This window comes from Topomyia yanbarensis, chromosome 3 (genome assembly GCF_030247195.1).
Source record: "Topomyia yanbarensis strain Yona2022 chromosome 3, ASM3024719v1, whole genome shotgun sequence".
Lineage (NCBI taxonomy): Eukaryota > Metazoa > Arthropoda > Insecta > Diptera > Culicidae > Topomyia > Topomyia yanbarensis.
Genome location: NC_080672.1, coordinates 159,924,286 through 159,981,546, shown reverse-complemented (window position 1 = coordinate 159,981,546; position 57,261 = coordinate 159,924,286). Strand labels below are relative to the sequence as shown.

The 57,261-nt window shown below is 39.2% G+C and overlaps 2 protein-coding genes across 2 annotated transcripts; both read left to right on the top strand.

Annotated features, from left to right (window-relative positions):
- Positions 1-3,965: 3,965 nt before the first annotated feature.
- On the top strand, positions 3,966-9,770 carry LOC131687338 (uncharacterized). The gene is made up of 6 exons (XM_058971416.1): positions 3,966-4,084; positions 8,480-8,579; positions 8,639-8,968; positions 9,056-9,170; positions 9,243-9,367; positions 9,424-9,770. The coding sequence occupies exons 1-6, from the start codon at positions 3,966-3,968 to the stop codon at positions 9,748-9,750; spliced, it is 1,116 nt and encodes a 371-aa protein (XP_058827399.1). The 3' UTR covers positions 9,751-9,770.
- A 20,444-nt stretch (positions 9,771-30,214) lies between these two features.
- On the top strand, positions 30,215-39,930 carry LOC131689782 (equilibrative nucleoside transporter 4). The gene is made up of 7 exons (XM_058975075.1): positions 30,215-30,784; positions 37,342-37,496; positions 37,558-37,761; positions 37,831-38,045; positions 38,102-38,208; positions 38,265-38,500; positions 38,558-39,930. The coding sequence occupies exons 1-7, from the start codon at positions 30,606-30,608 to the stop codon at positions 39,433-39,435; spliced, it is 1,974 nt and encodes a 657-aa protein (XP_058831058.1). The 5' UTR covers positions 30,215-30,605; the 3' UTR covers positions 39,436-39,930.
- The last annotated feature ends 17,331 nt before the right edge of the window (positions 39,931-57,261 follow it).

Genomic DNA, 57,261 nt, shown 5'->3' with positions numbered 1-57,261 from the left:
TAATTCAATGCTTCGAAAAATGCAAATCCCTTTTAACCATGGACCCCATTTTGGCCTACCCTGACTTCGAAAAAGAATTCATCCTTACAACAGATGCGAGCGACTTCGCGATTGGAGCAGTCCTATCACAGGGACAAATTGGCAAAGACCGCCCTATCGCCTACGCATCTAGGACACTTAGTAAAGCCGAAGAAAATTACTGTACCACGGAAAAAGAACTCTTAGCCATCATATGGGCAGTGAAACATTTCCGCCCCTATCTCTACGGGAGACGTTTTAAATTAATCACAGATCACCAGCCTCTCATTTATTCCATGACCTGCGCGAACCCCAAAATTATACGGTGGAAATTAGACTTAAGTGAATTCGATTTCGAAATCATTTATAAACCGGGCAGAGAGAACGTCGTTGCAGATGCCCTCTCCAGACTTAAACCGACCGATATAAATGCTAATAGTCAAAACAACGTGGAGGACAACGAGAACGAAGATGTAAACGAGAGCGATGGAGAGACAGTGCACTCAGCAGACACTAGCGACAACCATTATATCTGGACAACTGAAAAACCGATTAACATGTTCAAAACCCAACTAATTTTCAAAATCTCACGAAGCGACATCGAAGCTCACGAAGAAGTCTTCCCTAAATATCACAGATTCACCATCTGTAAACCGGACTATAATGAAGAATCTCTTGTCAAAATTCTTAAAGGAAAGCTCAACCCAAAAGGCGTTAATTGCATCTATTGCCCCATATCACTAACCCAACTAATCCAAGAAACATACAGAAAACACTTTTCTCATGCTAAAATCTTCAAGATCTTTATTTCACAGGAACTCTTACAGGACGTCAGGTTACCAGAGGAACAAGACGAAATCGTGCGGAAGGTGCACGAGTACGCACACAGAGGAACGAAAGAAAATAAACAACAAATCCTTTCGGATTATTTTTTCCCGGAAATTGACAAAAAGTTAAAAATTTTCATTAACAACTGTCTTATCTGCAAGAAATGCAAATACGACAGGAAACCTCCAAAATTAATACAAAAAACAAATGACACAAATCATCCCTTCCAAAAGATTCATATCGACATTTTTTTCATCAAAGGCAGAAAAATGCTAACGGTAGTCGACGCGTTTTCAAAATTTGCAAACGTGATACCTCTTGAAACAAGAACAATCATTGATCTTAAAAGAGCAATCACGGAGCACATTCGAGTTTTTGGCAGACCGGAAGTAATAGTTTGCGATCAAGAGCCTGGTTTCACTTCAATAGATTTTATCGGTTTTCTCCAGGACCTAAACATTGAATTACACCACGCGAGTTCTAGTAACTCTAACGGAATAGTGGAACGTTTCCACTCGACGCTAATCGAATTATTCAGGACCATGAATCACAAACACACTGACTTGGAACTCAATGACAGAATAAACATTTTGGTCGACTTGTACAATAACACGATACATTCTGCTACAGGTTTTAAACCCCGTCAGGTAATCTTCAATTACCAGAACAAAACGAACGCTGACGACATATATCAAAAATATCAAAAGATCCAATCGGCTATTTTAGTAATGATGGAGAAAAGAAAAAAACAAGTAGAAGAGGAGAACAAGAGGAAATCATTACCAAAACAGCTAGACCAGGGCAAAGACGTATACGTTAAAGTCACTCAACGAATTACAAAAGATAAAGAACCTTACAAAATCTCTAGAGTACAAGAAAATAACGAGCTAACTTTCAAAGATTCGTTCGGAGTAAAAATTCACAAAAAAAGAATTAAGAAGTAATTTTCTTGGCCTCTTTTCAGACTTGTACGACTGATTACTGCAACGACTTATCATGACGTATCAACAAAAAATGGGCTACTTACAATCAAACTAGATACAGTTAGGATAAGAGTAGGTTACGAGAGACTTATCCATAAAATTGATCTCGACGATATCAGGCAAAACATCAACTACATAGAGACCCTAGCAACGAAACTTAATATCACAGACCATTTAGAACAAACCCTTCAGTTTAAAATTAGAAAAGCGCACGAAAAGCTGACCGGCTTCTATCCTAGAAGACTTAAAAGAGGACTCGTAAACGCTTTAGGGAAAGTTATTAAATTTGTAGCAGGTAACCCAGATCAGGAAGATCTAGAGTTAATTAATCAAAATTTTGAAATACTGGAACATACCAGCAATAAAATTATAGAAAACCAGTCAAAACAGATCAAAATCAATAATTTACTTCAATCCACGGTCAACAAAGTTTCGAAAACATTGAGATCAATCAAAATACAAATCGATCAAGACAATTTAAAACTTACAAAAGATCTCGAACAGATTAACCTCATTTTGAACCTAGATATATTGATTAAAACACTAGAAGACCTAGAAGAACAGATAGTTTTTTCGAAATCGAATCATTTAAACAGAAACATTTTGAGCCTAAATGACAGAGAGTATATTTGGAAAGTTTTAGAAAATCAACAAATTAATATTAAATTTGAGGATGAAATCTATAAATTCGTTCAGTCAATCGCCTCTTTGCAAAATAACCACATCATCATAATCATCAAAATTCCTATAATCGAGCAGAAGCAGTACAGACTGATGCAGCTGGAACCTATCAACACAAACGGAACTAGAATCGATACGAATATTCGCTATGTGGCCCAGCATCAACACACGTTTTACGAGCAAAAGGAAAGGTGTTTTATCTGTGACAATAGCTATCCACTGAACGATGAATGCGTCTTCAACATACTCACCAACCAGAAGGCCAGATGTTCAACGTACAATCAGCCAGACCAACCAATCATCAAGGAAATTAGTCTCGGAACCATACTTGTCGACACAGACAAGACAGTTTACATCGAGGACTCATGCGGCGACTCACGCATCATAGCAACACCAACAATAATCGAAACAGGTAACTGCACAATTACAGTGCAGAACTTTACATTTAAAAGTAACCCCAGACAGACCGAACAGTACGAAATTCTTACACCAATCTTCGGCAAAGAGATAATAGTAACCAAGCAAAGGACGGACTCGGAAGAGTTGCACCAGATGAATATCAACAATTTGGAGGAAATCAAAAACCTTAAAATCCACATGACCAGCTCCCAGACACTTGGAGGAATATTTATGGCCTCTCTTGTGTCGTTACCACTAATCATCTTCTGCATTCGTAGATACAAAAACCAAAACAGGAAACAACCTCACCCAGCCAAGGAGGAGGACACAGTCACTCTACACACCTCAAGAAGTAACCCGGAGCCAACAGACGAGCATCTAAGGGAAACAATAGTTAACCAGCAGAAGGAAAAATCACCTAGTTTGGCAAAATCATTTTTCCCAACCAAATTCACGTTCATCGACGGATCAACAAAGTCAACCGAGGACGCCTGACACTTAGGGGGGAGACGTTACGACGGTTCCCGCCACCTGCCAACATCAACACATCCACCAGAGCCCATAGCAACAACAGGTATCCAGGCCAAGCCCAGTGCACGCGCGAGGATAAGCGATGAGCTACGCAAGTTTCACCCGACGTGGGAACGACGGAATCACGCCACCCGGAGGAACGCCGATTCAGCAGGTTCAACCAATAAAAGGCGATTGACGAGTTTATTATATTTAGTTTATAAGGTGACAGTGTAGAATCTAGATTAGTTTTTCGAATAAAAGTTTTTTTTATATAAAGTCTCGGCATTACGGCTTAGCTTATATATATATATATATATATATATATATATATATATATATATATATATATATATATATATATATATATATATATATATATATATATATATATATATATATATATATATATATATATATATATATATATATATATATATATATATATATATATATATATATATATATATATATATATATATATATATACTGGAAAAAAAGTGTAAGGTTTCAGGTTTCTCATGCCATGTGCCAAATTGTGGGAAGATGATTCCTGGACACGTGGATGAATTGAAGGAACACTTCCGGTTGGTACACAATTTGAACACCAGCAAAGCAGCCGCTCAACCTTTCCTTTGTTCAGAATGTGGTTCACTGTACCAGAGGTTTAAGAGCTTGAAACGGCACATAGAGAGTGTTCATCCACTAATTACAGAAAATTCTACAAATATTTCATACGACCATGACGCTGTTGAACAAATTCAAAATAATCATCCGGAAAATATGCTCGTAGATGATGATTATCTGTTGAGAATAACGAATACTATATTCTTTAAAACGGCGCCGTCGTTGGATGAAATTACTAAGAAAATTAGTAAATTCGCCACAGATTTGCGAAAAGATGTATCTCTTCCCGAGACAAAAATCAAAAAGTTCTTACAGGTTACCTCGAATCTTATAGAAGATTACGAGTGTTACATGTTGAATCTATTCAGAGAATTTTTGAAATCGAAGTCGATCCCATTAAACGATACCGACGCTTTGAAATTTATAAACGACGCATCTTTGGATGGAATTTTTGCAGACGTAGCTTCTCCAAAAGACAACCTAGCATATTTGTCTGGAGTTGCGGGTTGTGCTGTGCCAAACCCTAGGGAAGAAGTCTTGGGAAGAACTAGAATCACTAAAACTGTCCCCGCGATTACCAAACTAGGCAAAAGAAAAAGTGTACAAATAGTGAAAGACGTTGCTCACTATATTCCACTAACCAGCATTTTAGCACTGGTTATGAAGAATCCCGGAGCTCGCAAGATGATAGCAGAAGAAGCAGTGAATGACGATATCTTGTGCGGTTTCAAAGATGGTCAACGTTTCAAAACACACCCATTCCTGACACGGTTTCCCGATGCATTACGACTCTCGCTTCATCTGGACGATGTCGAATATCTGAACCCTTTGGGATCACGCAAATCAAAAAAAAAAACTTACCAATTTCAGTGTTAAAATTGAGAATCTCCACCCCGCAATTAATTCATCCTCCAACAGGATATATCTAACGCTTACAGTTCGCTCAAGAGATGTAAAAAAATATGGCTACAATAACGTTATGAAACCGCTGATTCAAGATTTGCGTGAGCTTGAATCAGATGATGGTGTTGTAGTACAATATGGGAGTGAAAAGTTTACGATGAGGGCAGTTCTAGTGCATGTTTTGGGGGACACGCTGGCAATTCATGAAATTTTCGAGTTAATGGGGCCCCAATCAAGTCTATTCTGTAGAATGTGCTATGCGACGCGTACTGCACTTCATTGTGGAAACATTGGTGATACCTTCCCTCATCGCACTGAAGAAAGCATACAAGGTGATTTAAATGCTCTTCAAAGCGGAACTAAAACACCTTCACAATGCGGAATCATTCGAAAATCAGCACTGAATGAAGTTAAATATTTCAACATAGCGGAAAATAACACGTTTGATCCAATGCATGATCTTTTGGAAGGCGTCGTCATGGTCGTAATCAAATGTGTTTTGAACGAAGCTGTAAATATCCATAAAGTGATAACGATTAGTCAAGTCAACCAAATTATACAGCATTACGAATACGGTATAACTGAATCGGCTGATAAACCTACCGCTAATTTTACTTGCGAGAAGTTAAAAGCACGTGGACATGCTATTCCTCAGTCAGCTTCGCAATGTTGGCTTCTCCTTCGAGCATTCCCTTTTATGTTCAACCAGATTCTCGGATTTAATTCAAATTTATCATCATTGCTTAGAGCTCTCATGAAAATAACTTATTATAGTTTCTCCAATAAGCTAACATTGAATCAGATTAACGATCTGGAAAACGAAATCGAATGTTTTTACAAGTTGTTCAAATCCTGCTTCCCTGCCATCAACCCTACCAATAAATTCCATCACATCTCTCATTATCCCTACATAATTCGTCAGGATGGGCCAGTTGTTAATCATAGTTGCTTACGCTTCGAAGCGAAATTCAAGGAGTCGAAATCCCAAGCGAAGACATGCAACAATTTCATCAATTTAACAAACAGCTTTGCTAAGCGCCTGAATCTAGCACAGATAACCACTATTCTTGACCATTCATACGAAATTGGTACGGTAGATATCGTTTCGTCAAAGCACATACACAAAAAATCTCTAAGTAATTTACTCCTGATCCGGGATCTACCAGATTCAATCAAATATATAAACCATATGAAAATAAATAACACAAGCTTTCGGCCGGGACTGATAGCGAAATACCAAGTATGCAACGAAATGTCCTATGGTTTGATAATAGATATATTGCAATCGGATAATCAAATTGTTTGCCTAATACAGCATCTCGAATGCGAATATTGTTTACAATACAACAGTTACAAACTCAAAACTGACAGTCAAGTTATTCGCATATCACACAAGAACTTGCAAACGAAAAAAACATACAACTTATGGAGTATATACGGAGATTCAGAAGAAAACTACTATATAAGTTTGAAATATGTAGATAGTTAGTAGGGAAATAAACTTGGAAATAAATTTATAATAAAATAAACAACAATCAAGAAGGTAGTGCAAACAACTTGAGATGTCACTTTAAACCTTTATATATACTTATTCGCTCTTTTCAGCCCAAAAAATAAATGATCAGAACCTAGTTCTGCTCAACGATGCCGACCTAGTTGAAATGGGGATAATCGAAAAAGGATCCCGTCTAACAATTCTTAACATAATAAAAAACTATAGTTCTGAAGCTAATCCGACCAAAGATAAAATTGATGAGACTTCCACTAATGTTCAAAATTTGGTAAACTTTCTACTATAATTACTGTAAGCGCTTGTCGTACTATACATATTTAACGTTTTCAGATTAACCGTTCGACATTCGAAGATGACGCAAAATTCCGAATGAAAATTTTGTATCCAATTTTGGATCAAGGGATCGTACCAGATAAGGACGGTTTAAATCATCTTACACGAGTCGCATGCAAGCAAATGGAGACTCAAATAATGGACGGTCAAAGGCAAGTAGAAAGTTTTATTTGTTACTCTACTAGTGCATCAAACTATGAACACTCCTTAAAGTGTGATAGAATGAATTGTTTACATTGAACCGCACGAGTCTCTCCGCTAGAGCAACCTTGCGGCGAAATGCGCAATGCCTATACATATTTATAGGGCTTACGGCCAATTTCTTTATCCTCGCTTAAATTTTAAACCGGGTTCACCAGTACGTTTAAACCTGGTTAAGACGTTAGGCGAGAATGAAGAAATCGGCCCTTAGTAATCCTTCGAGCAAATATGCAGGTGATCTAACACTGTCTATGAGCAGAGAAAAGCAATGCCTTTCGTTGTGAAGCTTCTATTTCAAAAAACATCGTAGTCAATCAGTATCATGCATTATTACTTCATTGAGCCTATGAAACTATGAAGTATGCATAGTAATGAAGCACGGCCAAACAACTTCACTTCTGATTATAAATATAAAGAAATGTATGAAACACAGTACAAACTGCTAGAGGAAACCACATAGTTATCAGTTCTTCGCATCCTGATTTCAATATTGACCATTCTTTACACATCTTCAATCTGGTTCGATTTATAAACTTCGGCATAAGAACGTACATGCGTCTTTGACGGTGGTACTTAGAAAGCGTAATTCGTCATGTTCCGGCACAAAATTATAAAGACGACCGACGACGACGAATTATAATAACTTAAACATTTAAACCAACAGAATTTAAAGGTATACAATTTCTGTTTATAGCGAGCGTGTTTATTTGTTTACATATACAGTTCAATCGTAAATCGACCAAAGGGTCTAACTAAGCCGCAATGTCGTTGAATCGAGCAACAGCGATGCCAGATTTACAGACTGTGGACAGATTTGCTGCACTGAGAAACAAAAATATGCAGAATTAGCATACTTTCATTCCCGTCTCTTTTGCTGTAATTCTCGACGAACATATGATTACGGCCTAAAAGCCAACCGTCAAAATCCACTTTGAATGGAAATTCCAGACAAACCGTTACTAATCGAACACAGCTCACAACAGTTTATGAAAGAGAAAACTTTTCTCTTTCGTTTACTACCAACATCTGTGATTGGCGTGTAACGGTTTGTCCGGAATTTCCATTCAAAGTGGATTTTGACAGTTGGCTTTTAGGCCGTAATCATATGTTTGTCGAGAATTTTCATGCATTTTCTAGCATATACTTCTAGTAAATATTCAATGAGTGGATAGACCGAATACGTCCAATGCACAAAATTTGCAGCAGAAGAAACGAGAGGCAGATCAAAAAGTATGATATCGGTGATTAAAAAAAAGTTCTGCGTATGCCTGGTCCAGACATTTACAGACTTTTAAAACAGTAATAAACTGACCGATTTTCTTCAGAAAATAATAGATGTGTCCCAGCATGCAAAGAATTACGAATCAAATACCGTTCATACTTTTACCATTTAGATTTTTTTTAAGAAATTTAGAACTTAATCTTTCACGGAATCTTTTTGGTCTTTTTCGGAGTAACGAACCAATGATCTCTAAATGCGCAGGTATCCTTCTGTTGATCAACAGCATGCGGCAGCTGTTCAAATCGTAAAATTAGTTCCACAACTTAGTAATACGCGAGTCACACCAACTGCTCCTGATGAGGTTTGTTATTCTATGCTTATTTAATTTCTCTAATATAATTATAATTATTTTCATGCTAGTCATTTTTCTTTTGGCGCAACGGAGGCAAGGAAAAGGGTGCTCATACTGGCATGATATTTCATCGCATCCGGAATGTCATCAAACAGCTACCTGCAGGAAAACATAAATATAATCGAGGAACTATGCCTGTAGAAGAGTCCGTTTCAACTGAACTTGTAGAGCGGGCTCAATTGCTCCGAGTAATGCTTGCATCGGCATCAGTAGCAGAACATATTTGTGATGAAATGGACCGATGCTTTCCAGTCCTCAAACTGTTATTAAAAGAAAAGAAACCCGTTAATGATATCTTGGATATGTTTCCACACCTGTGTTCATATGAAGGATTGGTGGTAACATGTTTATTTTTTATTATTTACTATTTCACTTTATGGTATTCACGGAACATATGAATATTTATATCATATCACTTTTTCTAGATTCGTCAAATGTTTGAGAGATTGTATCCTAACAGAACAGAAGGTCTCAAAATCGAGGATGTCTTCTCTCAGTGTCTATCTTATTCACCGTCCAGATTCTCTAGAGTAGAAGATGGTGAGATATATTTTTTTTTAATTTAGCCCAAAGGTCTGTCATAAAATTTTAAATTTGTAAAACTATTCACAGATCACATTCGAGGATGCTTGAGAATAATTTCTCATATGCCAATTCGCGGACAAAAAAGAACGCTGGTAGGCTGTCCAACTGTAGGCGAAGAACATTCGGCTTCAATTTTAATTCGTTGGATTGGGGTAAATGCAATATAATATACATAAGGTTAGATGTAATGATTTTATATCATCATTAGGAGTGCTTAGATACATACGTGGCATCCCCCGCAACTGATTCCAAACTACACATGGTGTGCGTAGCAAGCCCGATGAAAAGAGGAAATTATGCCGTCATTTGTGAGAAAAAAGTTATATTCGAGACTAACAATTCTATTCATGCAGTGGAAATTTTATTCAAATGCTACGCAGTTCTCGGAGTGGAGGTGCCACCTAATTTTAGAATGTTTTGGGACTTTCTGGCATGTGCCATATATAATATAATTCCGCACAGTCAGAGGACAACTGTGAATAGACTCGTCCAAACTTTTATTGAAGTTTCCCGCGCACGTATTGACAACAAATAAAAGGACAACTTTTTTATACAATACTTACTAAAAACCATAAAATTTAATAAACAGAAGTTTCTTTAATTATTATTGTAAAAATATTCCATAAGAAAAGAAAGACTGCATTGTGTTGTATCCAAAACAAAATTTTGACGGCCAATTTCTTCACTGGATGTAAACCGGTTTAGTTCCAGTTCAAATGCAACAATCGATCATGAACCAATTTAAATAGGAATCGGTTGTTGCATTTCTTCTTACAGAAACCATTCAGAATTGCAAGTCATAATCCGGATGTTTCTCAGTAAAGTTCAGTCAGAAATGAGCCTGAATTCCGGCTGGCTCCAGTCAGTATTCCGGCTCCAGTGACACAACCTATTCTAACTAGAATCGGTTGTGTCACTGGAGCCGGAATACTGACTGGAAACAGCTGGAATTCCGGCTCATTTCCGGCTGAACTTTACTGGGTTTTAATGAAATATTGTACTCATAAATTGGGTAATATTCTACCCAAAAACTGAGGAATTACAACTGGCTTTGTTGTCTACTCAAAAATTGGGTAAGCTTCTGCTCATAATATGAGTAAAAATCGATCAATTTTTGGTTTTGTTGAAGTTCTACTGAACCCAAAATTTGAGTAATGTTCAACTCAAAGTCTGCGTAATAATTACTTAATTTTTGGTTTTGTTAAATTTGTACTGAACTCAAAATTTGAGCAATGTTGAACTCAAAATCTGAGTACTAGTGAAGCACTTTTGGGTTTAGTGTAGATAATATTGTACTCAAAAACCGAGTAATAATTACTCAGTTTTTGGTTCATGCTGGCTTACTCAAATTTGAGTAACTCCGGAATTACTCAATTTAAGGGTTGTTCCACTTTATCTGGAAATGGGTGGGATTAAACTCATTTTCGAGTAACTTTTTACGAGCGTGCATTTTCGGAAGTTATTCGAATTGTCAAAAAATGGGTTTTTTGTTTCTAACAATGAGTACTTTTTATCCATTTCACAACTACTCGATGAGGTAATGCCATTGGGTACATTGATCTTAATAATGGGTGAAAAATCCTTAAGAATAATTATTATTCCAAGTGAGTTAACCTGCAAACTAAGGATCGTAGCGGAACTTGCAAATTATTGGCGTGCATCGGAGTCCGTGTCGGAAACGGAACATTTCGGCAATGCTCCGAAAACAACGGCTGTTTAGACTACTGAGGAAGTTGCAAATATGCGCTAGTTCGGCATTTTTTGAGCAGACAAAAGATCCAGCCATCAAAAATATATCCAGTTTGCGGTTTTGTTTTGTTAAGTAGTTTTAGAATGGGATGTCTATCTAGATTCCCATATTTTTATATGAGATTATAATGAGAAATGAATGTTATTTTAGTTTTTTTTTGTTTTTAAATTCAGAAATAATTCTATTGGCAGTATTTTTCATTCTGGCGCGATTTTCATGAATGGGCATTTTTACGCATTTTGTTGTAACTGTTCTGTGAAAAATAATGGGTAAAACATACCCAGGTTGACGTACAAGGTCTGTACTCATTTATTGGTACAAACTGTTTACCCATTTCATGGGTTATTCAACTTTTATTGAAAATGCGTAGTTTTCTACGTATTAATGAATACTTTATTTTATCAGTGCATATTCTGACTCCCAGTTAAGCTCAACCGGAAATGAACCGGAATTCTGCCAGCTCGCATTCCGGCGATTCTAAGTAGAATCGGTTGTGTCACTGGAGCCGGAATGCGAACTGGAACCAGCCAGAATTACAGTTCAGTTCCGGTTGAACTTTACTAGGCTGGAGCCGGAATACGAACTGAAACCAGCCAGAATTCCGGTTCATTTCCGGCTGAACTTTATACTAAAAATCAAAGTTATCTATTTTTTGGGTTAAATTTGCCCACTGCGAAGTTTATACATGGGCAACCCAAAATTAGGTAGAAATTTGAACATGGCGAGTACCCATAATTTGAGTTGGTCGCTGTGAACTTCGTGTTGGGTAGGAATTGAATAATGACGTCTACTCAAATTCAAGTTCATCGCTTCGTACTTATATTTTGGGTAGCCCATTTCAAACAAAGTAGTACACTGATAAAAAATCACACTATAAAACCAATGGAAATTCAACATGATTTTCAAGTACACTTGAATTTTGAAAAGCAAATCAAATGATTTCTCTTCGAATTTCACATGAAAATCTATTAAAACGCAGTTCATGTGCTATTTCAAATTATATTCATACTACTTTCACATGAATAGGATATGTTTTACCATTGAATTTTGGTTGTCATGCTGTTGAGTCACATAGTATGAACTTTCCACATGACATTCATGTGAAAAACATATGGTGCATATCCATATGTAAAACAATTGATTTCGCCGATTCTTCTACCTATTAAATCTATAGGTAAAACTAATTGATATTCACGTGTAATTCATTTGAAAATCTTAGTCAATGGTAATTTTTATGAAGCTAATATGCTTTTCACATAATTTTCGCAAGAATTCCACTTGAAAATGATATTGTCCACACTCTATTAGATATTCAAATGGCAAACGTATAATTTTAATGTGTTTTACAATTGACCCAATTCAAGTGTTTTCCACATGATGTTAACATGTCTAGTTTTTTCAGTGTAGGTAATGTTTTTGACAGCCATTGTTATTGTTGTGAATAAAATTGCATGAAGTGGCTCTGTAAAAGAATGGTAATTATAATGCATAATGCAATAATTTCAATTAAAATGAATGATTAATTTATTTCAGCGTAGAAACTTAAGATAAAGCAATTAGCGCTGGATCTAAAACATGAGTCGGTGAGTACTGAAATGTGGCTTATTTTTTGATTGTGGGTTCATGTTGAGTTGCTCATATCATTTAAACAGCGGCCACCGCATCATTCTGAAACCCGATCGGACCTCGAAAGACACGTTGAACTCATGATGGGACGTTGATGATTCATATTTTTTGGAAATGTCTGAAATGCATATCTCTAGAGATAAAATAGAATATAACTACTAGAGGGCAATGGCAGCAACTAGCGGTGATTAAATATTTTCTCGCTCTTACATATGATGGGCCCATTAGATTGACATTTGTTGCCCCTGACACGCAGGTTAAAGTAATGAGTAACAATAGCAGCTACAAAGTGATACAGTTTGGCAATTATATATCAAATGTTACAGGCTGCAACAATTCTACCCTATTGTTTCGAGTCTATTGATCAAAAACAGGCAAAAACCTCAAGCGGTGTGAATTTAGTAAACGGGGTAATTCTAAAAGATGCGACGAAATGTTGAATGATAAAAGGTATAGCAAATGATTGAAAATAACAAAGGTTCCAATGTTACTAAGGGTTTAACGAAACAAAAGTTTAAAATTAAAAAAAAAAGAATAATGTATTCTCACCGTTATGATGCGTCACCTCACCTAGTTTGGTGAGGTGAGAGCGAAAAAAGCGATCACCGCAGTCACTTAGGTGACTACCCACTGAGACGTCCAAAAAATTGTTTCAAAATCGTTCAACACGTGTCCAACGATGGACGTTTGTTGAACGGTTATTTGGACGTTGTCCTAATTGGTCCAACGAACGTCCTTCATTTGACGATTTTGAAACCAACCGTTCTTAGAGGGTATAGTCACCCAAGGTGACAGAAGTCACCTGGCAGAGCGATTCCAATAATCATTTTGAGTGACCGGTCACCGTAAGATGGAAAAAAGTGAATAAATTCTCATCTAAAAAATGTAGGTGATTAGAACCAAAAAGTGTTGCGTTTACTTTCAGATTTTTTTTTTGAATTTTCGGGTAACATTTCCTTTTGGATAATGGCAGTTGGGAAGTTTCTGAATGACGTAAATTGATGATAGACGTTTTTTTTGAAATTCAAGAAGGCGGCTTATGGTTACAACCAAACACGTAAAACCACCGTTAATATAGGTGCCATTTGAAAGGTGGTGTTTAGTAGAAGGCAAAAAATGATGATTGGAGCCATTTAAAAATTCAAGATGGTGGATTCCGATTATCACAAAACACTGAAAACCACCATCAGCATGGGTGTCATTTGAAAGGTAGTAATTAGTAGATGGCAAAAATTGATAATTGGCGCCATTTTGAGTTCCATGATGGCGGCTTCCGGTTACTACAAAACATTGAAAACCATCATCAATATGGGTGTCAATTAAAAGGTAGTGTTTAGAAGAAGGCAAAAATTAATGATTGGTGCCATTCTGAAATCCAAGATGGCGGCTTCCGGTTGCCACAAAACACTGAAAATCACCAATATGGGTGTCATTCGAAAGGTAAATATTAGAAGAAGGCGACAATTGATGATTGGTTCCATTTGGAAAACCAAGATGGCCGCTTTCGGTTATCACAAGACACAGTAAACCACCATCAATATGGATGTCATTGGAAAGGTAGTAATTAGTTGAAGGCGAAAACCACAAAACATCAAAAACATCAAAAACCATCATAACAGTTTTTGCAACCGGCTGAGACGGTTGTGCCTCCAGGTAGAAGGTTTTGTTCTCGAGAGAGCGACGGAGTGCGAGACGCTGTATGCGTTTTTTGTGGGAGAGAGAGACCAGTTTGTTAAGTGTGAGTCGACAGTTGATACGTCGGAAGCGTGGTCAACGGCATCCTCGACAAGTTGTGTTTTGACAGCAAACTGCGGGTAGACGAATTTGCCTACCGCGGTGGCAGAAATCGACAGTGATCGTGCCTGTACACACAGAAAAAAAAATATTGTATTGGTGTCGTCGGGCAATTCTAATGGGCGAGAGGGGAAGCGTCACAGGTAGACCCATTTGCTCTATTTGTCCACCGCAGAAGCGGTACGACGAATAAGGAAAACAAGTGGCACCGAATAGTGCCGCATCGACAGTGGGATTTTCGCAGCAAGCCACAGCTAGCACATTTGTCTACCGCGGTGGTGGAAACGGAGAGAGCGCGCTGGTGGTGGTTATACTGACGAGCAGCTTAACCGGAGAGTTTTGAAGTGTTGCAGGTAGGCCTATTTCTCTACTGAAGAAGCAACGCGACGAAGAAGGACACCAAGTGTCACATTGTCAAACAACGGGCACCGAGTTTACAACGTAACTCATGAGGTGTGTTCTACCGGTGTCTTCGTCACCAAAGAGATAGCAGATAACAGGTATATTTTTCATTCCTTTTTGTGATTGTTTCCCTTGCTAGGTAAAATGGATGACGAGATGGGAGAACGAGTAACAGACCCTCCCCCTAAGCCTTCTGCTGAAAATGTATACCCGATTAGAATTACAATTTACCCAGAGTCGTCAACGGGACCATGGATTGTATTTATTAGGCGTAAAGTAAAAGCGCTAAATATCATTCAAATTTCGAAAGATTTGACTTCGCGATTCTTGGATGTAAAAGAGATCGTCAAAGTTAATAAAGATAAAATACGCATTGTCATTGGTAGTCTCAAACAAGCCAATGCAATTGCTTCTTGCGAGCTTTTTACGCGTGAATATAGAGCGTATATTCTTTCAAAGGAAATTGAAATTGATGGGGTCATCACGGAATCGAGTTTGACTGTTGATGACTTAATTAAGCATGGGGTTGGTCGTTTCAAAGACACCATACTTAAAGATGTAAAGATACTTGAATGAAAGCAATTGCATTCAGTATCACACGAAGGAGATAAAAAAGTTTATCGACTGTCTGACTCGTTTCGAGTGACTTTCGCTGGGTCTGCGCTGCCCAACTATGTCATTATTGATATGATTCGTCTCCCTGTTCGCCTTTTTATCCCTCGTTTAATGAATTGCCTTAATTGTAAACAGCTTGGCCACACAGCCACTTACTGTTCCAATAAGGCACGGTGTGGCAAATGTGGGGGTTCTCATCAAGAGGATACATGCAATGAAATTTCAGAAAAATGTTTAATGTGCGGAGAAAACTCGCATGAGCTCATTGCATGCCCCATTTATAAATTGCGCGAGGATAAAATTAAACGATCCTTGAAGGAGAGGTCTAAGCGCTCCTATGCAGAAATGTTGAAAAATGCTACCCCTAAACCCATCCTCTTAGAAAACATTTACACATCTCTATTTTCGGAACAGTCTGACTCTGACGGAGCGTGCGAAGGAACATTATTTGTTTTACCCGGAAATTCCAGAAAAAGAAAACAGTCTTCTTTTCCCAAGCTGCCAAGAAAGGGCCTTAAAATTTCTCCACCAATAGATAAACTGCGCCCAAAACCGAAAAATTCCGATTCAAAACCGAAATCAGTTCCGCCCGGTTTTGGGAATGTACAATCCAAACAGAACACCATTACTGGAAATAATAAAATTTCGACTTCCTCTGAGCCTCAACCGGGGGTAGGATTATTGAAATTTTCTGAAATTGTTGATTGGATTTTTAAAGCATTCAATATTTCTGAACCACTAAAGAGTATACTTTCAGCTTTCCTCCCAACAATTAGAACATTTTTAGAGCAGCTGATTGCTCAATGGCCCATCCTTGCAGCAATTATATCTTTCGATGGATAATTCAGGTGAAAGACTCCATCACTGTTTTACAGTGGAATTGCAGAAGTATCATACCAAAAATTGATTTTATATATATATATATATATATATATATATATATATATATATATATATATATATATATATATATATATATATATATATATATATATATATATATATATATATATATATATATATATATATATATATATATATATATATATATATATATATATATATATATATATATATATATATATATATATATATATATATATATATATATATATATATATATATATATATATATATATATATATATATATATATATATATATATATATATATATATATATATATATATATATATATATATATATATATATATATATATATATATATATATATATATATATATATATATATATATATATATATATATATATATGTTGTGGAATTCCCTGTACAATGATAATCGATCCTCTTTGATATACAATGTTTGTGACGAATTTAATGACAGTTTTAAATACTGGCGAAACAACACGCATCCCCATCTGTGCTTGACATCACTTCGGTTAGATTGTACGTGGAAGGTTGTACCTGATCCTCACGGTAGCGATCATTTGCCAATCGTTGTTTCAATTAACAGTGAATTAGGCCTTACGAATTCAATCAATGTTCCTTATGACTTAAAACGAAATATTGATTGGAAAACATACGAAAAATTAATTTCCACTTCTCTTGCTTCGACAGAAGAGCTACCCGAAGAATATGAATTCCTAGCGGGTTTAATTATTGAAGCAGCAGAAATAGCCCAAACGAAATGCAATCCTGGAATGACAATAAATAGACGACCCCCTAATCCTTGGTGGGACAAAGAGTGCTCTGATGCATATGAAGCTAAACAAGTTGCCTACAAAGAAATTATGAAACAGAAAGGGGGTATACGTGAGAACTTTGAAAATTATTTCATTTTGCAAAACAAATTTGACAGTATACGTCGTGCCAAAAAGTCTAGTTATTGGAGACGCTTCGTTGATGGCTTGTCAAGAGAAACATCAATGAGTACTCTTTGGAGCACAGCCAGAAGAATGAAGAATCGAAACGTGACTAATGAAAGCGAAGATTTTTCGAATCGTTGGATATTTAATTTTGCCAAGAAAATCTGTCCAGATTCTGCTCCTGCGCAGAAAATTATTCGCGATGCTCCCACAAGTAACGATTTCATAGATTCGCCTTTGACAATGATGGAATTTTCAATTGCACTCCTCTCATGCAATAATGCTCCGGGACTAGACAGAATTAAATTCAACTTGGTGAAGAATCTGCCTGACCTAGCAAAAAGACGCTTGTTGAATTTATTCAACAAGTTTCTTGAGCAGAATATTGTCCCGCGTGACTGGAAACAAGTGAGAGTTATCGCCATTCCAAAACCGGGAAAACCAGCGTCCGATCATAACTCGTATCGACAGATTGCAATGCTATCCTGCATCAGGAAATTGTTGGAAAAAATTATCCTACGACGTCTCGACAATTGGGTTGAGGCGAACGGCTTGCTCTCAGATACCCAGTTTGGTTTTCGGAGAGGAAAGGGAACGAATGATTGCCTGGCGCTACTTTCGTCAGAAATCCAACTAGCTTACGCAAAAAAAGAACAAATGGCGTCTGTGTTCTTAGACATAAAAGCAGCATTTGACTCAGTCTCCATTGATGTTCTCTCGCAGAAACTACTGTGGTTTTTCACCGATATTAAATAATTATTTATACAATTTATTGTCAGAAAAGCACATGCATTTTTCATATGGCACATGGGGAGGCCACATTAGGTATCTAATAACGAAATGCCAACAAAGGATAAATTTTCTGCGAACAATAACTGGATCATGGTGGGGTTCTCATCCAAGTGACATGATAAGATTGTATCAAACAACAATACTTTCAGTAATTGAATATGGGTGCATCTGTTTCCGTTCAGCTGCGAACACTCACATTATTAAACTGGAACGGATACAGTATCGTTGTTTACGAATCGTCTTAGGTTGCATGCAGTCGACCCATACGATGAGTCTTGAAGTACTAGCGGGAGTTCTTCCTTTAAAAGACCGATTGTGGGATCTCTCCTCTCGTTTACTTATTCGATGTGAGGTTATGAACCCACTGGTAATTGAAAATTTTGAAAGACTTTTCGAGCTTCAACCCCAAACCAGATTCATGACAGTGTATTTCAATCACATGTCACAAGAAATAACGCCTACTAGATATGTTCTCACATACGTCAATATACTAGATACTCCTGAATCCACTTTATTCTTCGACACGTCCATGCAAGCAGAGATTCGTGGAATTCCGGATCATCTACGATCGCAGGAGATCCCTAAAATATTCACAAGTAAATATCAACACAAGTAAACATCAACACATGGTCCATGTATAAGTTTCATGATATTCAATCTCAAACTTTTAAAATCGTTTTTCTCGAAATGTGCAAAATGGCGCTTGTCATAAGATAGCACAACAGCGACGATATATATCTTGCACTTTACGCCCGGAAACACTCTTAACCCATCCGTTTTTATAATAAAGGATCGCATCCATTCCTTTTCCACAATCTTTTAGCTCCCCAGTAAACGGGTTGGGATCCACAACAAGAAACTGGTAGATGTTGACAAACGTTATTAATGGCACCTCTTGTGGTATTGTTTTTAACGTAGACGGGTCGATACCGTAACACATTAGAAATTTTCTATTTTCCGACGGTATCTTTCTGCTTCAGCTCTATAATCCTTGAAAAAAAAAGAAACTTGAAATAATGATGTTGATTTGTTACCATTTTCTCGAAACGAGCTTGACAGCGGTTTGTTAACTATTTTCAATCAGTAAATCGCATGTATTAGTGAGACCACTCACTAATACTAACGGAGGCAGAAAAGTCACTAGACAAACAAAATACAAGTGAGAGCACCCCAATTGTTAAAAAAAAACAATTATAAGCCTAAGCCAAACAAGAACCGCTATGTTAGAAAAACGCAAAGACAACCAAGTCCATTTTAGCCGCCAGAAAATTTGACTAAGTATTAAAATTGCCTTTAAATTGCATTCGCAAATTGCAATTAGCACAGGCGAGTTGAGTTAAACGTCAAACTGTTTAAATCGCCTGACCATGTTCGTCCGCATTTTTTGAACCGGAAGCTTATAACTCCGCTATTACTAGATACATTTTAATCGTTTGTACACCAACCGATTTAGAAACGCCTAATATAAATATTTGTAATAATGTAATATCTCTGCAATAAAAATAGTCCTTTAAAAGTCGGTAATATTGAAAAGTTCAGCAAAATAGGGAAAATTTTCGACAAACATATGATTACGGCTTAAAATCCCACTGTCAAAATTCACTTTGAATGGAAATGTCGGACAAACCGCCTTTGAGCATTCAAAAAAAAAAAAAAATTGCCATGCTCTAATTCACAGCTTTCAACATTACCGAATCTCTGAAAAGCTGGCTGGTTGCTATTCTACCAACAGTAAGAACATTTTTAAAACAGTTCATTGAACAAATGGCCCCTCCTTGCAGCGATCGTATCCTTCGATGGCTAACTTATTAAACGGGATCACGGATCTGATCACTGTTTTACAGTGGAACTGCAGAAGTATTATCCCCAAAATTGATTCACTAAACACTTGCTAGATTACAATAATTGTGATGCATTTTCCCTATGTGAAACATGGCTTACTTCTAATATAAACCTCAACTTCCACGATTTTAACATTATCCGCTTGGATCGAAAAAACTCATATGGAGTGGTACTTATAGGGATCAAAAAGTGCTACTCCTTCAATCGAATCAATCTCCCTTCTACGCCAGGCATTGAAATTGTCGCTTGTGAAACAACAATCAAAGGCAAAGATCTTTGCATTGCTTCTATTTACATTCCTCCTAGGGCCATGATGGGATATTGAAGATTCTCCAACGTGATTGAAGACCTTTCCTCGCCCTGGTAAGGTTATATCTGTCCCCCACGGTAGTGACCACCTGCCGATTGTAATCACAATCACCACTCGTCCAAGACCTTCGTAATCAAGCAATGTTCCCTATTGTAGTGAATCAGACAAAACATCAAAATTTAAATGAAACAAACTTAATTTGTGAACAAATAAACCTACTAAGCAAAAAATGTCCTGACAGATCTGCGTTCTATTCTACGAAAGCAGTTGCCAAGTAAACGGAAGGGCGACTAGGCTGACTTATTTAAATACCAGCGAGCAGCAGGCTATTAGAAATCGCACTTGGCTATCCGCCTTAACTTTCCGTTTACGGGAAAAATAGGATGAGCGGCTACACTGGTTACACTCAAATCAGTATTTACACATTTTGAGTTATACTGAAACTCCAATCAAATAATATAGGAAATGGAAAAATACTGAATATAAACTGGAATATTTATGACTGTTATTCTAAGGAATAGAATTAAATTCTTGTAATTTCTTGGAAATCAGAGTAAAGCTAAGATAGCAAAAAAAAAAAGAAGATAATTTTACAAACAATTAATTTACGTGCACTTGATATTTCTGAAGGGGGAAAAAAAGTTTGCATGAAAAAAAAACGCAATGACAAACGCAAAGTCCGAACCGGAAGTCAGGGAGCTTAGTAAGCGAGAGAGAGGATCGCGTCATTCTGTGAACGATTTTCGCGAACGGCTGTTCGAAAATAAATTGTCCCACAAAAAAACCAACGTGGAAAAAAAAAAAAAACATTTTTGTAGTTCGTCAGAATATATTAAAATATTTTCAAGGTTACGACATGGCGCAGTCGCCAGGTGAGTATATAAAAACGGAAGAGGCTTTCGGAAATGAATGAATTTATGAACAAGCTGGTCTGTATGATTCTGGTGAAAAAAAAATCTGAGGAATAGGTCTCTGAATATCAATGAACAGAAATAAAAGATCACAACAACAAAAAATGGTAACTAATAAATAGTCAGAGCGAGTAGGTCTCTGCATTCGTCATTCATGTAGAGCGAGTAGGTCTCTGCAAAAAAAAAAAAAAAAAAAAAAAAAAAAGTAGAGCGAGTAGGACTCTACGGAGCGAGCAGGTCTCCATAACATAACATAGAAACTAGAGCGAGCAGGTCTCTTTGAAAATCTATGAACATTTGTTTTTTTGTTTGGTTATAGGGAAATATGTGCGTGCCCCGAAAGAAACCGAGGAAGTTGATTCGTCGCTAGATTTGGCCAAACAACTGGCGGAAGAGCGTTCAATGAGAGCACATTTGGCAAAAGAGCTTGAGAAATCACGCAAGATGAACGATGAACTCAGGGCAGGTCTTAACGCGCTGGACACGGGAAGTAATCCGGACAACCAGAATCTTGATTTTGACGTTCGTACCGGGTTCAGCAGCACTCGACACATGGCTTTCACTCCCAGTACGTCTCGCAGTTTAGAAGAATCAAGGTTTCTGTCCTCGATGAACCAATTGTCGGTGGCATCGATCAACGTACCAGAGTGCAAGGCGACCGATGACGAACAAATCCATCGGCAGACCTTTGAACTGTGGAAAGATTTACTCACTGATTCATTGAAACTGGCAGGTATCGAAGAAGAGGCAACCATGTATACCGTTTTCAAGGTCAAGGCAGGGCCTCGCCTACTTGAGATTTTCAGGAACACCAAATCTCATGCTGATGCACCGGACCCTGATTCGGCACCTTTCTCTAATGCCATGTATCGCCTGAAGACCTATTTCGGCTCGGGATCTGATGTTATGTTGATGAGGCGTCGGCTGGCGTTAATGTTTCAGAAGCACGAGGAGTCCGATCTAAACTTTATTATAAGAGTTGGGTCAACAGCACGTCTTTGTGAATTCGGCGAAGATAAAGAGTTCGAAGAAATAGTTGCAACGGTTGCAGAACATGCCATGAACCGCGACGTGAGAACTACTGCTTTGAAAATGCTGAGCCGAAAGGGCAGCTTCTCGGACCTCGTCGATAAAGTTCGCGAACTAGAAGCCATACGACTCAACGAAGAGTATGTAATGCAAAAACTCGGAAAACAGTCTGAGAAATCAGCACATGCGTTGATTGCTACGGTAAGATCGCCGCTAAACAGGGAAGCAAATCGCTTTACTCAGGAAAACATGAGCACTCGTGGATATCCGACCCGTCGAGGTAACTGGCGTACTCCGAGAGGCAGATATTCATTCGCAAGGGCTCAGATTCAACCCCGAGTACAGTCACAGCCCGGAGAAAGGTGCTGGCGCTGTTACAGTGTATACCATTCAGCCAGCATTTGCAATGCGAAGGATAAAGTTTGTAACAAGTGCGGTGTTGTTGGGCATATCCAGCGGGCGTGCATTGCTGGTGCATACAAACGTACTGCTCAGGACGGTACAGAAGCAGTACCGGCCAAAATCGCTGCCGTTGAGAAGATTGAGGAAATTGTGGCCAGCGACGATATGGTAAGTGCCATTAAGGACGATTGACTTGAGTACGAAAGGATCATGAAATATCTAAAAAAAACAGTGAATATTACTGTATTTAGTTATACTTGATGTTGAAGGAATACATACATGAATAAAAGATAACAAACAATACGTTTTCGTTGTTTATCTTACAGGAAACATATTTCAAAGGGGAAGGTGTAATTCGCTCTAGTCCGTATCGGTCCTCTATGAATAGTCTTGATTTGATAGCGACGAAACGAGAATCAGTGGTATCATACGTTAATGAAACATGTTCTTCAATTCCCGTTGAGCCATCTCGGCTTATGATTCCGGAAAACGAACAGGAGTGTGATGGAATGAATGCTAAAAGTATTAACGTTGTGAGTATTGGTAAATCTTGAATGTCGCTTATTTTCTAATGATTTGATACTTCTACATTATTAGCTAAACCGTTCATTTCCAAAACCGCGTGACGCGGCTTCGCATGCATTGATCGAGGGATCAGATGAAGGCATAATATTTGCAGTTGTGGCCGGATGGCGCTGTTCATTCATAATTGATTCTGGTGCGCAGGTCAATACATTCACCGAGGACTCGTTCCAAACTTTAATGACGGACCCCAAGCATAGGAACGAAATGTATAATGTAACAAGCCAAACGGATAGACCACTAAAAGCGTATGCATCCGTCGGAGATATCGAGGTGACTGCAACATTCCATGCATATCTGTATATCTCAGAGGATAGACCGGTTTTTATGGAGAAGTTTTATGTGGTCAAAGAAGCGCGTGCTCTTTTGAGTAGAGCAACGGCGACACGATACAGCATTTTATTGCTCGGACTAAAGGTTCCTGTACAATCTCAGCGAGTTGGACTGCAACAATCATTGTGTGCAGGTGAGATCGCAGTGCTTTCTGCGGGAGAAACTTTCCCCAAGTTTAACGTTTCACCTGTAAAAATCCACTACGATAAATCTAAGCCTCCATGCAGAAATATTTTTCTCAATATTCCTTTGGCCGTAAAACCTCTAGTGGAAAAACGTATCCAAGAGCTAACAAAGGCAAATATCATAGAACCAGTGACGGACGGGATGGATACGTCCTTTTGCTCTTCTATGTTGGTGGTGCCTAAAGGGAAAGAAGACATTAGGTTGGTCATTGATTTGAGAGGCCCTAATCGGTATATTTATCGAACTCCATTCTCAATGCCAACTTTGGAACAGATTTTGGCTGAACTAAATGGAGCTACTTGGTTCTCCACTATCGATATATCTAGTGCATTTTTCCACATTGAACTGGATGAGGAATCGAGGCATCTAACCAACTTCTTCACCGAGTTTGGAATGTTCCGATGCGTACGACTGCCTTTTGGGCTCTGCAATGCTCCGGATTTATTCCAAGAGACACTGCAACGGAAGATACTGGAAGGGTGTAAAGGGTGCAGAAATTACCAGGACGATATTCTGGTATTTGGATTGACAAAAGAGGAGCATGACCAGAATTTAGCAGCTGTCCTTGCATGTTTGGCGAATCATAACGCTAAACTCAACGAAAGCAAATGTGTCTTCGGCAGCCAGAACGTGAGATTTCTGGGCTTCAAATTAACGCCGCAGGGATGGATGGTTGAAGAGGAGAAAATTTCTGCCATTTCAAAATTTCGGACTCCTGTCAGCTGTTCTGAAGTTAAAAGCTTTCTCGGTTTGATAACGTTTGTAGATAAATTTATCATACACCGAGCAACCAAAACGGAGCATTTGAGAGCATTGGCAGTTTCGGAAAGATTTTATTGGACAGAGAATGAAGATAAGGAATTCACCTATCTCAAGGATGAGGCACTAAAAACGATTAAGCGTTTAGGATACTACAACCCGTCAGACCGTATCGAATTGTTTGTTGACGCTTCGCCAACAGGTCTGGGTGCTGTGCTCACACAATATGATGAGGCAGGCAAACCTCGTATCATTGCTTGCGCATCTAAAGCCCTTTCTCATACCGAGCAACGTTATCCACAGACGCAAAAAGAAGCTCTTGCTGTTGTTTGGGGAGTTGAGCGATTCAACTATTACTTGTTAAGTAGATCGTTTGTTATACGAACGGATGCTGAGGCCAATCAGTACATATTTAACACCAATCACCGACTGGGTAGAAGAGCAGTGACGCGTGCTGAAGGTTGGGCTTTGAGGTTACAACCATATGACTTCTCTATTCAGCGCATACCCGGCAACGAAAATGTTGCTGATGCACTGTCCAGGCTCATACCCGAAACACAGGAAACGGAACCGTTTGAAGAAGATGAGAAACATTTTCTTTATGCGCTGGATTCTGGATGTATGGAGCTTACATGGACTGAGATAGAGAGAATGTCAGAAAGCGATGAAGAACTACAATTAGTACGGGACGCACTTGAGAACAAAAGATGGTCGCAGGACATACGTGCGTACGAAGCTCATAAGAAAAAGTTGCACTGTCTTGGGCCTTTGGTATTTAAGGATGAGCGTACAATTCTGCCACTATCTCTTCGCCGGAACGCTCTCAAATCCGCTCATGGTGGCCATGTTGGCGAGGTTGCCATGAAACGCATTATGCGCCAATTTTTTTGGTGGCCAAAAATGTCTGCTGAAGTATCTCGATTCGTCAAGGAATGTAAAACATGTGTATTGTTGTCCAAACGCAACCCTCCTGTGCCACTTACTTCAAGAGATCTACCAGAAGGACCATGGGAAATTCTACAGATCGACTTCTTATCGGTTCCTAACTTTGGTACAGGGGAGTTTTTGGTCGTCATCGACACATATTCTCGATATCTTTATGTTGTCGAGATGAAATCGATTGATGCAGAGTGCACGAATTCTGCCTTGTGTGCGATATTCCAGACCTGGGGGCTACCTATTATAATCCAAAGCGATAATGGTCCTCCATTCCAAAGTGCAGCGTTCGTCAAATTCTGGAATGATAAGGGGATTGAAATACGTAAGGCGATACCTCTCAGTCCTCAATCAAATGGAGCTGTTGAAAGACAGAATCAGGGAATCACGAAAGCACTGGCAGCTTCCAGACTGGATGGAAGAAATTGGCGTTATGCTCTCCAAGAATACGTCCACCGGCACAACACACTGGTGCCTCACTCGCGGCTTGCAGTGACGCCTTTTGAATTAATGGTGGGTTGGAAGCATCGCGGTACGTTTCCCAGTCTATGGGTTAGTTCGTCAAACAAAAAACTCGATCGTGCAGAGATTCGGGATCGAGATACAGAAACGAAATTCTCCAGTAAAATGTATGCTGATACAGTCCGGGGTGCGAAAGAATCCGACATCAAAATCGGTGACGTAGTTCTGCTCGCTCGTCAGAAACGATCTAAAACGGATTCCACCTTCTCATCGGAGCGCTTCCGGGTAGTGGCTAGAGAGGGAGCAAAAGTTGTTGTAATAAGTAGCACAGGCGTACAATACGCGAGAAATGTTCAGGAAGTGAAAAAAGATACTTCTCTTGAAACATCCGAAGGGCTTGCTCACGAGGAACTTGGTAACCAGGTGGATAATGGCGAATTTTCAACTCTTGACGATGTTGCAGGATGTTCAGATGTTGGTAGTTCCAGAATAATCCAGCAGACAAATGCACCGCGAACACTTCGCAGCCGGAACTTCATGAAACGTCCATCGAGACTTGATGATAATTTCGTATACCGTGTGTTCCACTAGGATCCTCAACTCAGAATGATTTCTGTTCCAACCAGTTGTTTGAGAATACCATAGAAACAGTAGAGAAATGTTTTCGATATAATATAGCTTAGAAACAACTGACTTACTTTGTTATTTTTTTGTGGGTAATACGCGCATGATATCACCACTCCGTAATACATGGTCTGACATACTAATGACTAAAAAAAAATATCTTAGCAAAGCACTACAGAAATGTATAGTGAGCGGAATATCCTTATTACATCTAACAACAACTTTGGTCGGTGAGTTATAGAGTACTTTACAATCGGTAACTGTATTGGTGTGTTCAACACTTTGTTTTCCTCGACATGTCATAGGAGGAAAACAAATCAAAAATAGCTCTTCGGTCGGACTATTTTCGTCATGGAACCTGACCAACCAATATTGTAAGTCTCCGGAATAAATTCTACAGCGATATATATAGTGTTTCAACGGTTTCTACACTATTATAAATATTTTTAGCGGGTTATTTCAAATGTTTAAATTAGCTGACAGTTTTACATATGACAGCTGGAGGAAAACAAACACCCCAAGTAGTGTGTGTGTGTGAAATGGTTTGCATAGCAATGCAGTATATATAGGTGTGGCAGAACACACGGTTTGCTAATGTTGGCAACCAAAAATATGTAAACAATCCAGAAGCACCACGGGTCGACGTCTTAGCGTTCACACGATTGAATGGGAGCTGAACGAGCGGTATGACGTAAGCAAGCCGATTTATTCTGATATCACTCACATCACTCATGTAAGATTCATCTTACGAATGCCAAAGTGCTGTCTTAGCCCTACCTGTATATACTACATTGTTTGCATAGAACTCTATATCCCAGTCAAAAAAAAAAGGTGGTCGAAAATTCCCAGTCAAAAAAGGCAGACGAACATTGTCAGGCGATTTAAACAATTTGACGTTTGACTCAACTCGCCTGTGCTAATTGCCCCTGGGAACAAATGCGATTTGCGGATGCGATTTATGGGCAATTTCATTAGTTAGATAAATTTGAAGGGCTAGTAGCGCATCCGTGTTGGTAAATATACCCTCGTTAGCCAGCAACTTGCCCTTTTTGGCTGGAGTGAAATGACGTAGAGAGTACGGCAGGGAACGGATGTAGTGAATCAGACAAAACATCAAAATTTAAATGAAACAAACTTAATTTGTGAACAAATAAACCTACTAAGCAAAAAATGTCCTGACAGATCTGCGTTCTATTCTACGAAAGCAGTTGCCAAGTAAACGGAAGGGCGACTAGGCTGACTTATTTAAATACCAGCGAGCAGCAGGCTATTAGAAATCGCACTTGGCTATCCGCCTTAACTTTCCGTTTACGGGAAAAATAGGATGAGCGGCTACACTGGTTACACTCAAATCAGTATTTACACATTTTGAGTTATACTGAAACTCCAATCAAATAATATAGGAAATGGAAAAATACTGAATATAAACTGGAATATTTATGACTGTTATTCTAAGGAATAGAATTAAATTCTTGTAATTTCTTGGAAATCAGAGTAAAGCTAAGATAGCAAAAAAAAAAAGAAGATAATTTTACAAACAATTAATTTACGTGCACTTGATATTTCTGAAGGGGGAAAAAAAGTTTGCATGAAAAAAAAACGCAATGACAAACGCAAAGTCCGAACCGGAAGTCAGGGAGCTTAGTAAGCGAGAGAGAGGATCGCGTCATTCTGTGAACGATTTTCGCGAACGGCTGTTCGAAAATAAATTGTCCCACAAAAAAACCAACGTGGAAAAAAAAAACATTTTTGTAGTTCGTCAGAATATATTAAAATATTTTCAAGGTTACGACACCTATGACCTCACACGAAACATTGATAGGAAGAGCTACGATGCTGAGATATCCAAAACTATCGATTCGACACAGGTACTTGCCCCGGAGGAAGAGTATAAGTTTTTGTCCAACTCGATTCTCGATACCGCGATCCAAACTCAGACGAAACGAGTACCCGACGTGAACACCCAAAAACGTTTACCCAACCCGTGGTGGGACAAAGAGTGCTCAGACGTGTACGCTGAGAAGGCTGCCGCGTATAAAGCTTTCCGAAACGATGAGTTAGTCGCTAGCTATCGACTGTACGCGATATTAGAAAAGCGAATGAAAAATATAATTAAAGCCAAGAAACGCAGTTACTGGCGCCGGTTTGTCGACGGGTTAACAAGAGAAACATCGATGAGCACTCTTTGGGGCACGGCCCGGCGTATGCGAAACCTAACTAACGAGAGCGTGGAATATTCAAACCGTTGGATACTCGATTTCGCCAAGAAGGTTTGTCCGGATTCCGCCCCGGTACAGAAAATCTACCGTGCCGTGTCGCCTCACAATACCATGAACGAAACACCGTTTTCGATGATGGAGTTCTCACTTGCTCTCTAATCATGTAACAATGAAACCCCAGGGCCAGATTGAATCAAATTCAACGTGTTGAAGAATCTACCAGACTCTGTCAAGAGAGGCGTTTGTTGAATTTATTTAATAAGTTTCTTGAGGGTAACATAGTTCCACATGATTGTAGACAGTGAGTGCCGTTCTCTTCGTTGCTTCATTTGAAATACGTTTGTAACTGTTTTGAATATATAAAGAGTATTCAGAACATACCGTAACCTAAGGACACGTTCGGGAGTGGTTCAGTTGTAGATTTATGATTTCGATGGTTCTAGAACATAAAATTTTGAAACTAGAATTTACTCTCCTAGCAGCAGTTTGAGCGGGTGTTCTATTTAGTTTAAAAAACAAAATACAAAATTCATGCCATATCTCAAGCGTTACTGAACTAAAATTATGTTTCCCCAGGTTACCTAGTCTGAGTACCTACCCTGCTCTATGTATTTAAAAAAACAGTTCTAAACGTGTTTTAAAATATGCAACAAATAGAGCGGTGGTATATACCAATTTAACTTTTAAACAAAGATGTTTTAAATAATGAAACAAACCGCTATTCTGGGGATATAATTGTTTCAGTGCTAGTTCCACATTGAAACATCTAATTTAAAAGTATAGCAGAGAGTGTCGTGTTTTACTTGGTTTTAAGATTTTGTTACTGATAAATGATCTTCAAAAAAATATTTTTTAATGGGGAGGATGAATAGGAAATTCTAACATATGGGAGCAGGAGAGAAAGCTAGAACGCGAGTGATAGATTAAAATTCAATCGTGAATTATATTGCACACTATATTTTCAATGCCACCTTTATTTTTTTTGTATCCGTCGAATAGTGTTAGGTATCAATCTGCTAGTGAACTTCTTTCTTTATTATTCCAAAATATTTTTCTCGCAAACTAAGACTGTAGCGAAACGTATCTGTCGCTCAATTTTGCTTCTTCAAAAAAGTTTAGGTCTTGAAATCAGATATTTAAACCTCATCAAATTCAAACAAAATTTCTACAGAACATTTTTTATGAATTCTCATTTTGGAGATTTTTGTGGAGTTGGGTACAACCTGTTGGTTTGGTACTGAGATAACCTAGTAATTGTAAAACCCGGAATGCTGGTAAAACGGATATATTACATTAAACTCTTAGGTCCACTGTACTTATTCTTTAGTGTGCGAAAATTGATGCTAATACGGTGCTGAAACATTCCTATGCTTATATTTTCTTTTTGGTTCTTGGAGCAAGTCCAAGAGTAAGCAGAAAATTCGCTACCGATCATGTAAATAACACCACCAATATACAATTTTCCGCTCTGTTTTCATCTCTCAGCTGAAAAATTTGCTCGATTTCGGTAGCTTTCCAGTGTAAGAGTGAGAGCACCGGGAAAATTCGGAGATAGTTACATGCGCACAGGGTCACGTTTTATGTCATATTTTTCAGCTTGCACCGTGATACATTTATAGTAGACATTTCGGAATGATTGGAGTCGTGAATAATTTCCATTGGATACCTAGAGTTCATAGTGATTTTTTAACTCGAAAATATCTGGTGAACGGACAAAAGTATTACTTTGGGATTGTTAGGCGTTGAATGTACCTCGCATTGTGTGCCGGATATCGGTTAAAATGGGAAAAAAATTTAGCAGAAGAGGCGTACATTAGACCAGCCTGACGACTGACTAATATCGATTTTCTGTAAAACAGAGAACTAATATCATGATCGCCAAATAAATCTCTGATTGAAGCACCTCCAGCAAGAATAAAAGTTGATCTGCAGAAAGTCTCAGCTACGGGTGTGAGACTCTCGTTAACCTCCGAGGATAGCTTATAATAGTATGATGGAGGCAACGGAAAATGGAGGAAATTCATCGTATGAACCGTTAGAGGGTAGAAGAGCGTTTGATACGTCCGAAGGCCTGGACATGGAAGGCGGTGGTCCACCGAAGGACCGCAGAAAACTGGTATTTTTTGCGTTAATGACGGCCGGCGTCGGTTTTGTGTTGCCATATAACAGGTGTGTTATGTTGCTAATATTGGCACAAATATGTTTTTCAAATGATCTGTGTTGTTTTGAAAAGATGTATGCATGTTGATTTAAAGCACATTTGCTCCGAAAATCAATTAATGTGCATATAATTATTTTTTGTGTGGTTCTGATATTTAAGTTAAAATTCTTCGCACTACTTTGTAAACTATTGAAGTATTATTATTTTATATGTTTTTTGATGCGATATACTGCAAGTCGCATATAAGTCCCATATGAAAACTCGCCATGTTGAGAAAAAGACGATTCAATATTTTTGTTTACTTTTTGTCCTACTGGTACGAACGAAGAATTGTAAATCCCCGTATTATTGCACAAAATAGTTGAATTACTACCTAAATATTTCTGTGTTACATAAATCTCGTTCTTTTCATGTAAAACAATAGATGGTAGGTATTATTAGATTTTGTATGGTTTAGTTTGAATTAACGTGTTATAAGTTAAGTGTTCGTGTTACAGATAATTGTTGTATGCCTGCTCTTGATGTAATAAACTATAGGATAGTGATCCTGATAGTGCGAATATTTTTGTGAATTTGATTCGATCATCAAACTATCGTAGTACTGGAAATTTATCGCGTTGAGCCATTTACTTTGACTCTTATCCAATCGAAAAATTTGGAAACCTTTTGTTAAGTAACGGATGTAAGGTAACAAGTTTTGAGTTTCATTCCTCAAGCCATGTAGGTGATATTCATGTCCGTTGAGCTTTATTATATTTGCGAAAGGGTATGTCGAATAGGCATCAGCTAAAATGAGAAGAAGATACTATCGATAATTTCGTTTCGTTAGTCGAAGATTTCACTGCAACACTAATGCTGTGTGATATATTAAATGCGTTGTTTTATTTTTTTCTTTTGCCGTACCGTAAATAACAACATACTTCTAACATCAAAGAAGAAGAAACAAATTTCAACTGTTTTGTAAATGCAGGGGAACACGGTGCCTAAGAGGGACACCTTAAGGTTAAATAGCAAATTCGACTCATCCATGGATGCACTGCTCGCAATTTGAGATCATATTGCATCAATGTAAGGACTGATACGAATAAAATTTCAAACAGAAATATATTTAAAATGGTTATGAAAAAGAGACCCAAAATCGTCATTTCAAAAGTGGTATGGGAAAGATGGACATAGGATAAGGGCAGAGTGAGACGCTTCTTGACCAATAAATTTGGTTTCCTGTAAGTACCGTAAAATGGCGATCTACAGTATGTAGTCGCAACACTCCGGTTATGTCCTAGACATTGCCCACCCATCCTTTATATCTTTCAAACAATTAAACCCTCTGCTGCCCAACCCCGTCGTTTTGCGGGGTTAGGGAGAACTATTGAAAAATTTATAGTTCACGATTTTATGTTGTCACCTGTAGTAAAATCTCTTCAAAATACTTCCACCTATCATACAAATACATTGTCTGCTTATTGAAGTCACTATATAAAATGATATTTGAGTTGAGGTTGAAACTTTGAAAGAAATGTGAAAATCAGAGATAGGTAATATCCGGAACATAACCGGGGTGTTAACATAGGACAATTATTTTGTGTAAAAATTTGCTGTATAGGCTTAAAAAATCTTGACTAAAACATGCTACTTTTACTAGTAATTCGCAAAATTTAAATTTCGAATAACTGAACTAGTCAGCATTCCTTAACTTTTATTGGCAGAAATTTAATATCACCATTATCAAACTCTTACCGACACATTTTTATATACCTGTATTTTATGCAGAGAACTCGAAAATAAAATTGTTTTACTGAATAGATTACCGAATGGGATACTATTCAAATCCCCAGGAAAATATCGCTGCACCGTACACAGTGACAAACACTTTCCAGATGGGCAAAAACGTGATCGAAATTGTTTTGACCACGAAAAAATGATTTTCGAGCTATAGTGTCTTCAGCCAATTTTTCCCCATCCACATATTCCCCATGTTATCAAAGTATTAGTTTGGTGATTTTTTTTTCTTTAGTCATTTATGAAAATAATAAAAAACTGTATTCAGCAAAGTTGTAGGGAATATAATAAGAAACAACTTTGCTGAATCTATCTTTTGATTTGAATACACATTTGTGGAGTTTTATATGATACACCCCTGAAAATCACTTTTTTTTTAAAATAACTTTTCAGGGTGATTTTTTTAGAATTTGAAAATTTTCTAAGATTTAGTTTGACATAAGAAAATACACGATTTTTGTATGGCAAGTTTAATTCTGTCTCTTATATTTGTGAAGTTATCGAAAGTTTTAGTGCCAAAAAAGCAACATTTTGGTATGAAATAACACTTCAATCCGCAAATTTTTTTCGCAGACAAAGCCATATTCATTCAAATCTATAAAGCAAATCCAGGGATAACCATTTGTCGCATACTGTCTCGTGCATGCAAAAACCTATATTCAAAAAACGATTATAAAACCCTTTTACAAGTCCAAATTACATCACACATTTACGGGTAAAAGGAGGAAGTATGAAGCATGTTGTTACATGCAGGAGAGGTGGCAGGGGCTAACGCTGTCCCAGTAAAGTTCAGCCGGAAATGAAGTGGAATTCTGGCTGGTTCGAGATCGTATTCCGGCTCCAGTGACACAACCGATTCGAACTTGAATCGGTTGTGTCACTGGAGCCGTAATGCGAACTGGAACCAGCCAGAATTCCGGTTCAATTCCGGCTGAGCTTAACTGGGGTGTCTCATCGGCTGAACAGAACTTCTGGTCTAACAGGGCATCACATTTGGCCAGTCGTTTGATAGAAATATAAATAGTGTCTTAGTTTTAGCATTTAGCCTCAAGCCAGTGCTTAACTATTTCGTTAATAAGTTAGTGTCGGTTTCTGATGATACGAAGACGAAACGCACCCATGACTTTATTAAGTTAGGATTTGTGCCCTTTATGTACAAAGAGCGGTTTCACCAGAAATGTTTGCATTTGGCAGAAAGATTGGTTTTTACCCATTTTCCTTCTTAGGGAGGAAAATAGCATAGTAAAAAATACGTGCTGAGTTCCCATCATTTTAATTACATGCATTTGCTCGAGGCTTGTCGATAGGCAGACCTTGTTTTTTGAAAAACTGGTGCTGGGAATCAGGAATCAGTAGCGTCTGGCTCAAATGGCACGTTCCCCATGTTGATCGGAGATTTATGCCTTGCCAAGAATCGTCTTTTCATCATTTTCCTGATGGGAAGGATTGGGGAAGTGGTAAGGTTAGGGGTAAGGAAAACAACGACACAGAACAATTAAAACAGAGCATTCTGCACCCCCGGAATGATGCTGAACGATCTGCAGGTGCTACAACAGCAGGAATAAAACTTCCAACCCCCGGAGGGATTTAGAACCTCTACTCAAACAGTGAGCAGATATATCAACACCCCCGAGGGGATATTGAGATAACAGAATGACAACACCCCCGAAGAGATATTGTCATTCAAATACGGCTAAAAAAATATAGCTCTTTACCACACTGGGTTAGGAACAAAAGCATATCCTTAAATTTCAGCTCTCTGTACATAGGTGCATCTATGTATGGAGAACCAAAAAACCGGATGCGCAATTGCATCAATACAGGGCAATTGCATATCAAATTATATGATGTTCCGTAATCGGATTCACAAAGATCACATGAATAATACTCAGCGCGCTGAATAGTAGCCATGTGATAATTGAGTTTGCAATGTCCAGTCAGTGCCCTGACCAGAATACTGCAATTGTGCTTGGCAAAATGCAACAAATTTCTTGACATTTTCGGACTCACATCCGGCAGAAAAGCCTTTGTTTGAACGCAAGTTTGCAAGCTACGCCAATGGTTGGCATGTTCGAATGCAGCCCAAGAGCGAATCTTGTGCTTTATCCAACTTATTGACAGTGGTAGAACTGGTTCTGTACCAACGAAATCAGTCGCAGCGCCAGCTCTAGCCAATTCGCCCGCCCATTCATTTCCAGTAATACCGGAATGACCGGGTACCCATAGAAGGTAGATAGCATTTGAAATGCTAAGTTCTTCGATTTGAGTTCGACATGCGATTACTAATTTCGATCTCGAATCTGCCGAACTAAGTGCTTTCAGGGCAGCCTGACTGTCCGAGCAAAAATAGATTCTTTTACCGCAAATTCCCTGTTGAAGTGCAGATTGTACGCCACACAGAATCGCAAAGATTTCTGCTTGGAATACGGTACAGTATCTACCAAGCGAATGAGATTGGTTTAATCTCATCTCGTGACAATAGACACCAGCACCGGCTCGGCCCTCCAACAAAAAACCGTCCGTGTAACAAACTACGTATTCTTCAAGGGTTCGCTCCATCCAGCCAGACAGCCATTCCTCACGAAGAGGAATTCTCACATTGAAAGTTTTAGAAGGAAAACTACATGTGAGTGTAAGGTCATTGGGAGCAAGTGTATATTCATCCCAAGTAACCATTTGGGGCTACAGTCTTGTGTGGCTAGTTACACGATCTATTGGGTTACTGTTCCAGAGCCCAGTAACCTTAAGACGGTATGCACAAGAAAGTGCTTCTTGTTTCAGAAACACATGTAGTGGTTTTATGTTCAAGAGTGCCTCGAGAGCAGCAGTAGGTGTTGTCGAGAACGCACCAGTCATCGCCATCAAGACCATCCTCTGAATATGGTTTAACTTTGATTGGATTGTCATGACTTCTTTCTTCTGCCACCAAACAAGGCACCCGTATGCCAGTATTGGTTCAACAATTGTTGTGTAGATCCACTGAATGTACTTGGGTTTGAGTCCCTAAGATTTGCCGAAAGCCCGTCTACATTGGCCAAAGGCCATGCAAGCTTTCTTGATCCTGAAATCGATGTGAGCTGTCCAATTAAGTTTTGAGTCGAGAATTACCCCAACGTACTTAACTTGATCTTCGACAATAATTTCAGAGTCAAAAAACTGCAATGGACGAGCTCCGGTTGTAATCCTTCGTTGCGTGAAAAGCACCATTGAGGTTTTATTTGGATTAACTGATAGTCCAACATGAAGACACCACCGCTCAACAACACATAAGGCTTGTTGCATCAAATCAAAAAGTGTGTTAATGCAAATACCGGTGATCATTATATGATAATCATCGGCGAAACCATACGTCGGAAACCCAAGCTCATTTAGTTTTCTCAACAAGCTATCGGCGACAAGGTTCCATAGAAGTGGTGACAGCACACCACCTTGAGGACATCCGCAGACACTCAGTTTCCTCATCTCTACTTGTCTTAACGATGAGCACAGATGTGGGTTGCTAAGCATTGCGTGTATCCAGTTCGTGATATATGAAGGTACTCCATGATCTCGTGCTGCTTCCAAAATGAATTCGAAAGACACGTTGTCAAAAGCACCTTCAATATCGAGAAAAACTCCTAAACTTGATTGCTTTTGTGAAAAAGCTTTTTCAATGTTGTAGACAACATTGTGTAACATGGTGGTAGTAGACTTCCCCCGCTGATATGCATGTTGCATTGCATGCAGCGGGTGCTCGCCCAAGCTACCATCCCGAATGTAGTGGTCGATTAAACGTTCCACTGATTTGAGAAGGAAGGAGGTCCGACTGATTGGTCTAAAGCTCTTTGCCTCCTCATAAGTGACGCGGCCACCTTTGCGAATGAATTTGACAGTTATTTCCATAACTGACATACTTCAAACCCGCCGGAAGCCACGCGGCCTCTAGGCTGGTTTTGTCCGGAGAAAGATAATAGAGTTATCAACCTTCTAGTGGACCACAGCCAGTTACTGGGGAGTTCGCCCGGCTCTTCCCAGGCTCCGTTCGCCATTGAGAATATTTTAAACCCCCTCAACAATTTTACCCATAGCACGGGTCGCATGACACTATGGAATTGGGGTTCCCTGTTTGGTGTTACCACCGGAACAGGTAGTCCGTAGTGTAATTATTAGCCGGTTGAAACAACCACTACCGACACTACACGGCTTATCTAGGCTGTTCGCAGAAAGAAACTGACATTTGGCCAGTCGTTTGATAGAAATATAAATAGTGTCTTAGTTTTGGCATTTAGCGTCAAGCCAGCGCTTTAAGTTAGTGTCGGTTTCTTTAAGTTAGTGTCGGTTTCTGATGAGACGAAGACGAAACGCACCCATGACTTTATTAAGTTAGGATTTGTGTCCTTCATGTACAAAGAGTGGTTTCACCAGAAATGTTCGCATTTGGCAGATAGATTGGTTTTTACTCATTTTCCTCCTTAGGGAGGAAAATAGCATAGTAAAAAATACGTGCTGAGTTCCCATCATTTTAATTACCTGCATTTGCTCGAGGCTTGTCGATAGGCAGACCTTGTTTTTTGAAAAACTGGTGCTGAATGTATGCTTTAGGTTTATTGAATTGTTCTGTATGTCCAACTTTCATTCACTTTTTAAAGGACAGTCTATATGCGATATGAAGTATGCATTTGAAACAACTTATCCAACAATGATGTGAACTCAATCTGAATTCTAAATTCGTATTTAATTCCAGTGAATTGCTATTTGGTGTAACATTTCTGACGACTGTTTTCAAAATAATGTTTTCTTTCCATAGCTTTATCATTGCAGCCGATTATTGGCAGTCACGTTTCCCCGGACAATCGGTAGCCTTGGATATGTCCATGACATACATCATCGTAGCATTGTGCACAGTGCTGTTAAACAATGTGTTTCTGTCACTCGCACCGTTCCGCGTACGTGTAGCTTTTGGTAAGTCAATGCATCTATAACATTTAAAACAATTTACAAATGGAGCCTTGGTTGATTACAGGATACGCAGTATCTTTCACTACGCTAGTTTTCGTAGCTCTCTGTGAAGTGGCATGGCACATGTTTACCGCTAAAACGGCATATTCTGTGAATTTAGCTGCAGTATCTTTGGTAGCTATGGGATGCACGATACAGCAATCCAGTTTCTATGGATTCGCGAGTATGCTGCCGAAGCAGTATACCCAAGCAGTTATGGCGGGCGAAAGTATGTTGTTGTGTCTTGTGTCACCGATGCCAAATGTTTGAACATGAATGTTTCTTGCAACTATTTAAGGTATTGCAGGATTTTTGGTTTCATCGAATCGTGTAGTAACAAAATTGTTGATCAAAAGCGATCGTGCATCGACTGCAATTTTCTTCCTAACGTCTACGGTTTACATAGCGTTCAGTTATGTATTGCACTCTATTACAACACATTCGCCGTTTGTGCGATATCATATGAAGGCCTGTGCCAAAATTGTGCTGCGACCTGACGATGAACATACACTTGTAAGAACCCAACCTTTAATATTCAGATGATACATATTATAATTTGTAATTTTCAGAGTGATACTATAGAAGGTGATATGTCGAATGCGCGATACGGAGTGCTAGCACTCGAATCAAGTCCTCCCGTTCACATTCCTCCTGGTACTACTACATTAAGCTTTAGGTATGTTATACTAAAATAACAATTTCGCCTCGATCAATATGAATAATTTCTTTCAGCAACCCCGTTTACGAGCTCTCAAATCCAAGTGGGGGTGAAAGCGTACTAGAAACAAATATAAACAATCTGACGTCTACCACAACTAGTGTAACTACCAATCGCAATTCGACGAATCGACCGATAACATCCCCAACTTCGGCAACGGCATCGCATGATGTTTCCAATGTTGCCTTTAAAGTTGAACACGTAATGACCCCAGATATTTGTAGCTCTGGTAGATTTGGCAGCTTCCGCAGTAAGACGCATATATTCAGCTTATTCACTAATATTAAGTAAATAATTTATTCTTCAGGTGGCGTCGAATCGCGATGGAAGGTTGCTCATGCCATCTATCCTTATATGGCCTGCATAGCTTTGGCGTACTGTGTAACACTTTCTTTGTATCCTGGAATAGAATCGGAAATTATATCCTGTAATCTCGGCACGTGGATGCCAGTGCTTCTAATGTTTACCTTCAACACATCCGATGTAGCGGGAAAGCTGCTGGCAGCAGTTCCGTACACTTGGTCTCGAAGACAGTTGATCCTAATGTCCGGTCTACGGGCTCTACTCGTACCTCTTATACTGCTTTGCTGTTCTCCGCGTGATCAGCCGGTAATTGCTGGTGAAGCATCGGCGTTTGTATTTACTGCCGCTCTCGGCATTTCGAACGGACTAGCGGGCAGTCTACCTATGATGCTTGCACCGGACAAGGTATCAGCAACACTGAAAGAGGTCACCGGTAATATGATGACGCTTTCCTATAATATAGGGCTAACTGCAGGATCTTTAGTTGGATACGTTTTCGAGGCAATGTTGGGACCACAGCTGCCGAACCCCTGTCCACAATATCCATTTGTTCCTCCGAGAGCCAATGAACCTATTTTCAATAACTTGAGCATCACCACTAGTACCAGTACTACGACGATGGCAACGGCACTTCTAACAACCTTAACCTCTACTATCCTTCAGTCTAGCACATCAAGTGTTTCCCCAGAAATCACCAGCAGCATATCATTACCAGCGACCTCAACGCTATCGCAATCAACAACAGTATTAAGCTCGACGCCAACTACCGGTGATGTTGATGTTACTACTAACTCGCTAGACAGCAGCAACTTAGTGACGTTTGCGGCCACTTTTGTATACAATGCAACTCATTCGATACTGGAAGCTACCACCGAACGCTAATCAACCTTTATGTAATGTAGCGAGACTTCAAAGCATAAAAACACTATTTTCACAAGATCATTTATCAACCAGAACTGACAAAAGACGAAATTGTATGAGCTTGGGTCAATTTCATTGATATTATTTACTTATGTTTGTTAATAATCATCAAATAGTGTGGTGGTTACAACCCTCGCAAAGCAGTTTTCTTAGCGAATTCTAAAGATACTAAATACCACATTGAAACGATACGTTTTTCTTTTTGTATCATAATTCTTCTGATCAGAACTGATGTGTGAGTGAGAGAGAACATGGTGGGACAATTAGAATAAATGTTGAATAATTATTGAAATACATAGATCATCTATAATGTACTGGAGCGACAGAATATGCATTCTAGCTAGATCTTGCAAATAATGATACCAAAGCATATTCAAACAACAGCAAATGAAGAGGAGCTTCAAAGTGGAAAATAATTAAACGATTAATAAAGATATTATATTTTAATCTACTTTACACCTGCTTTTTTAACAACACATCATATCATTGTTTTTGTTAACCATCAGCTGCCGCTCTGCTTGAAGGGTAATTTTTCTTTTTGACTGTATGCCATGCAATACACATTTTAAAGCCAAATTTATTCAATATAATATTTTAACGATCATACAATATATTCGTGAGACAGCTGGAAATGTTGCGAAAAGTGTTTCGTAGTAGTGACAAATCGTCTTTTAAATATTCTTCTACGAATTCCCCGTAACTCGCCAGAAAGCGGAATTGAACAGCAGAGAATTATGTTAAGGGGGGGGGGGGGGGGGGGTAAGGGTTTCAGCATAAAACAACACTTTTTTGTCGTTTTTTAGAACTTTGCGTCAAGCGAATTGATCAAAACTTTTATACATCATAATTTATCATTTCAATAGTATTCTGTAATTTTTCTATGCAAAAATATCAAAAAACGACTCGGTTACGAAGCTTTTTGTAAAACATCTCTGGAAAAACACGATTTGCAGTGTTAACTGTCATTCAAAAACTAATTAACCGATTTATTTCAAACTTTGCATACATATTCTATGTAAAAAAATAGAGGTGTGTGCCGCGCCGCCGCGTCATGCCGACGATTGCAGGTAAAAATAGATAGCACGTCGGCGTAACGCCGGCGCGCCGCCGATTTTTACCTACAATCGGCGGCGCGGCGCACACCTCCATAAAAAATACCTAACCCCCTTGAGTTTTTGAGATAATTTTTCAATAAGGGTGGTTTTTTATTCATAAAATGGCAGAATTTTTCGTGAAAAATAGCAATTTTATTTCAAATGAGTACAAAATCCCTTACTGCAGACATCCTTGTGATAACGTGGTCATGTGCCGTGGTTCTGAAGAGACGAAGTCAAAACGCAAACACCTGGACTAATTATAATTAGGTTTTGTGCCCTTTATGCATTAAGATGGTTTTAAACCCTAGTGAGTAATATTGCATTTTGCTATGCATTCGATTCCAAATCTACCCACAGGCTGTAAAAAGTCACTTTTCTGTGATGATACTGGCATCTTAGCCACAAGAAGGAGTCTTCATATTATCTGCAGTCGACTGCAAGGAAGCTTGAAAATTTTCAATGATTACCTGAAAAAATGGAAAATTTCCACTAATGCGATAAAAACACAATTGATTGTGTTTCCGTATAAGCATGGAGCTTCTTCTCTTAAACCAAATCATTACCATACTATTAAATTTAATGGATTGAATTTAACGTGATCAAGTTAAATACTTGGGTTTGATTTACGATAAAAAACTCACTTTTAAGGATCACATTGAATGAATCCAAACAAAATGCAACATATATATATATATATATATATATATATATATATATATATATATATATATATATATATATATATATATATATATATATATATATATATATATATATATATATATATATATATATATATATATATATATATATATATATATATATATATATATATATATATATATATATATATATATATATATATATATATATATATATATATATATATATATATATATATATATATATATATATATATATATATATATATATATATTGTTGATAATACCGTAAGAAAACACGAAGTATTTCTGTAGGTTGGTTTGAGATAACTTTATTTGATTCTTGTTCGTCAAGTTATATAATGCTAACATAGTTCGATATCGATTGATATTTCATGCACTGTTTATCACAGTCCCTTATTGACTGCCATACCCTGTCATACCCTCTGCCTATAGTAAACAACACATCCATGCGCGGCGTCCATATGCAAAAGCTCAAGTTACCCACTTGAAGCTTTTGTCACATGACGTTCTGTCAGATGACATCTCAGAGCTTTTTATAGCACGTTCCGTATGACAGTTCTTACTGTCAACTGCCGTCCCGTGAATGGCAAATTGTTTATATACAAAGAATATTTCGTACGTATATCACTGCGAAATATTCTTTTTCAACACTTCCCCACAATTTGCACATTCAATACACCGAATAACTTTCTGTGTATATTTTTAGGTAACCCCTTAGTGAAGGCATCTGCAGGTTGATCGACGCTTGGGATGAACTGTAGTTTTACTCTACCATTTTTGATGATATCCCGGATGAAAAGGTATTTGATATCCAAGTGTTTCATCCGTTGATGTGATCTTGGCTCCTGTGCTATGTTGATACATGGGATGCTATCTTCCATTATGATGAATGGTGTTATGTTTACATCCAATTCATTGAGAAGTTGTGTTAACCACACTCCTTCTTTCGTAGCAGCGCAAAGTGCTATCAGTTCTGCTTCACTTGTTGATAAGCTTACAGTCGGTTGTCGTTTCGTTGACCACGAAATAAGATTACCGTATAGTAGAAATGCGTATCCTGAAATTGATTTCCTATCATCAGGATCATTTGCAAAATCTGCATCGGCAAATCCTACTAAAGCTGGATATTCGCTATTTGATGAATAAATTATTTTTGTGTTGCTCGTTCCCCTCAAATATCGCAATATTCGTTTTAATCCTGACCAGTGCCAATCGGTGGCGCAGTTAGCATATTTGCTTAGGGTGTTTACCGCAGAGCAAATATCAGGTCTAGAAGTTAGTGAAAGATATTGTAGGCATCCCAGCAGTTCTCTGTATGGCTCTTCAGTGATTTTTGCCTCAGATTTTGACCATTTCGTGTTGATATCCAATGGTGTCCCCACTGGTTTACAATCAGCCATCCCAAATCTACTAAGAAGTTTCTCCACGTATATTGTTTGAGAAATTTCAATAGTCTGGCTTTCCAAATCACGATTTATCTCCATTCCCAGGAAGTGCTTAATCTCTAACATGTCTTTCATTTGGAATAACCTTCCAAGTTTCTTTTTAATCCACGTAATTGCTTCGATGTTTTTGGCAAGTAGTAAAATGTCGTCTACATATAGTATTACTATGATGCCTCTAGATTTTGACTTATAGATGCAGTTGTCATTTTTGAGAGGGACAAAACCTAGTGTTTTCATTGCATCATCAAAATGTTTATTCCAAGATCTGCTTGCCTGTTTCAATCCATACAAACATTTGTGTAGACGAACAGTTTGTCTTTGCCCATTTACGTTTGGTGGAAGTTTCATGTATATTTCTTCTTCTAACTTCCCATGTAGAAATGCAGTTTTGACATCCATTTGATGTACTAACAATTTACGCTCGTTAGCAAGGGCTAGTGCTAACCGAACACTCTCTAGTTTGGCGACTGGTGCAAATGTTTCACAGTAATCGAATCCAGGACGCTGTGAACACCCTTTTGCCACTAATCGTGCTTTATATCTTCCATCTTCTTTCATTGAGAAAACCCATTTTGAGTTAATTGGTTTAACTCCTTTTGGCAAACAGTTAACCACTGTCCAAGTGCCATTTTGATGTAATGCATCAAACTCTTCTTGAATAGCATGCTTCCATTCTTGCCAATCAGAAACTTTCCTCAATTCCTCAATAGTTTGCGGAATCTCTTCGTTGAAAATCATTGCTGTTTTTGCTGTATAATCGGAATACCAACCCGGTATCTTTCTCTCCCTCTTGCTTCGACGCAATGATTGACCATCATCGACGTCCTCTCTTTCGTCTGTTGGATTTTCATTTGTACTTTCATAGTCAGTTTCGCCAACTGATTCTTCAAGTGAATCTAGATTATCTTGCTCTGTTTCGATGAGTGTGCATTCTTCATGCTGTTCTTCATCAGAAGGAAGGATAGCATCATCCTCGTCTTCGTTCTGTTCTCCTTGGTTTAAGCGTGTACATCTAATTAAATCTTGACCAGATGATTCTACGAAATCCATGTTTGTGTGGTCAATATCTTGATTGGCTCTGGTAGATTCATTGAATACTACATTTCTGCCAATTTCTATTGAACGCGTATCCTTGTTCCATAATCTAAAACCATTATTTGCGTACCCCACAAATATCAAAGGTTTTGTTTTGAAATCTAATTTCTGACGCCTCTCTTTAGGTATTTGTTTAAATGCTTTACACCCAAAAACTCTTAAATGATTCAAGTTTGGTCGCTTTTTGAACCATTTTTCATACGGAGTTTTGTCCTCTTCTATCCCACTTGTTGGAGATCTATTGATTAGATATGTTGCTGCATATAATGCTTCTCCCCACATATCTTTCGCTAATCCACTTTCGTAAAGCAAAGTTCTGACCTTTTCCATTAAAGATCTGTTCATACGTTCACTTACACCATTTTGCTGCGGTGTGTATGGAACAGTGAACGTCATTCTAACACCATTTCTTTTGCAATGAGCTTGAAATTCGTTACTTGTATATTCCCCTCCATTATCACACCTTAGCATTGAAATACGTCTTTCGAAGAATGCTGTCGCCTATGCTTCGAATTCTTTAAATTTCTCGAAAACCTCCGATTTCTGTTTCATGAGGTAAACCACGAGAAAGTGCGTATAATCATCTATAAAGGTTACAAAGTAACGCCATCATAGGTTTCCTGCTCCATGCTTCCACAAACATCCGAATGTATGAGTTCCAGTGGTCGTTTTGATCTTGGCAGCTGCAATTGTTTAAATTTGGATGCAGCCTGCTTCCCCGCCATACAACCATCACATACATTTGTTTCACTAATATTTCCGGAAGTTAGATTGATACCCTCAACCATTCCCTTCTTAATTAGTTTCTCCAAACTCGTATCACTGATATGGCCAAGTCTTTTATGCCATGTTTCCAAACTCACCTTCTTTCCGAACAATGCTAAGTTTGTTCCATCTTCCGCCGACTTTTCTTCCCGAAATAGATCAAGGTGGAATAAACCATCAACGAAGATTCCTGAAGCAATTACTTCATCTTCAAATTCAAAGATAACCTCTTCATCCGTAAAAGTAACCCTTTTACCATTTTTGCTAACCCTTCTAACCGAAAGGAGATTTTCTTCAAGACCCGGAGTAAAAAGAACGTTGTACAATTTCAATTCTTTTATTGTATTGTTACCCACAACACTCTTTAATCGCATTTTTCCAACTTTTGTTGCCCGTAAATTCTGGCCCGCTTTCGCCGAAATGGTGATTGGCTTCTCTAATTCTTGGACATCTTCCAGCAGCTTCTCGTCATTAACCATATGGTTGCTTGCTCCTGAGTCAATCACGAATCTGACTCTCCTACCACGATCCGCTTTGGTCATCATTGCAAAGCTCTTTTTAGGCTCCATCTTTTGCTGCTTCTTGAACTTATCTTTCTCCTTCGCGTTAAACTTTTTCATTAGTGGGCATTTATTTTTAAAATGCCCAGTTTCGTTGCAACCGAAGCATCGGGTTACCTCTCTCCTTGGCTTGTACTTTGAAGACAGCGCAACGTTTTTCGTTTCTGTCTGCTTCTCTTCCCCAGCTTCAGCATCAATAAACATTCGTTTGATCTCCATGATCGGCTTGGCACACAGTTTTTCATTCGTCAGTACCATCAGAGCGCCTTTGACGTGTCGGTACTTGTCTGGCATGGAGATCAGTAGAGCATGAACTTTTTCCGATGCTGTCATTTTTGAACCCATACGATCTAGCTCGCGAATAATCAGATCGTACTCATCAAAAATCATGGACAATTTGTCGTGATGTCTTTGTTTGATGGTATACAACCGGTCCCGCATATTAACCATAGCGGCTGTACCGCCCTTTTGGTACGTTCTGACCAGAGTATCCATGGCTTCTTTCGCATAGTTGAGCCCAATGAGTTTATTCAAAACATCATTGTTGACCATCATGACAATCTCGTCCAATGCTTCGACGTCGTCATCAAGCCGTTTTCTGAGCTTAGCCTTCCTGGCTGTTTCTAGCTCTTCCGAGGCACCTACTACTGGTTCGTAGAAGTCCTCTTCTTCGGGCGTTCGTAGCAACGTGTGCTGGAGTTTCATCTTTATAAGATGATGTTCCATTCGCCATTTCCAGGCTGGGAACCGCAACTCCGAACCGTCGAATATCGATTCGCGGTTGACGCTACCGAAGTATGCCGTCGTCGGCACGGTGCGCTCGAGAGTTCCCCTCTCGTAGCCACCACCTCTTCTGTCCTCGAGAGTAACCCTCTCGGCAGATCCTCCAGCTTGCTGCTGGGTTGCCATCCTCTCGGCAGATCCTCCAGCTTGCTGCTGGGTCGCCATCCTCTGCTTGCTCCCGAAACGCTGGTGCTCGCTGGATGCCGTTTCTTCCCGAAACGCTGGTCCTCGCCGGATGCCGTTTCTGCCCGAAACGCTGGTCGTCGCTGGATGCCGCTGCTACCGGAACGATGGTTCTCGCCGGCCGTTTCTACCCGAAACGTGTATCTTCCAAAACAACTATTTTACAATAGTCCAGGTGGCTAGTTCCAGTTAACTACTGGGCCCATAACCTGTTGATAATACCGTAAGAAAACACGAAGTATTTCTGTAGGTTGGTTTGAGATAACTTTATTTGATTCTTGTTCGTCAAGTTATATAATGCTAACATAGTTCGATATCGATTGATATTTCATGCACTGTTTATCACAGTCCCTTATTGACTGCCATACCCTGTCATACCCTCTGCCTATAGTAAACAACACATCCATGCGCGGCGTCCATATGCAAAAGCTCAAGTTACCCACTTGAAGCTTTTGTCACATGACGTTCTGTCAGATGACATCTCAGAGCTTTTTATAGCACGTTCCGTATGACAGTTCTTACTGTCAACTGCCGTCCCGTGAATGGCAAATTGTTTATATACAAAGAATATTTCGTACGTATATCACTGCGAAATATTCTTTTTCAACATATATAAACTGTTTATATCCTCTTATAAAAAGGAATTCTATGCCTGAAGAACAAACTATTAATTTATAAACAAATATTTAACCTTTAAAGCTATATGTAGTGCCAATCTGGGCACTAGGGGAAGAAAACGCTTCAAAGGATTCAGAATAAAATTCTGAAAATGATTTTGACGCGTCCTCCCTGGTTTATCACAAACGAGTTACACAGACTCACAAACATAACATTAGAAATTATGACGAACAGTATTATAAGCAATTTCCGACAAAAATCGTTACAATCACCAATTACAACGATTAGCTTTCTATAGTTTATAAGTTGGTTTATTAAATTTGTTTAGCTCCTTATTTACATCATAAGTAGGTTTAAAACTTCCTACTGCAAAAATCACTTAACTTAGAAAGTATATTATATCCCAATAATAATTAATTGAATCATGTAAACAATAGGGATGAAAAGTCACCACTTGTGGCTGAACACCCAATACACTAAATTAGAAATGTAATGCAAACAAAATAATATAATCAAATAGAAAATAACATATATAAAAAAGGTTCGATTTCGGTATGTCTCATCGGCAAACAGAACCTCTTCACTTACGGGACATCGATAGTAGTGTTGGTGTCTATTTTATCTAAAAATGGGGCTACTTTACGCCAAACTTTACTGAAGTATATATTACACAATCTGTATAGTTGATCGAAAATTTACTCTTATTTTGAGATTGGATTCTAATTCAAAGCACATTTTTATTAGCGTACTAGTTTGACAGTTTTGAAAAAACTGTAATCGATAATTTGCAATTTGAATAGTGTAGTTGCAATGGTGCAAAAATATAAAATGCTATCGTTTCCTTTCTATTTAAACTATGTGTATTGAAGAAATTCGTTGTGGAATGACAGAAATAGCAGCGGGGAATAGTTTTGCAGTGCAGGCGAATGAACTTATGGTTAAAACTTCTCTAAACAAACAAAATCTCAGCATATTGCAAACGGATATCTCATCAGGCTATCTTCAGACGTCGCACAAAGCAGAAGCAAAAAATGGCTACGCTATAGCAGGCTATAGGCACCAGTGAATCAAGCTAGCTATTGTTTTATATCAGTGCCACGGTGTTCCTAAAACCGTTATTAACAAAAAAAATGACCATAAATTTGTCATACGGCATTCGAAAGATACAGTATCCAAGCATCTTCTCAGTGAATTTCAAAATGATCCATCGAGGGATTCGAGAGAAATTGCGATTTGAAGTTTTATGACAGGTTTCATAAGGCTACCAGCAAACACCCATAGGTTTGGTCTGATCTTTATAAACAAAAAATATTTTTCTGCTCATTCGGTACTTTCCATTCGAAAGATACAGTATTCAACTATATTTCCTGCAAGTTTGAAAATGTTTCATTGATAGAATCGAAAGTTATAACGATTTGAATGTGGTATGCGGTCGTAGATGGGTTTTCTACCAGACTTCAAGCGTGAATCCATGTTTGTTCATTGACTATTTAGATTGTTTATACGTGTTGCGGTTTTAAAGAAAAACCTTACCAATTAGTTTCATAAATATAATGTACAAAAGATTTTATTTATGTGCTGCGCTGAAAAAATATGAAAATGGGGTTGTTTACCTAACGTTAGCGTTAACGCGCAAAGTTAAAAAAACCTGATATTTCTTCTTTTCAGTAAAGCTTTCTCGCATCCCCGCTCTTTTGTTATATCTAGTAGATCGTCTGCTCAGTCTGCTTTAACCAGTGAATTGAGCAATACTTATCTGTTTAAGAATGGGGAAGCTTAAATCACACGAAGAAAATCGTCAGGTTTTGTGTGCTTTATGTTTTTCGAAAAGTAGTGTTATGCGTAAAATATCGGAGATTCAAAAGAACACTATAAGTGCGTATGTTATCAGTGATTTCAAAAATCGTGAAGCTGATTATCCTGATGTGCTTTGTGGAACCTGCCGAGTTGTCTGCAACCAATATGCTGCTGGTAATTTCACGCGGAAAATACCGTTACATAAATATCACCACAAAAGTTCTACAGTAATTACCAGGGCAAAACAAAAGTGCCGCTGCGAAATATGTGAAATTGCTCGGGTAACGTTTGAGAAAATGAAATTCAGTAAGCTAACCCGTGGTCGCCCGAAACTGCATGAAAGTAGGCCAAAGGTCTTCAAACGCAGGTGTAACGCTTGTTTGTCTGAAATTGGAAAAGGAAAGCCACACTCATGTACAGTATATGAACGTGTCAACAATTTAAATAAATTGTTGCATAATGATTTGTCAGTGTCTCGTTCTGGCGAAGCCGTTGTATTGTCTTACCTTCATAAACAAATGACTCAAACAGGAAATACAACAATCCAGCTAAGAAATATAAGAGGAAAACCATCCATTTTTCAGAAGCATATGTAATATGTCAGAAAACTTTTAAAAATAGTTTTAAAAAATATTTTTTTCTGCAGTTCTCCCAAAACAACTGCCATATCTGCCCAGAACGTTTTTGAAATGAAAACGGATAATAATTTAAGCATAAGAAAAACTCTTAGTGTAACGAAGAACCTCCGCAAATCGGGTGTTAAGTTTGAGACTGGGTTGAAAGGAAAACTAAGCACTTATAACAGGCTATTGCAGGATTTCTTCGAAATAAAAAGTTTGGGAGAAATTGGTGGAACCGAAATCGTCAAGGATGTGCCAGTAGTATACTGCATCGATGTCAAAGTGTTAATTAAGAGCATTATAGAGACTCGACAGATCGACAAAGAGGACAAACAGATCAACAAAGAGGACAAACAAAGATAGTAGTAAAATTTGGAATTGATGGCGGAGGCGGTTTTTTTTAAATAACGTTGTCTATTATTTCACCAAGACAACAGTCCAAATCAGACCGTTTTAAAGATAGCGGAGTTCGCAGGTCAGTGTTTTGATAGCTTGCACTCTAGTTAGTATTCAAATATTATTTTAAAATAGGCTTTTGATTCTTGCCCTTGCCCCAGGCCTGGCAGAAACATATGAGAACGTTTCTCCAATTTGGAAGGTTTTAAGATTACAGGACATTGATGGGATAGTTGCTGGTGATCTTAAAATTATTAACATTATTACTGGTATAATGGCTCACTCATCAGTTCATCCCTGCCCATATTGTGATGCAGATAAACGAAATCTGAAGACTTGTAATGGAAATTTGAGTACTGTAGGAAGCGTGAAGCATAATGTGCAACAGTGGAGAGAAGGAAGCTGCAAATCAGCCAAACGTTTCGTTTGTTGCGTGAACAAGTCTCTGATCAAAGGTACGGATCAGCAGTTGATATTAACCGCCACTCCCCCACCTGCGCTGCACATAACTTTAGGAATCGTAGACACCTTGTATAAAGTCGTTGAAGGTATCAATCCATAGATTGCGGAGTTGTGGATTCTGAAAGCTGGAGTAAGGCATCAGCAACGCAACTATGGGTTCACAGGAAATGCTTGTCACAGTTTAATGAGCTGCTCTGACGTTCTTAAAGAATATGCTGAAATGAAAGATCTTTTTAATGTGAGTAAACTATTTGTAATAATGTGTGGATTAGAGTTGTGAATATAATACTAATGTTATTACAGGCATTGAAACTCTACCAAAAATATATATAAGGCGTGCTTTAAGGAAAACCTGAAACCAGAGTATTCGACATTAATAGAAAAGTTTGCATCACTACGGGAAACTTTGGAGTTGCCAAATTCTTCAAAGTTTCACATATTGCGGTTTCATGTTAGACAATTTTGTGAAGAAACCGGAAAATCTCTGGGTCTGTTCGGGGAGCAAGCTTCCGAGAGTGTTCACAGCGATTTTACTGACACATGGGGGAGACATCGATCGCCAAAAACATCGAAATATTATTATAAGCAGCTGCTGAATGCTGTAGTAGATTACAACAGTGGTCATTTTCAATAAATTTGCACAATTGCTATGAACTGTGATCCGTTTTTGAACCGATTTTTTCAGTGCAGCACATAAATAAAATCTTTTGTACATTATATTTATGTAACTAATTGGTAAGGTTTTCCTTTAAAACCGCGACACGTATAAACAATCTAATTAGTCAATGAACAAACATGGATTCACGCTTGAAGTCTGGTAGAAAACCCATCTACGACCGCATACCACATTCAAATCGTCATAACTTTCTATTCTATCAATGAAACATTTTCAAACTTGCAGGAAATGTAGTTGAATACTGTATCTTTCGAATGGAAAGTACCGAATGAGCAGAAAAATATTTTTTGTTTATAAAGATCAGACCAAACCTATGGGTGTTTGCTGGTAACCTTATGAAACCTGTCATAAAACTTCAAATCGCAATTTCTCTCGAATCCCTCGATGGATCATTTTGAAATTCACTGAGAAGATTTGTATTTGTATTTGTATTTGTATAAAAAAAGTCCAACTGACAATTTGTCTTAATGAACTATACTAAACTAAGGTAAACTAAACATAATTAAAATAGTGACAATACACGGCGACGAAACTGCGAAGAGTTCATGACGAAGTCGAAAATTTCAGCAAACTCGTTGAAGCGACGACTCATTGCTAAAATTGGACTATTGGTAGCGTAGTTAGTGCTGCGCATTTCAGAATGCAGCAGGGCTCGAGGGCGAAGAGAACGGGTAGGCGCGTAGAGGTTGATTTGCGCTAGTAGCTCCGGATCATCATATTCAGCCAGCAGAATCTTTGACACGAAGGTAGCTTGCGCTGCATGTCTCCGGCGTGTTAAAGTATTAAGTCCTAAAAGACGACAACGGTCCTCGTACGGTGGCAGGTTTAATGGATCGTTCCACGGCAATTCACGTAACGCATATCGTATGAATTTACGCTGGACTGCTTCGATCCTAAGGCTCCACGTAGCTTGATACGGGCACCAAACGACGTTTGCAAATTCCAACTGCGGGCGCACCAATGAGCAATAAAGAGCCTTGAAGCATAGAGGATCCCGAAATTCGTTGGATATTTTGAAAATAAATCCCAGCAAACGATTGGCTCTGTCGATGGTCGCTGAGACGTGATGAGTATACGTTAGCTTATCATCAAGAATGACTCCTAGATCCTTCACGTGGTCAACGCGTTGTAGTAGAGTTCCTGCGATGTTATAGTTGAAGGTAACCATATTTCTCGTTCGATAATAGCTGATGACAAAACATTTTGCAACGCTAAGGACCATCATGTTTCTTACACACCAGCTATAAAAGGTGTCAATAAGATGCTGTAGCTCACGGCAATCGGCTTCATTCCGTATAACAAGAAAAAATTTTAAGTCGTCGGCAAAAAACAGCTTTCCTCCACGGCTTAGAACGAAAACCGCATCGTTCACGAACAGTGAAAAAAGTAGTGGACCTAGCGTACTACCTTGAGGAACTCCGGAAGTGTTGAAAAAGGATTCTGAAACAATATCGCCAATTTGAACAACGATTTCACGGTGCACAAGGTAGGATCGAAGCCAATGGCAGAATCTAGTAGAACACCCTAGCTTATCAAGCTTTGTTATCAGTATCTCATGATTAACCCTATCAAAAGCTGCCTTTAGATCAGTGTAAATAGTATCCACCTGCAATTTCTTAGACATTTGTTCCGTGCAAAATGACGTAAAGCAGACGAGATTCGTCTCGACTGAACGTCCTGGGAAAAATCCGTGCTGAGATGTACTAATGTAGTGTCGACAAGCAGAAAATAACGCCTCGTTGATAATTGATTCAAAAACTTTAGATTCGACTCCTAGCGAAGAGATTCCGCGATAGTTCGCTATGTTGCGTTTGTCACCTTTCTTGAATACCGGGAACATAACTGAGCATTTCCAATCCTCAGGAAACGTTTGCTGCTGAAGCGATAGGTTAAAAATATATGCAAGTGGTGTTACAAGTAAGTCCGAACATTTTTTTAATATAGTTGAAGGTATAGCACTGAGGCCGGGTGCATAAGATGACTTGGTTTTCCGAATTGCAGATATAACCATTTGTTCAGAGACAGTAAACACATCCAAATCAACAGCACAAGCAGGAACGTCGCGAGAGGCATTTTCGAGTTCGTTTGCGGTTGGCGAGTCAGTTGAAAAAACACTCGAGAAGAATCTGGCAAACAGCGTACATTTCGCCACAGTTGTCGTAGCTTCTTCGCCGTCGTAAAGCATCCTTGATGGAAGTCCAGTTTCTTTACGCTTCGTGTTGACAAATGACCAAAAGCCCTTCGGGTTTCGGCGTAGATTATTCTGGATGCGGTTTACATAGCGTTTGTACAGAAGCTTGTTGTAACAACGATACTCATTACTGGCTAAAGTGAACATGCGCTTAGAAAGAGGACACCGTCGATTTGTGTACGCACGCAGGGTTTTTGCTCGAGTACGTTTTAGCTTTCGAAGAGTGCTGTTTGACCAGGGTGGCTTGCTAGGAGGCTGACATTTAGGCACTGAGGTCTCAACACAGTTCAGTAGTAGTCGCTTGTAGATGGCAACTGCAGCATTAACACTCACTTGGGCATGCAGTACACTCCAATCAATTTGCGACAGAGAACTGCGCAGCTTTACAAAATCAGTTTTGCGAAAGTTGAGACGGTCGACAGAAAGAGTTTCTACATACTGAACTGATCGAATAGTGCCAATTGAGATTTCAAGCGCGGGATGAAAGTTGTCAAGTGGAACAATCACGCTGGATGCTTCATTGACGGAACATACAGGTATAATAGTTTCACTAACAAAGACGAGATCCAGAAAGCGTGACTGGTGGTTAGGAATCATGCTTACTTGACTTAGCCCGTTGAAAGCAAATCCGTCCAGTAGCAAACGACTGGCGATGTTGGTTGTCGAAGCAATCGGGTCTGGGTAAGCGTATCCGTGTCGTGACGGCACCCAAATGAGCCCTGGCTGATTGAAATCACCAAGGACAATCATCACGCCATCCGCGCCAGCTTGTGAAGAAGCGTTATTCACAGCATCCATGTGAAGTTGCATGATATTGCAGTCGAGTCGCTTTTCAGGAGGAATATAGACAGCACCAATATATAAGTTCCTCGATGGAGTTGTAATTCTAACCCAAACAGCCTCAACACTGGTTAAACTACCTACATCAATCTCACATGAGGCAAATGCGGTGGAAACAGCAATCAAAACTCCTCCTCCACGTCCACGAATACTGTTGCCACTATTTCGGTCCGCACGGTATACGGTGTAAGCATCGCCGAAAAGCTGCACTGATGTTATACGCGCATCGAGCCATGTTTCGGTGAAGACGCAAACATCGTAGTCACCGTCCACAGCAGCTAAATACACGTCATCAATTTTCGTCTTAAGCCCTCTCGCGTTCTGATAGTAAATCCGCAAACCATCAGTGTCATATGAGAGGTGTCGTGCTGCATTCCAAGTTTCAGGACTGTGGGCTCGATGATCACTATCACCGCAAATAGCGCGGGGAGAGCAGAATGTACTGTTATCAGGAAGGGGAACAAGCTGCGATACGGAGATGCTTGGATACTGTATCTTTCGAATGCCGTATGACAAATTTATGGTCATTTTTTTGTTAATAACGGTTTTAGGAACACCGTGAGTGCACATACAAATTGTATCGTTGCCCCGGCTGCGGAGTGAAATGAGTTTACCAAATGAAACAAAACTGCCTGTGCTACGGGATAACACGATATCGATCAACTTTAATAAAACTCGTGTTAGACCCACAGTTTAGGAAGTGGAAAAATTAGTTAAAGTGAAAATGGAGCTTAATCTCGCTGAAGTTATGTACATTCAGCTATATCACGTAAAAAACTGTATTTTGATCACGTTTAGAAGCTTAGCACAGGCCGAAAACTTCATTGCAAAGAACAACATGCAACACGAGGTCGAATTTAATAACACCAGAATCAAGATCCCTGTACATATGGAAAATGACATGGTGGACGTGCGTATCCATGATTTGGCCCCGCGCACTAAGGAAGATTACATCAAACAAATCATGTCGCAATATGGAGAAGTAGAATCTATTACGAATGACACCTGGAGAAATTTTTTCACCGGCATTCCCAACGGCGTTCGTATTGTGAGAATGCGAGTGACTAAACCAATACCTTCTTACATGACTATCGAATGCAAATCATCGAAGGATGGCGTGACCTATAAGCAAACAACGCTAATCACATATCCCGGGCAGACCCCAACATGCCAATTCTGTAACCATACAACCCACTACGGAAAAACATGCGCCGAAGCAACTAGTCAAAACTCATCTAGGGCAGTGGCGTAGTAAGAAAATTTTTCGGGGGGGGATATGAAATTTTTTTTGTATATATATGAAAAAATGTTCAAAAACATTCTGAGCAGGAAAAAATGTTCAAAAACCAACAACTCAGGGAACAGGTTTGGGTAGTCAAGGTAGGAAAGCTAGCTGTTGGTATAGAATAAATGCTCTTCCCCTACGAGGACAATCTGGGCGGCAAACTTCAGACTGTCTAATTTACTGAGCCCTTCAGTTCCCTTGTGCCATTTAGTACCACTTCCTCGTTGAGCTTCCGACTGGTTCGCGAACTACTCGGTCTAGTCCCCGACGATAGATCTAGCCTACTCCGACGAAAAGTTCCCCGGCGAGAGAAGTTCGAGCCAACCAGCCATGTGCTACGGTCAGTTCGGCGATTCCGGTAGAGTGGGGCATCCGGTTTGCTGGTGGTGTATCGTAGCGGTCTACGCGGTCTCGTTCCCGGCGGTGAATCTGACTGTAAGCTAAAGGAGAGGTCCCAGACGAAAGAAGTTCTCCCGATACCGATTCTTATTTGGTTTCAGTACTACAACTTCTTGAGCCCTTTGGCTCCGTAACCGGTGCTATTTAGCACCGCAACTCCTTTAAGCCATTTAGTTCTCTTCTTGGGCCATTTAACACTACTTCCTTGATGGTCCATTCAGTCCTCGACTTGTTCGCGAACAATTCGGTCTAGTCCCCGACGATGGACCTGGCCTACTCCAACAGAGAATTCCCCGGCGAGAGAAGTTCTCCCGAGATCAAGCCAATCAGCTAGGTGCCGAGGTCAGTTCGGCGATTCTGGTGAAGCTGGGTATCCGGTGCACTGGTGCGCCGATGACCCGCGACTAGTGGTGTCTCATTGATGTCTAATCCGTCTAGTCCCCAGCGGTGAATCTAGCTTACGCTAACGGAAAGTTCCCTGGCGAAAAAAGTTTTCCCAATATCGATTCTGGGGAGCCGTGGTCTGTCCGGCGAATTCGCATGGAGCGTGACGTCTGGTTCGCTGGCGTTTCGACGGTTCATACTCGCTGCTCTGTTGCGGTTTACTCGACTAGTCCTCGGCGGTGGATCTAGCTTATACCTGCGGAGAGTTCCCTGGCGGTGATTGCTCTCCCGAAATCGTTGTTCGAGGTCTATTCCGCTGTAAGACGGTAATGCCATCATCGGTTCTCAACCTTTTTCGTACCACGGACCCCTTAGATATCACACTGGGTCCTGCGGACCCCCACAGATGAACATCAATTTTGTATGCTATCAATATGTTATTTTCAATTTGTTAGGAAACAAGATTTGAAATTTCAATATGCACTCGGAAAATATATTTTTCTTCGCGGACTCCCAGCAATGACTTCGCGGCCCCCTGGGGCCCGCGGACCCCAGGTTGAGAATCACTGATCTACATCATATCTCTGTTTACTGCGTTCCACGTCTCTACGTCGATTGTCATTCTGTAGGGTACATTATCCGGGTTGATGTCCGGTTCTCCCATTTTAAGTAGCACGTCACTTCAAACCTCGGACATTCAAAGACTCTCCTCGGACATTCAAATACTTGAAATCCCGGACACTCAAAGACGCTCTAGGCACAGTGTTGACGTTGCGTACCCACACCGATGAAGATACTCCTTAAGCAGCCGTGGCTCGGTAGAAGCTGTTTCAGGTTGAAGGTCATCTTTCCGTGCATTCTATTGACCCACGTCGACAGGTTTGGATGAGCCAGTAGGTCCACTTTCCTTTCTCCGTATTATCCCATTCCTGCTGCTACGTCATCATCGATTCTCATCATATTCCTCACGTTTCTGACATTTCATTGATTGTAGCACTTGATATCCTCCGTCAGGGTAATGCAGATGGGGATCATCTCGGCATCACGGCATACTGTCTCCGGTACGCAATCGCAACTCGTACGACCAGTAGTCGAAGCGTCCTGTTCAGCTTTTCGCGGTTTCACTTGGATTTCAGCGCCGCACCCCAAGCAGTATCGATGACTAAACACTAGATAAAGACCCGACATTTCGCATGTGTAACCAACGTGGTTGTTTAAGCTCAATCAGTCGTCGATTATCACTCCCAATTGCTTCAGTGCACGCTTCGATGCAATCACATGCCCTTCGATGGTGATCTGTATCCGCTGAACCCCTTTGCAGTTGCTGTCCAACAACAACGTCTTGTGGTGAGCTATTTGCAGCTTGACCCGTTCATCCAGCTCTTGATCGCATCTATTGTCTCCGTCACCGACACCTCCATTTCTTCAAGTGTCTCACCATTATTGACACATCGTCCACGAAACCAACGATTTTCACTTTCCTGGGCAGCCGCAGTGTAAAGATC

Coding starts and splice junctions, on each gene's coding strand:
- LOC131687338 (XM_058971416.1), top strand. CDS start 3,966: ATGATTCCTGGACACGTGGATGAATTGAAGGAACACTTCCGGTTGGTA. Junction 8,969..9,055: donor GTTCATATGAAGGATTGGTG/GTAACATGTTTA, acceptor CACTTTTTCTAG/ATTCGTCAAATGTTTGAGAG. Junction 9,171..9,242: donor ATTCTCTAGAGTAGAAGATG/GTGAGATATATT, acceptor AACTATTCACAG/ATCACATTCGAGGATGCTTG.
- LOC131689782 (XM_058975075.1), top strand. CDS start 30,606: ATGATGGAGGCAACGGAAAATGGAGGAAATTCATCGTATGAACCGTTA. Junction 37,497..37,557: donor CCGCGTACGTGTAGCTTTTG/GTAAGTCAATGC, acceptor GGTTGATTACAG/GATACGCAGTATCTTTCACT. Junction 38,501..38,557: donor TAGATTTGGCAGCTTCCGCA/GTAAGACGCATA, acceptor TTTATTCTTCAG/GTGGCGTCGAATCGCGATGG.